Source organism: Pelobates fuscus, chromosome 3, assembly GCF_036172605.1.
Source record: "Pelobates fuscus isolate aPelFus1 chromosome 3, aPelFus1.pri, whole genome shotgun sequence".
In the NCBI taxonomy this organism is placed as follows: domain Eukaryota; kingdom Metazoa; phylum Chordata; class Amphibia; order Anura; family Pelobatidae; genus Pelobates; species Pelobates fuscus.
In genome coordinates, this window is record NC_086319.1 from 159,777,145 (window position 1) to 159,838,092 (window position 60,948).

The 60,948-nt window shown below is 41.6% G+C and overlaps 1 protein-coding gene across 4 annotated transcripts; it reads right to left on the bottom strand.

Annotated features, from left to right (window-relative positions):
* Nucleotides 1-38,335: 38,335 nt before the first annotated feature.
* On the bottom strand, nucleotides 38,336-56,029 carry SSBP1 (single stranded DNA binding protein 1). Of its 4 annotated transcripts, none has more exons than XM_063445301.1 (8): nucleotides 55,935-56,014; nucleotides 54,636-54,743; nucleotides 53,724-53,791; nucleotides 52,497-52,557; nucleotides 48,652-48,792; nucleotides 42,619-42,709; nucleotides 41,359-41,447; nucleotides 38,336-38,498 (listed from the first exon to the last, which is right to left on the bottom strand). In XM_063445301.1, exons 3-8 carry the CDS (start codon nucleotides 53,748-53,750, stop codon nucleotides 38,458-38,460), a joined length of 450 nt encoding a protein of 149 aa, XP_063301371.1. In that variant the 5' UTR covers nucleotides 53,751-53,791; nucleotides 54,636-54,743; nucleotides 55,935-56,014; the 3' UTR covers nucleotides 38,336-38,457. The 4 variants fall into 4 exon arrangements, with proteins under 4 accessions (XP_063301371.1, XP_063301375.1, XP_063301373.1 ...); XM_063445305.1 differs by having other exon boundaries at nucleotides 54,709-54,743; nucleotides 55,935-56,003; XM_063445303.1 differs by lacking the exon at nucleotides 54,636-54,743 and having other exon boundaries at nucleotides 55,935-56,029.
* Nucleotides 56,030-60,948: the final 4,919 nt, after the last annotated feature.

Genomic DNA, 60,948 nt, shown 5'->3' on the forward strand with positions numbered 1-60,948 from the left:
GAGACAACAAGAGTTTCCCCTCAATTTAGTTGATAAGATTTACTCTATAGTGCCCTGTGAATCTGAGGATAACATATAACCATAAGTCTTACTCCTGGGACTCTCCTTAATGAGGCAAAGCAAGAACCTACTGAGTTGGCCATCATCTAGAACTCATCTAGATTTTGTTTTATCCTGGTCTGTAATGTATGTCTCTTATATGTATTTAATAGTTTTATTTTAAGTTGTATTTCCAATTTTGTTTGTCTTACAGTTATTTATACACTTAAATACAAGGTTGGTTCCACTATTGCTGATATAATTGTATCCCTTTCTGCCTGTTCAGTTAATTCTTGCAGGCCTCATTTGCTGGTATCTGGAGACGCTTTTTCCTACTATCCTTTGTTCCTTTGTTCTTACCGTCAAAGTTCATGGCCAGTGAAATCTTTGCAACTGATGACTTGTAACCATAATTATACATCTCATTATTAACAAACAAACATCTTATTATTGAATGTTGCTGGCCTTAACTCCCCACTAAAAAGTTAGTTTTAACACATTTTCGTAGATTCAAACCCCTTGTTACCTTTTTACAAAAGACCTATAAAATAAAAATCTAAAAAAGCCGGTGTTCTATCATTGTGCTATACCCGTCAGATTTCTATACCCTCGTCACTTCCGGGAAGGGGAATCAGCTGGATCCTGTGCTGCACATGCGTGCTAGCACTCCTGCTACTCCTCCACAGCCAGGTCCTGGAAGGTAAGTAAAACTAGTTTTACACGTTCATTATAGTTAGTTCATTCACTAAGCCTAGGACATGGGACATTTAGGGTTAATGTTAGGGTTCAAATTAGGGTTAGGATTAGGGACTTGTTCACATTTAGTGATATTTCACATTAGGGGAATATCACTAAATAGTGATTTCTCACTCTTTATTTTAACCCTTACCCCAAGGGTTAGGGTAAGAATAGAGAGTGAGAGAGGTTAGAAGCACTTACCTAACCCTATACCCATTTAGTCTATATACGCTATCAATAATCTAGTGGCTGGATTTACAAGCAAGCACACTTAGTCAAGATAGGGTGAGATCTAGCGGACGGAATATACACCAATATCCGCTTAGTCTCCTGGCCTCCCCGACCTAGCAACCGAAATTTACACCTAGCATGCTAGTCAAGACAGGACACCGGTGTCCGACATGAAGTATGAACACCAAGTTTCAGTCTGACCCAATACCACCTATATTAGACGGGCTGACTAAAGAGCGTCTAATGTCCAATAAGCGTTGCGCCTTCGCTTCTTACTGTCAGGGTACCTGCTGTTTCTACCTCTGTGGAGGTGAGAAACTTGGACGTTCTTCCTCGCAAAAGGGTTGAGTCACTCGTTCCTCGCGGTTCCCTCGGTCGTTTACACGCCGGCCGCAAGGGATCCACTTCCTTTTATGACGCGGCGTTCAGTAGCCGACGTCATGACGACAACCCAACCCGATCTGTCAATCAAGACCCAAGCACGAATGAGGATTCGTCGGGGGCGTGATTACCTGTTTAGAATCAGGGTATAAAAGAGGGCTTTCTACGGTTGTTCATTGCCCTGTCGTGGTTCTAGCTTGTCTAGTCACTCAGTGCTCTTGTATTCTGTTAGTTTCTTTGGTTTTGACCCGGCTTGTCTGTTCTACCTCGTTTACCTCTATTACCCTTTGACTTGGCTTGTCTCTCGTTTACCTGCTCTCTCGTTCCCTCGACCTCGGCTTGTCTTTAGACCATTCTTTTCTACTCTTACGTTAGTCCGGCCATTCTAAGGTCCGGTATACGTACCCTGTACCTGTTTGTACTCTGCGTGTTGGATCCCTGTCCTGATCCTGACATTACGACAGGGCCATGGATCCTGCAGGTACAAACTCTCAGGTTGGTCCTTCCGATTCTAGATTTGATGCCATGGATCACAGAATGGACCAGATGGCTCTAGCGCTGCAAGCTTTATTATCTCGATCTAGTAATCCACCGGAGGAGATGCGAGCTACGTCCATCTCTCCTGTAAGTTAAGGTCTAGAAGTAGCCACTGTAGGTGCTTCTTCCCGTATTACACCTCCTGTACGTTATGGTGGTTCTCCGGAGAAGTGCCGTGGTTTCTTAAACCAAATTGGTATTCATTTTGAATTACAACCTCGCTCTTACCCTACAGATAGGGCAAAGGTTGGATTCATTATCACACTCCTCATTGATAAGGCTCTGAGATGGGCTAATCCTCTGTGGGAGAATGAGAATCCGTTAGTCTATAATTATAATGCCTTTGTCGCTGCTTTTAGAAGAACTTTTGACCCTCCAGGTAGAAAGGTCAATGCAGCTAGATTACTATTGCGCCTTAGACAAGATAACCAAACCCTTGTGGATTATGCACTAGAGTTCAGTTCTTTGGCGGCAGAAGTTAAGTGGAATGAACAGGCCTATATAGACGTATTTGTAAACGGATTATCTGATTTAATCCTAGACGAGGTGGCTACTAGAGAGCTCCCTGAAAATCTGGAGGATTTAATTTCCTTTATTTCTCGTATTGACGAACGTTTAAGAGAGAGACAGAACACTCGTGATAATATTCGTAGACCTTCCTTTAAATTAGCGCCTTTATTTCAAAGCCCTCAAACCACTATCCCAGTTTTTTCTGAACCTATGCAAATAGGCAATACTCGCCTCTCAGAAGAGGAGAGACAGTACAGAAGAAAGGAGGGACTGTGTATGTATTGTGGAGTAAGAGGGCACCTTCGCCTAAATTGTCCTAATCGTCCGGGAAACGCTCGCACCTAAGTTTCTCTAGAGGACAGGCCTTGGGTGTTTCTATTTTGTCCTCTATACACAATTATAAGGATCACAGGCTTCTACTACCGGTTTCTTTAGCATGGGAGAAGGGAGTAATAAAGACTATGGCATTGATAGACTCCGGAGCTGCTGAGAGCTTTATCGACCAAGTTTTTGTTTCGAAACACTCTATCCCATCTCAGCTAAGAGAAACTCCCTTGACCGTTGAGGCCATTGATGGTAGACCATTATCTGAACCTGTGATTTCTCATGAGACTATACCTGTTATTTTGACTGTTGGTATCTTACACGAGGAGGATATATCCCTTATGCTTATCTCTTCCCCTTCTGTTCCTATAGTTCTGGGGTATCCATGGTTAAAGAAACATAACCCTATTATTGATTGGGAGCTAGGGGAGATAACTTCATGGGGTCAGGGTTGCCAGGACAGGTGTTTACAAAAGGTCTCACCACTTTGTATAGGTAATACACCGGTTAACTCCACCCAGTCTACAGACTTACAAATACCGTCTCGATACATAGATTTAAAGGCAGTCTTTGATAAGAAGAATGCTGATACTTTACCTCCACACAGGCCCTTTGATTGCAAGATTAATCTCCTACCTGGTACTATGCCCCCGAGGGGCAATGTATATCCTTTATCCACTAAGGAGAACTTAGTCTTAGAGGAGTATATCCGTGAGAATCTAGACAAGGGATTCATTAGGAGATCATCCTCGCCTGCCGGGGCTGGTTTTTTTTTTGTGAATAAAAAGGATGGCACGTTAAGGCCTTGCATTGATTACCGAGGTTTGAATAAAATAACTATTAGAAATGCATACCCAATTCCCTTGATTACTGAGCTCTTTGATCGTTTAAAGGGTTCCAAGATTTTCACCAAGTTAGATCTCAGAGGGGCGTATAACTTGGTGAGAATTCAGCAGGGAGACGAGTGGAAAACAGCGTTCAATACTCGATATGGGCACTATGAGTACACGGTAATGCCTTTTGGGCTCTATAATGCACCGGCAGTATTTCAGGATCTGATCAATGAAGTTCTTAGGGAGTTTCAACAAGATTGTGTTATTGTATATTTAGATGATATACTAATACACTCTAGAGAAATTGAGACCCACCACAGACAAGTCAGAAAGGTATTGCGCAAACTCCTACAACATGGGTTGTACTGCAAATTGGAGAAATGTAGTTTTGATCAATCTCAGATAAACTTTCTTGGTTACGTGATTTCTGGGGAAGGCTTTAAGATGGATCCGGATAAACTCCAGTCTATTTTAGATTGGCCATTACCTAGGGGTCTCAAGGCCATTCAGAGGTTTATTGGATTCTCCAATTATTATAGGCGCTTCATTAAAGGATACTCTTCCATTATTGCTCCTATTACCAATATGACCAGACAGGGGGCTGACACTAAGACTTGGTCTACTGAAGCTCTCGTTGCCTTCAAGACACTTAAGGAACTTTTTGCTTCTGCACCAATTTTAGTTCACCCCGATACAACTTTACCTTTCCTACTCGAGGTAGACGCCTCGGAGACAGGTATAGGTGCCATCTTGTCTCAAAGGTTAGGCGTGGATAAGCCATTACATCCATGTGTTTTTTTTTTCCAAGAAACTATCTGGGACTGAAAGCAGATATGATATTGGTGACAGGGAACTACTAGCTGTTATCATGGCCTTAAAGGAGTGGAGACATTTATTGGAGGGGACCTTGCATCCTGTTACTATTCTGACGGATCTCAAGAACTTGTCTTATATTAGGGAGGCCAAGCGCTTATCCGCCAGACAAGCTCGTTGGTCCTTGTTCCTCACCCATTTCAATTACGTGCTCACTTATAGACCTGGTTCTAAGAACTCTAAGGCCGATGCTTTGTCTCGCCAACATGAACCTTCTACTATATCTGAGACGGTTTTCTCTTCTATAGTTCCCAAGTGCAATATTATCGCCAACACTAGCCTCAGGATTCATTCTCTGTTGCTTGCCGAGATTATGAAGCTACAACATCTGGCTCCTGAGTCACGGCATTTTGTTCCTGCTGAACTCCAACTGGAACTGCTACAATGCTTTCACAATAGTAAGGTGGCTGGGCATCCTGGCATTCGTAAGACATGTTCCTTAATAGCCAAAGATTTCTGGTGGCCCACCTTACGTAAAGATATTAGGGATTTCGTCGAAGCATGTGAGGTCTGTATGAAGACTAAACGACCTCAGACGCTTCCATGTGGGCTTTTGCATCCCTTGGAAATTCCCAAGAAACCATGGACCTGTTTGGCTATGGACTTCATTGTCGATTTACCTGTTTCTAAAAAACAGACTGTGATTCTCACGGTGGTTGACAGGTTTACTAAGATGGCTCATTTCGTGCCCTTACCTAAACTTCCATCTTCCCCTGAATTGGCTGAGATATTCGCTAAAGAGATATTTCGTTTACATGGGATACCTTCCGAAATTGTTTCTGATAGAGGTTCCCAATTTGTTTCCCGTTTTTGGAAGTCATTCTGCTCTCAAATGGGTATCAAATTGAATTTCTCTTCTGCCTATCATCCCCAGTCTAATGGAGCTGCTGAACGCACTAATCAAAAGATCGAACAATATTTGCGTTGTTTCGTTTCCGAACACCAAGACGATTGGGTTGGTCTGATTCCTTGGGCAGAGTTCGCACACAACAATCTCATTTGTGATTCTACTCGTTCTAGCCCCTTTTTCATGAATTATGGCTTTCATCCCTCCATTCTTCCCTCGGTTTCTCCTTCCCAAGGAGTACCGTCGGTTCATGTTCATGTTGCCAATCTGAGGAAGTTGTGGGATCAGACTCGACAAATTCTTCTGCATAATTCCATGTTGTTCAAGAAACACGCTGATAAACATAGAAGGGCGGCTCCAGTCTTTGCTCCAGGGGACAGGGGATCCGTCTATGAAATTCGCTCCTCGTTACATTGGACCTTACAGGGTTCTGACTCGAATTAACCCAGTTGCGTATCGTCTGGCTCTTCCATCTGCCTTACGCATTCCTAACTCCTTTCATGTTTCCTTGTTGAAACCCCTAATATGTAACAAGTTTTCCTCCACGGCATCCTCTCCTCGCCCTGTTCAGGTTGAGGGACAAGAGGAGTATGAAATCAATTCCATCATCGATTCTCGTATCTCCCGGGGGAGGTTACAATATTTGGTTGATTGGAAGGGATATGGTCCTGAGGAGAGGTCTTGGATACCTCAGGAGGATGTGCATGCGCCTCGCCTCCGCAGGGCTTTTCACTCCCGTTTTCCATCTCGTCCCGGTTCCTTCCGCCCGGTGGGCGTTTCTGAGGGGGGGGGTACTGTCAGGGTACCTGCTGTTTCTACCTCTGTGGAGGTGAGAAACTTGGACGTTCTTCCTCGCAAAAGGGTTGAGTCACTCGTTCCTCGCGGTTCCCTCGGTCGTTTACACGCCGGCCACGAGGGATCCACTTCCTTTTATGACGCGGCGTTCAGTAGCCGACGTCATGACGACAACCCAACCCGATCTGTCAATCAAGACCCAAGCACGAATGAGGATTCGTCGGGGGCGTGATTACCTGTTTAGAATCAGGGTATAAAAGAGGGCTTTCTACGGTTGTTCATTGCCCTGTCGTGGTTCTAGCTTGTCTAGTCACTCAGTGCTCTTGTATTCTGTTAGTTTCTTTGGTTTTGACCCGGCTTGTCTGTTCTACCTCGTTTACCTCTATTACCCTTTGACTCGGCTTGTCTCTCGTTTACCTGCTCTCTCGTTCCCTCGACCTCGGCTTGTCTTTAGACCATTCTTTTCTACTCTTACGTTAGTCCGGCCATTCTAAGGTCCGGTATACGTACCCTGTACCTGTTTGTACTCTGCGTGTTGGATCCCTGTCCTGATCCTGACACTTACTTCCAGAGGGAAGGGGCCAATTCCAATAACCGGTTCCAAATATAAAACCCCTTGTGGGTCTACCGCTCTAATGGTATCAGTCTTACCTGTTAGTTCCTGGCCCTGGGCTCAAATTCATCGACGGGGCACCCCGGTACTTACTGCGTAAAGGCCGATGATCTCCTGGGCGAAGCAGTCCAGTGGCGCCGAGATGAAGGGATGTCCACACAGAAGTCCAGGGGTGCTGCCATGGAGAACGCTGGTAAAAAGTTTTACCGTCTCAAATCTCTGCGCCAGCTTCCGTGCATTGAGAACTTCCCGGCCAATGCACCAATTATGTTACTGAGTAAACTAACAGAAGCCAAACACAGAGAGATGGATGCAGGTCTTCAGGAAGCAAGAAGTCTTTATTAACATACCGATCGGGCCTCAGATGAACTATCGTTCCAAAACAGATCTGAGAGACCAATACATGGTGTACATTCCTTTTATAGTACTATAACTCCTCCCATTAATAGCTACGCCCACATATAACCAATCAATGAGCAGAGTATAGACTTGTTCATCTGGTCAGACCACATGGCTCATCCAAGACAAAGAAGAAATAAGTGCAATTTCAGTTCCTGCATTCCTGCACATGCTCAGTACATTGATGACAGTATCCTAGCTACGTGTAGCTAACTAACTGACACAACATACACATATGCCACGTGGAAATCTCGGCCTACTAAATTTACATTTACTGAAATTCCACCACAATGCAGCATGCGTCTACTTGAAGGTCCGGCTCCGCCCCCTTATAAAGCTTTTTCATTCCCTGGTATTTTATAACAGGTTTTCATGGAGTTTTTTGGAACCAGCCATGTTACTATTGATATTGTTATTAAAGTGAAATGTTAATTTTGTTCATGTATGTAACATAAGAACTTGAAAATAAATTTGCTCTAGTTTTATTTTTAGTTACATATTTGTCGCGTCGGATACATCTTAACTGCCCTTATTTGTCGTGTCGGATACATCTTACCTGCCCTTATAAAAAATAAATAAAAATCACTGTATAGTAGGAATATCTAAAACAGCTTGCAAACGCTGCATATTTATTGTCTGCCGCCTTTGCAAGCCCTCCCGTTCTTCCTGTGCTCAGACTTCCTGTGGCTGCCCAATGCAGTTCAGTAAGAAGTGTGGGGGTGCGTGAGGGGTGCTCTGGGCATTTGTTTGCCTCTGGAGTTTAGCTCCACTGAGCTAAACAAAGCAGAAAGTAACAGGACTTGTTTTCTGATAAACAGCCATGAGGGTATAACACTAAGTTATAAAAGTGCAAATTTCTATTAAAATCTGCATGTTTTGTAAAACAAAACAAAAGAGGACACACTCTTTAACAAATAATATGATTACGAAAAAGCTGAAAGTGAGTTTAAGTCCAATGCCAGCTATAGTATACATTAGAATATTTCTGGCCCCAGTGTAAAGCTTGCTGGGAGGTGATAGGTAAAAGTAAGGACACATGCTGCATTGTACTAACAAACGTCTGCAGAGTTTTCTCAACTGATTGAAAATAGGAAATCTCTGTGAGACTGTTTGTTCTTTAAAATATGCAGAAGGGCTAGGGGTCAACAAGGTCTCCCACCTGAGGAAGATTTCATGTTTGGGGACTTGTGGGAAGAGGGGGGGAGAGGATGGGGTTGGAGACGAAGAAAAGCCTTTAGTTTTAAGATGTATTCACAATTATGTAAGAAGTGTTAGGAACACAGTGTCTTATTTATACGTACCTGTACCTGTCTACACAGGGGCCTGTTATACATTACATTAACTAAAATAATATTAGTGTAATGGCCTTCTCACAAGCAAGCACTGTTACAAACACTTTATTCACTATATTTAACATTGCATGAAATTAAAATAGTAGTTTCAGAGTTGCAGAGTAGACGCAAAATTTCAGCTAAGCTCATTAACAGCTAAAAAAAAACCAAAAAAAAAACCTAGACATTCTGTCTTGAAATTCAGTTTTTTTATTTTTTTACACTTTTTGTGTGTTCTATATTTTGTTTGTTTGCATCCTAATGGAAATGTGCAAATAGGATCTGGTATTTAAATAGAAAGTTACGCCCACCTTGTGTTCATTAAAAATGGCACTGTTAAAAAGGAACAAATGCCCAATGATTTTACATTGCAGTGCTCTGTATGTTTTAAGCAGCAGGATATGCTCTGGTCCACATGGGCTATAAAATGACAGAAATACAAATATTATTATTATTTTTATTATTGGTATTTATATAGCGCCAACTTATTCCAATGTAACAATAAATTGAGACAATTGCATAATGATACAGCAACAATAAGTAGAGCTCAGACGAGCTTACAGTCTAGGGGAGTCTATTGGGGCATTTTGTCCTATGTTAGGACTTCCTCAGGGGCATCTGTTAGTGACACTACCTCAGGGGCATCTGTTAGTGACACTACCTCAGGGGCATCTGTTTGTGACACTTCCTCAGGGGCTTCTGTTAGTGACACTTCCTCAGGGGCTTCTGTTAGTGACACTTCCTCAGGGGCATCTGTTAGTGACACTTCCTCAGGGGCATCTGTTAGTGACACTTCCTCAGCGGCATCTGTTAGTGACACTTCCTCAGCAGCATCTGTTTGTGACACTTCCTCAGCGGCATCTGTTAGTGACACTTCCTCAGGGGCTTCTGTTAGTGACACTACCTCAGGGGCATCTGTTAGTGACACTTTCTCAGGGGCATCTGTTAGTGACACTTCCTCAGGGGCATCTGTTAGTGACACTTCCTCAGGGGCATCTGTTTGTGACACTTCCTCAGGGGTTTCTGTTAGTGACACTTCCTCAGGGGCTTCTGTTAGTGACACTTCCTCAGGAGCATCTGTTAGTGACACTTCCTCAGCGGCATCTGTTTGTGACACTTCCTCAGCGGCATCTGTTAGTGACACTTCCTCAGCGGCATCTGTTTGTGACACTTCCTCAGCGGCATCTGTTAGTGACACTTCCTCAGGGGCTTCTGTTAGTGACACTACCTCAGGGGCATCTGTTAGTGACACTTTCTCAGGGGCATCTGTTAGTGAAACTTCCTCAGGGGCTTCTGTTTGTGACACTTCCTCAGCGGCATCTGTTAGTGACACTTCCTCAGGAGCATCTGTTAGTGACACTTCCTCAGCGGCATCTGTTAGTGACACTTCCTCAGCGGCATCTGTTTGTGACACTTCCTCAGCGGCATCTGTGAGTGACACTTCCTCAGGGGCTTCTTTTAGTGACACTACCTCAGGGGCATCTGTTAGTGACACTTTCTCAGGGGCATCTGTTAGTGACACTTCCTCAGGGGCTTCTGTTAGTGACACTTCCTCAGCGGCATCTGTTAGTGACACTTCCTCAGCAGCATCTGTTAGTGACACTTCCTCAGGGGCTTCTGTAAGTGACACTACCTCAGGGGCATCTGTTAGTGACACTTCCTCAGGGGCTTCTGTTTGTGACACTTCCTCAGGGGCTTCTGTTAGTGACACTTCCTCAGGGGCATCTGTTTGTGACACTTCCTCAGGGGCTTCTGTTTGTGACACTTCCTCAGGGGCTTCTGTTAGTGACACTTCCTCAGGGGCATCTGTTTGTGACACTTCCTCAGGGGCTTCTGTTTGTGACACTTCCTCAGGGGCTTCTGTTTGTGACACTTCCTCAGGGGCATCTGTTTGTGACACTAACAGATTTCCCCGAGGAAGTCCTAACATAGAACAAAATGCGTAGAGCTTGGAGATCTACATAGTGACTCTATAACAGTGACTTTTTTATTGTGTACATTGGATTATTTGCTGCTATCTTCCTTGTTCCATTCGGGAGAGATTTTTTTTTTCGTTTCCCAATCCACGGAAGAACGAGGCTGTTGATATGCTTGAATCTTTTATCTTTTTCGTAAGTGCAATATAAATAAAATGTGATTTATCTTTATACTGGTACACTATGTTGGTATTTTCTCCCTCTCTTTCCCATGTATATATGAAATAAGAGAGAACCCTTAAAGGCTATCTCGTTGAAAGACACCTTTATGGGCCTACAATCAAGTTATATCTTGCGAGTGCAATAATACCACCAGCTTTCCACTTAGCCTACAGTTACAGTATTTTTTTTTTCTAGATTGTATATTTCTTAAACATAAGAGATCGTCTGCCAGCTGATTAAAAGGTAGCCATCTGACTGCCTGAGTATATATTTTGATTTGTACTTGTTTTATTTTTATTTTTTTTTAACTGGGCATCCTCTGATTATATTTGAATTTGAAGGGTTAGTCCAACACTTGGGGCAGGGCGAGTGGGGGTGACTTTTCTGGGTAAAATGTCCCCCACATTCCTGGTTGGCAGTAAAACCTGTAAAAACATAGTTTTCCTCACCTGCAATCAAGCTCTGACTTCCACACCCCCTACTGACATTAGCCAGGACCTCATGCATTCTAATCACCGGCTTTTCATATAGACGTATAGTGGTGCAGGGGTTAATTACATCTTCTAAGGAGTTAATATGTTAACTTTATTTTTTATTGTTTATTTATTTAGGGTGTGGATATGTACCTACTTACCGCTGCTGTTAGCTGTCAAAGTGATTTTATTGTATAATGGAAAAAGTGAAGTTTTACATTGTTTCATTGTTGTTGTCTGTGTTAAAATGATGTAAATCAGGCTTCCCCAAACTCCGGCCCTCCAGATGTTGCTGAACTACAACTCCCATGATTCTCAGGCTATCTATTTCATTCATAGAATCATGGGAGTTGTAGTTCAGCAACATCTGGAGGGCCGGAGTTTGGGGAAGCCTGATGTAAATGCTATTCCAAAGACAAAAGGACGTGTTATTTTACTTGCTATGGATCATCACAGAACAAGGAGTGTATTGCCAGAAAATAAAAAAGCCTTATTTACTCAATGATTCCACTTTTAACCATTTAAAAGTCCCTTAGTGTTGATTAGAGTGATGATCAATAAATTACATATTGCTGGGCAGGCAAATATATGGCAGTGCTGGACTTTAAGGATCTTGGCCAATATTATTACAGCCGAACGCCCGATTTATCAATCCCACCTCGCTGACATCATGCAGAATTTCTTCCAAGAAATCTCAGCTCTTTCCTGCCCCGAAACTAAGCACTAGCAGACATTTATTGGATTCAGCCTGGACAAACAAACCAACCCTATGCCAGAGCTGAGTTTTTTTGCTTATTCCATGCCAACATATTCTGCAGAGGTGTACTTGAAATATACAAGTAAAAGCAATAAAACAGGCTACGCAAAGAAGAAAACATTGCAGTCCAGTGATATATCATACCTGTTATGTTGATATTAGGAGTTGCATCTAAATGAAAAGTTTAGAATGCCTAGTGTTATTACAAACTTGTAATGGTTCTGCATTCATTGGAGTGCAGTGCCATCACAGTCCTTATCATAATGGCAGGTGTTGTAACTGTGTGCACTGAATAAATGTAACCCTACATCATCAAAGCATGGGCCACAGCAGTCCACCTTCAATACCACCACGACTTTCCTTCAAACTGTAGTGAATACTGGAAATGATGGAGACTGTTAAATTCCAGGCAATTTAATTTTCATGAGACTCTTTCAAAGTATCTACTGTGCAATTATTTGTACTCTCTTGCTAACCTCTTGCTAGTCACCACTGCAAATCCCATAGGCAATCAACAAAATGTGAATGATGGTGAACTGTGGGCTGTAATCCCTATAATTCTCAGCCTGGCAAAGACGGAAGGTTCAGTCCAAAGCATTACCAGTGGTGTACTAGCAAAACCATGAACCAATCATTGTTAACAGGAGTAGTCCCTGTAGATTGGAAGTCAGCAAATGTTGTGCGCATTCACAAGAAAGGTAGTAGGGAGGAGTCGGGCAACTATAGGCCAGTAAGCCTTACTTCAGTAGTGGGGAAAGTAATGGAAACCATGTTAAAGGATAGGATTGTTGAACATTTAAAATCACATGGATTCTAAGATCAGAGACAACATGGGTTTACTTCTGGGAGATCATGCCAAACTAATCTTATTTATTTTTTTGATTGGGTAAGTAAAATAATAGATTTCAGTAAGGCTTTTGACACTGTAGCACATAGAAGGCTTATCAATAAACTGCAATCTTTAAGTTTGGATTCCAATATTCTTAAATGGGTTAGGCAGTGGCTGAGTGACAGGCAACAGAGGGTTGTAGTCAATGGAGTATATTCGAAACATGGTCTTATCACCAGTGGGGTAACTCAGGGATCTGTACTTGGACCCATTCTCTTTAAAAAAAAATATTAGTGATATTGCAGAAGGTCTTGATGGCAAGGTTTGTCTTTTTGCTGTTGATACTAAGATATGTAACAGGGTTGATGTTCCAGGAGGGATAAGCCACATGGTAAATGATTTAGGCAAACTAGAAAATGGTCAGAGTTGTTGCATAGTGATGTCCCGAATAGTTTGCCCGAAACCGTTCGCCAGCGAACATAGCGTGTTCGCGGTCGCGAACACGCGCGATGTTCGGTCCGCCCCCTATTCGTCATCATTGAGTAAACTTTGACCCTGTACCTCACAGTCAGCAGATACATTCCAGCCAATCAGCTGCAGACCCTCCCTCCCAGACCCTCCCACCTCCATGACGAATAGAGGGGGGACCGAACATCGTGCGTGTTCGCGACCGCGAACACGCTATGTTCCCGGCGAACTGTTCGGGACATCACTATTTGTTGCAACTGACAATTAATGTGGATAAGTGCAAGAATGCATCTTGGATGTAAAAACACAAGGGCAGAGTGCAGAATATTTGATAGAGTCCTAACCTCAACATCTGAGGAAAGGGATTTAGGGGTGATTATTTCAGATGACTTAAAGGTAGGCAGACAATGTAATAGAGCAGCAGGGAATGCTAGCAGAATGCTTGGTTGTATAGGGAGAGGTATTAGCAGTAGAAAGAGGGAAGTGCTCATGCCATTGTACAGAACACTGGTGAGACCTCACTTGGAATATTGTACGCAGTACTGGCAGGGCCGAACTGGGGAAACGAAGCAGCCCTGGAAAAAAATCTATGCCAGCCCCATAAGTCATTGTGCTATGTAGGGTGTATATATATATATATATATATATATATATATATATATATATATATATGCAATTGAAATAGTTGGCTGCACTCTCGGATTTCCTTAAAACTTAACTTTTATTGAAATATTTAAGAGAAGATCAACATTTCAGTCCCTCTTGTGGACTTTCATTAGGATCATGATGAAAGTCCACAAGAGGGTCTGAAACCTTGATCTTCTCTTAAAGGAACACTATAGTCACCTAAATTACTTTAGCTAAATAAAGCAGTTTTAGTGTATGCATCATTCCCCTGCAATTTCACTGCTCAATTCACTGTCATTTAGGAGTTAAATCACTTTATTTCTGTTTATGCAGCCCTAGCCACACCTCCCCTGGCTATGATTGACAGAGCCTGCATGAAAAAATAACTGGTTTCACTTTCAAACAGATGTAATTTACCTTAAATAATTGATCTCTAAATTGAACTTTAATCACGTACAGGAGGCTCTTGCAGGGTCTAGCAAGCTATTAACATAACAGGGGATAAGAAAATCTTAATTAAACAGAACTTGCAATAAAGAAAGCCTAAATAGGGCTCTCTTTACAGGAAGTATTTATGGAAGGCTGTGCAAGTCACATGCAGGGAGGTGTGACTAGGGTTCATAAACAAAGGGATTTAACTCCTAAATGGCAGAGGATTGAGCAGTGAGGCTGCAGGGGCATGTTCTATACACCAAAACTGCTTTATTAAGCTAAAGTTGTTCAGGTGACTATAGTGTCCCTTTAAATATTTCAATAAAAGTTACGTTTTAAGGAATATGAGAGTGCAGCCAACTGTTTGAATTGCCGGGATACTGGAGCCCTGGTGATGCACCCGGTCACACAACTTTGAAGCCTGAGTGCAAGGTACAACAGCATATATATATATATATATATATATATATACAGTGCTGCCATCAGAAATTTTGGGGCCCCTGACACAGCTCAAGGACCGGAGGGGAGATCAGAGATCTCACTCAATGGGCCGCTAGCACTGAAATGCTGCAGTTATCAGGGGAGGGCGAGAGAGCCCAGGGAGCTCTAACTTGCAGCTCCGCCGGGTTCTCATCTTGCGAGCTTGTAGCATTGCTGCAGTTACCATGACAATGCTCTGAATCACACGAGAGTGAACTCTAGTTTCAGGAGCTGCTAGAGTGCACTCTTATTACCTTGACCATCAGGGCTTCTCCACCGGACTAGCAGGGTTTAGTACTGTCCCCCCTCCCAGGCAAAGGTAAGAAGGAAGGGGGAGGTATGAATTTATTTATTTTTAATTAACAAAAAAGTAGATGTATTTATTAACCTGCCCTCCTACCCCCCACAGACCCACGATAACTCCCCTCATACACACACACTGCCACCTATACACACGCACTGCCCCCCCCATACACACTGTACCCCTCACACACAGTACCCCCTCACACACACAATACAAACTTAAAAACACACAGAGCAACCCTTTCACACACACACACACACACACACAATGCACCCCTCACACACACACACACACACACTACATTCTTCACAAACACAATGCACCCCGGTACACACACTGCACCCCTTACACACACACTGTACCCCTCACACACACACTGCACCCCTCACACACACACACACACTACTGCCCTTATCCCCTACTACAGCCCCTACCCTGGCAGACCCAAGGTAAGTTGTCAAACTGTACTTAAAAGTTTTGACTACTTACTCTGTGAGGGAACCATGGCACTCCTGGCACCATAACCACTACAGTGTGCTGTAGTGTTTTTTGTGTATGGATTGTTTCTTTAAATAATCTACCAGTGCCCCTCCCAAAATTAGGTTCTGGATCTGCCCTGATCGGGAAACATTTCTGCTGAACAGGGGCCGATCGGGTACTGCGGCCTTTAAGATCAAAACCGGGTTCCTGTCACTTCCTCCCAGCTTCGTGCAGAGATATAGCGCAGGAGTGAGAGGAGGCAGCTACAGAGGCAGCATGAGAGGAGAGGATCACGAAGAGCTGCTCCAGACCCCTCTGTTGTATCAGCCACCAGCAGCACCAGAACTCCAAGTAAGGTAAGCTTACAGGAGAGTAGCTGTCAATATAAAAATATCACTTCTATATGTTTATGTCAGAGTGTGTGTGTGTGTGTGTGTGTCAGGCTGTGTGTCAGGGTCTGCATCTGTGTTTGTGTGTATATATGTCAGTGTGCATCTGTGTATCTGTGTCATTGTGTGTGTCTGTGTGGACACATACATCTGTGTATGTGCTTCTGTGTGTCAGGGTGTGCATCAGTGTGCCAGGGTGTGTGTTTTATGTCAGTGTGGCCATTGTGGCCGGCTTATGCCGTGTATGATCATTATTTTTATTTTTTTCTATTTTCTTACTTTGTGTCCTCATGCCTTTTTTTTACCTTTTGTGTTTATTTAGTTTAGTTTAATTTTTCACATTTTTTTTTTATTTAATTATTTTTTTTGATTATCTGTGTATTTTTTTGGCTTGACCAGGCTATTATAATAGGCATTACAGAAACATGAAAAAGTGTGGAGTAGGTTAGCGCTAATAATATACAAAGGAGGCAGCAACCTTACAGAGGGTCACCCTCTAACCCTCTGGGATAAGGATGTACAGGAAAAAAGGGGAGAAAAGGCTGCGCCAAGAGATACAATAAAATAAGTCCCAATAAAAATATAAAAAGGATATATATAAATATATATAAAAGTCAATATAAAAATAAATATAAATAATAAAAATAAAAATAAAAGGAGGATAAATGTCTATGTTGCGCTGGTGTTCTCTCTTCTTATGATGCTTTGGATCCTCCCGTGATATGTAAAATATAAAAGGGAAAAGGACCAATGGTGCAGATTGTGGGGTACGTGGAAAATGAAGAATAAAGATGTAATAAACTCACATTTGTATGAGCTATAACCAGCTCAGGTGGAATGGGCGTTCTGCAGTATAATCCCTGCTAGTAGGATATCAGGAAATGCTGATCCACTGGTGCTGTCCAATTCTCAGGAGAAGGGAGAAAAATATATAACAGATAGTGCTCTCTGAAGATAAGATGTGGTATATACAAAACAAAATAAATATACTCACAGTATACAGTGCAGATGACACTGCACTTGAGATATGGCGTGGGTGGTATAATCCCCACCTTAGGATATATAAAATGCCAGGAAAGGATAATATAAAATTGGAGTGATAAAAATATATATAATAAAAATATGAATGGCACAGAGATAAAGCCAAACGTAATTTATTATTAAAAGTATACAATAAAATCCATTAACGCGTTTCACCTCAAGGGTTTTATCAAAATGGAATAACATTTAAAACCTGGCAAGAATAAAATATATATAGGTGCACTGTTACTTTAAAAACGGCGCCAAACATAGCATCAATTAACATTAGCCAATCACAGTTAGGCATAATACATATGAAGGATACAGCTTATAATACTATTAAGAATAGGTATATTCTAAAAGTTTGGTGTGTGCCAGACATAATATGCAGAAGAAAAATGGAAAACGAAGCTATATAGCTTGTATAATATTAGATTGTATTTACACTCTAGCGCGTCACGTGACCCGCGTGGGGTTGTGGTGCTCTCTAACGAAAAAAGAGTTCCAGATACTCAAATTGATTTTATTATAGAAGGCATTGATATTATTTTAAACAATAACTATTTCTGGTTTTTTAACTCATTTTACCTTCAGAAGAGAGGGACAGCGATGGGGACCAGGTTCGCTCCCAGCTATGCCAACCTCTTCATGGCGGACTGGGAATCCAGTGCCATTTGGGGGCAGCATGCGTGGGAGCAGAACCTGGTCACCTATTTTAGATACATTGATGACTTGTTTTTTATATGGAGAGGTTCTGAGGACTCACTCAATGCTTTTATTTCACACCTCAACTCAAATAATAGAGGGATTGTTTTAACACACGAATATAGTAGAGATTTAATCAATTTTTTAGACCTAAGCATTTTTATTAAACAAGGGGTGGTACATACAAAAACATTTTTTAAAAAGGTATGTACCAACACAGCGATCGACCAGTCGAGCTGTCACTATAAACCATGGCTTTAGAGCGCCCCTAAAAGCCAATTTTTAAGAATGCGAAGGAATTGCTCTCTTATCAATGATTTTAACGAACAATCACTGCTTTTAAAAAATCAATTCATTGAGAAGAACTACTCACCCACAAAACTGGAGAACATTATAACAACAGTAAAAAGTAAACCTAGAGAAAATCTCTTAACCTATAAAGAAAAAGACTCCTCTAAAGCCCCTACTCTTCCCATAATTTTTAATTTTAACAAAGAAAGCGGCTTTATCAAAAAAACGATTAAGAGACACTGGCATCTTTTAAAACAAGATGACCTCCTTAAAGAAATATTACCAATACAGCCCAAAATTGTTTTTAGAGGTGCACCAAATTTTAGATCAATTTTAACCAATAATTACACTAGAGAAGTAAAAGAAACACAATCTACTTTTTTAAACGGGATGACGGGTTTTTATAAGTGCAAACGCTGTGTCGTATGTAAAAGTACTAATCCCACTACCCAGTCCAAAATCACTAGTTTGAAATCAAATACAACTAATAAGAGTTATACTATTAGAGACTTTATTACATGTCATACCACTAATGTTATTTACCTATTGGAGTGCCCATGTGGCCTCCAATACGTTGATATGACAACCAGATGCCTGAAAACAAGATTAGCAGAACACTGTCGCAATATAAAAAATGGATATGCTAATCATTCCGTATCAAAACATTTTGAAATACATAATCGGGACCCCAAACTTCTTAATTGCATGGGTATAAAAAAATGTAAAATTCCCTGGAGAGGGGGAAATCTTAAAAATATCTTAGGCAGAAACGAGATGGAATGGGTATTCAACCTACAGACCCTAGCCCCCAAAGGTTTAAATGCAGACTTTGATTTATTTAACTTTTTATAATTTTAAAATGGTTTAAAAATCTTTTAATAAATATGTGGTTTAATTCTTCTTCTATTTGGGGGCTATCCTAGTCATAGTTGTCACCTACGGCATTATGGTCTGGGATACCCCCAATATGACCACCAAGCAGAATAGATATTCTTATCGATATTTTTATTTTCATTTTATTATTCAATTTCTACTTGTCTGTATATATATATGCTTCTACATATGGTTTTAAGCAAGTGTTGCCCTCTAAGACATTTTATATTTATCTTATTTCCTATAATGGAACATTATGCTGCTAGTTCACCTTGCACTAATGTGATGAATACCACCCATGCTGCTATAGTACACATATCTAATACTAATAAGATTATCACCATATATACTGTCTATGCCTGTTAATACCAAGTTAATTCTTATATGTTATTCTTTTACTATCTTTATATATGGCTATTTATTGCTATCCAGCATTTTTACATGCATACTAATTTGTCTGCCGATATTATATATACCTAAGCTAGCTTTTTCTATATATATATCATTTATGCCTGTTAATACCAAGTTAATTTTTATATGTTACCCTTGTATTAATTTTAAATTTGGCTATCTGTTGCCATGCATCCTTTTGCCGACATTACATATTCCTAAGCTAGCTATTTCTATTTAAAAACCCATTTCGGGTTCTCTAACTACATCTCCCAAGCTCCTTAGCGGCGATCACATGACTCCTGCATCACACTGTCTTTGTGTGATGCGGACCATGTGACGCGCGCAAGCACCGCCCAGGATGCTCATTGGATCTGAACTGACACGTGGCCAGCGGACTACATCTCCCACAACCCCACGCGGGTCACGTGACGCGCTAGAGTGTAAATACAATCTAATATTATACAAGCTATATAGCTTCGTTTTCCATTTTTCTTCTGCATATTATGTCTGGCACACATCAAACTTTTAGAATATACCTATTCTGAATAGTATTATAAGCTGTATCCTTCATATGTATTATGCCTAACTGTGATTGGCTAATGTTAATTGATGCTATGTTTGGCGCCGTTTTTAAAGTAACAGTGCACCTATATATATTTTATTCTTGCCAGGTTTTAAATGTTATTCCATTTTGATAAAACCCTTGAGGTGAAACGCGTTAATGGATTTTATTGTATACTTTTAATAATAAATTACGTTTGGCTTTATCTCTGTGCCATTCATATTTTTATTATATATATTTTTATCACTCCAATTTTATATTATCCTTTCCTGGCATTTTATATATCCTAAGGTGGGGATTATACCACCCACGCCATATCTCAAGTGCAGTGTCATCTGCACTGTATACTGTGAGTATATTTATTTTGTTTTGTATATACCACATCTTATCTTCAGAGAGCACTATCTGTTATATATTTTTCTCCCTTCTCCTGAGAATTGGACAGCACCAGTGGATCAGAATTTCCTGATATCCTACTAGCAGGGATTATACTGCAGAACGCCCATTCCACCTGAGCTGGTTATAGCTCATACAAATGTGAGTTTATTACATCTTTATTCTTCATTTTCCACGTACCCCACAATCTGCACCATTGGTCCTTTTCCCTTTTATATTTTACATATCACGGGAGGATCCAAAGCATCATAAGAAGAGAGAACACCAGCGCAACATAGACATTTATCCTCCTTTTATTTTATTTTTATTTTTATTATTTATATTTATTTTTATATTGACTTTTATATATATTTATATATATCCTTTTTATATTTTTATTGGGACTTATTTTATTGGATCTCTTGGCGCAGCCTTTTCTCCCTTTTTTTCCATTACAGAAACATGGTGGGATGAGACATGACTGGGCAGTTAATTTAAATTGTTACACATTATTTATGAAAGGTGGTGGAGTATGCTTGTATGTCAACCATTAGTTAAAGCCAAATCTCAAGCAAGTGGAATGTGATGAGGAAAATATGGAAGCTTTATGGAGAGATATCTGCTTGGAGCAAGAAAAGGGAACTCAATTATTGGCTTGGATATGTTACAAACCATCTAATGTTAATAAAGATGAGTAATAACAGCTTTTGAGCAATATAGGTAACACGTTCATTATAGAAGATTTTAATAACCGGGACATAAATTGGGATAGAGGGATTAGTAATTCAGCAAAGGCTATTAGGTTTTTGAACTTGTTAAATGACACCTTCATATCACATGTACAAGCACCAACTAGAAAGGACGCTTGTCTGGATCTGTTTATAACAAACAATGACCAACATTTAACTTAGGAAATAGTGATCACAATATAGTGTCCTTTGATATAAACTAAAAAAACAAATGCACATGTGGTATACTAAAATATATTATTTTAAAAAGGCCAATTTCAGTAAGATAAGGGCAGCTTTACTATATATTGACTGGTACAAACTCTTTAGTGAAACAAAAACACAGAGGATAAATAGAATATCTTAGAAATATATTAGAAAGGTACGTTTCTCAGTATGTACCATTGGGTAATAAATATAAAAGTAACAAAGTAAAACCAATGTGACTTAGTGGGAAAGTAAATCAAGATATTACAAATTAGAAAAGGGCATTTAAAGCATTTAAATATGACAAATCAGAGGCATCCTATAAAATATATAAGGAAGACAATAATGCATGCAAAAGGCAGCAATTCCCATTTCTCCTCAGTATATAGTAAGGAAGAACCTATTGCTATAGATATGCAGATTATTGCTGCAAAAAAACATGAAGAAAAATTGTGATTGGATGACTCAAGACAAGGTGCCGCAGCAACTAAAGAAAGTTTATATAAACAAAGCTTCAGGGCCTGACGGTATTCACCCATGAGTACTTAAAGAAATAAGTTGTGTGGAAAGTGTGGAAATAAGTTGTGATGGAGCTACTGTACTCTGGTCGAATACCTCTGCTTAGTCTACTTCCTAGCCACTTGCCTGCCCTGTAACGCTTCAGACCCCAGTCACTGAGGCTTCACTCAGGTCCCTCTGGATCTTTTCCACTCGACCAAGCTGCAGCTTCTTCTTCCAGGCAGGTATCACTCCTCTGCCTATTCCTTTTGCAGCCCTTCTTCCAGGCAGGTATTGTCCCCTCTGCCTATTCCTCTGCAACCCTTCTTCCAGGCAGGTACACACCTCTGCCTGCAATGTGACTTCTCTTGTCTTTATAAATACACTTGCGACTCTCAGGCCTAGCTCTCTTTCGTTTGTCCCAGGGCTAGAGGGATTGTGCAGCCAGTCAACAGGAACGACAACTCTGTGACTGGAATCCCTAAAACTCCACACAGTTCTAAAAGGAACTAACACCCAAAGCTTTATTTTTACTTGGGACTAGCCCATATGCTCATTACAAAATATCTCTCCTGCCTGCAGAATTAGCAATATGCAAATCTACCTGAATATGCAAATTAACAAGCCTTGGTATTCAGGTAGTACATATAGCTTTTGCTACCAACAGAGCTATACAGGCTCCATAGCCAAATATACCTGGTTGATAACAAGCATCAGCAGGACAGATGAGCACACAAATCAATTAACAATAAAGATACACATTATACACACCATGCACCTATAATGGACATGGGCTTAGACAATGGAACAATTTAGGAATCTTTGTAAAGTGTCCATCTGCTCCCAGAGATGGTGATTACCGTCACATAAGTGAACCTCTGTTTTTGTTTTTTTTCATAATGCTTTATTTTTGCAGTGCATGCAGAAAAAAACAGATAAGCCTGCAATGCCCTAACAGCCAAGGCAAGCACGTCAACAATAACAGTAACATAGACATGTGGCATTGTGAGAGTACAGCACTAATTTTATGTTTTTGTATATGCAGGCTACTCATATATGTTTAAAGTAAGTAGGGTCAACTAAGTGAAAATGTGTTTGAGACATTCTAGACATAGATATTAGTTGCTTAAAGATAGTATATGAGAACATGCTTAACTACGTAGTGTATCCACGTGAGAGTAGTGTTATGTTATACTGCACTTTAGTAGGAGCATAAGGAAAAATAAAACATGGACTAGTAAGAACACAATGCATATGAAGTTGAACAGTAGGTTAATACATAATTAAGTGGAATGCATGGGGAGTATTAATATAGAAAGAACCCCCAGGAGACCCCTTAGGCAGGCTAGCCCTAAGTCCCACATAAAAGGAACAGGTAAGATTCTCTCTAAACGTATGATACTGGGACATTAGGCCTTAGATAGAGAATGCAATAGCTCAACTTTGGGTTTAACCTATGCCCTGCATGGGAAGCACAGAGTCCTACCAGTGTCTCAAGTTCAGGCCTAAGTGCCCACATGAAGGTAGGCTGATGGTCACAGGAATGTAGTCGAGTAAGCTTGCTGGTGTCTGCCTGTTCCCTCCTGGTTCTGATATCCCGTATGGAGCGTAGTGCCGGGTGATGGCTTTGTGGCGGTCCGATGGGCTGCATTTTCCCTGTCTCAGTGTCCAGTAGTGCCATTGCGCTACTCAGGCCTGGGCACGGTAGGCCGCACCTGCCGCCCGCCGGGTCACTGGCCGTGTAGTTGCAGAGACTGATGGGTTGCACGTTACTGCAGGGCTCAGACATGCTCTCAGCTTGTCCCAGAAGGCAAGCGTCCGCCATCTTGCGTGTAAATAGTTCAAGCTTTGCCGCTGCAGTATTGCTGCGCGCCCGCAACACAGGACAGGGGCTCCCGTTGAAACGGGGCACCAAGCAGCTGCACAAGACAGGAGCGGAGAGCGGATGCCTCTCCACTCCCTCGGACGTTCAGGGCCTCCAGGCCAACACACAGCCCCCTTCAGTGTAAGCTTCTGAAGACAGAAAATAACCGCATGGGAGTAACCACATGCTGTGCATGAGTACCACCAAGGTAGGTAGTGTGATCGCTTGGGTTAAATTGCAAGATTATAGCTCGTTTAAGCCGGAGCTCCCTCGAGATGCATCCGACCAGCATGACGGCCAGGCCCGCCCCCCATGAACCTCCTTTCAGGAATTGTACCGGAGGATTGATGAAGGCAGATGTGATTCCTATATTCAAAAAGGGGTTAATTTCCGTGCCTAGAAATTAAAGACCTGTGAGCTTAACTTCCGTGGCTGGTAAAGTATTTGAAATGTTGTTAAGGGATAATATTCAGCAAAAATATGCATGGTTTCAGAGTCGTAACTAAAAACCATAGGGTCCCCTAGCATGCATGTCATTACCATCCCCAGGCCCTTCCTGTTTTACATTAATGCCCCTCAGGCCTTCCATGTGTCTCATTCATGCCCCACAGGCTGAGTGTGGAATGGTTGGGGGGATAAGTATGACAGAATTGGAGGGGTTAATGTAATAGGGTGAGTGTGGCAGAGTGAAAGGAGGCGAGTGTGACAGATTGATGGAGAATGAGTGTGACAGGGTTTGAAGGGTAAGTGTGACAGTGCGAGAGAAGTTAAGTGTGATAGGTTGAGTATGGCAGAGCGATGGGAGGCGAGTATAGGTAAGTGACAGGATTGGGGGAGTTATTGTGAGTGTGGCAGAGTGAAGGGGAGTGACAGTGTGTGTGGGGGTGAAACATACCCAGCAGGGCCGGACTGGGAGAACAATTCAGCCCGGGCATTGTTTTATCACAGCGGCCCACTAACAAGGGAGCGGGGCAGAGAGGGTGTGTTTCGTCATCACCAAAGTGAGCATGTTGGTTCAATGTTCTTCCAGGGCAGACCATGCGCAGAACTCTGCTAAAGAGCTCTAGCGTGAGAAAAAAAGCCCTGTATTTGTTCTGCACACTGCAAGCAAATTTAATAACATGCTTGCACTCTGTTTCCTTGCAACTTGTCTCTGGTGTCTCTATAAATGGATATCAGGAGACAAAAGGGCCAGGAAAGAGTATTGTGGATGTGTTTGGAGCCTGCTTGTGGGATTGCGTGTGTGTAGAGTGAGCTGATTGTGGTGTGGTATTGTGTAATAAGGTCAGTTTTAGTCGTGTTGTGTTTTTGGTGTAATGTAATGCATATGTGGCTAGGGGATGTGTGTATAGGGGATGTAGTAAGTGTGTGCATACAGGCTATAGTGTGTGTGTGTGTATATAGGTGATGTAGTGTTTGTAGAGGTTGTAGAGAGTGTGTGTTTAGGGGTGTAGTATGTGTTTGTTTACAATGAATGTAGTGTGTTTATAAGGGATCCAGAGTGTGTATTTTAGGAATGTAGTGTGTGTATGTAGATGGTGCAGTGTGTTTGTATACAGGAGTCTAGTGTGTGTTTGAAGGACCCAGAATGTGTAGGAGATCTAGTGAGTGTGTATATAACGGATTCAGAGTGTATAAAGGGATCTAGTGTGTGTATATGATCCAGAGTTGGGTAAGGGATCTAGTGTGTGTCTGGAACGTAATGTGTTTAGGAGTGCAGTATGTGTGTGAGGGGTGCTGTAGTGTGTGTATATATATATATATATATATATATATACTATAAATATATATACTATAAATATGTTTGGAAGTATTGTGTGTGTGTGTTTGGTGCAGTGTGTATGTGTGAGGGGTACAGTGGGTGAGGGGGGGGATCGGCACTCGCACTCCAACACCATCCCTGGTGGTTCAGTGGTGAGTGAACTCTAGCCTGCGGGCTAGAGTTCACGCTCGCGAGATCCGGTCGTTGCCATGGCAACGTTCCGGATCTTGCGAGAGGAACCCGGCGGAGCTGCAAGATAGTGCTCTGCCGGGTCATCTCCCTCCCCAGCCGCATGTCTGTCCAAGTGGGCCGGTGAGGGAGATCTTTGATCCCCCCCACCGGCCCTCCATGGAATACAGCGGGGCCGGCGCTCGGATAGTGCCAGCCCTGCATAGACTGGCAGGGGAGATCCTGGGACATCCCCTGCCGGCCTCGGCCCATGGCCACCGCGGCCCATGGTGTGTCCCATGATGTGGCCCGCATTTGCCCGGTGTGTCCGATGGCCAGTCCGGGCCTGATACCCAGACACACAGGTGCATACACTAAAACACATGCAGAAAAACAGACAAACACAAACTGACATACATGCAGATACACACAATATAACACATACAGATACATACAAGGACACACATGCTGATACACAGACACACTTACAGATACAGACGCACAGATACTCACACTGACACACATGCAAATACACAGAAACACAAGCACACATACAGATGCAGATACACAGACACACTTAATGACAAACATTCAGATACACAGAATGACACTCATATAGATAAAAACAGTGATACACATACAGGTACACAGACACACATACATACAGACACATATTTTTTTAACCTTTTTTTTTTTCTTTCTTTCCTTTTTTGGGAGGTGTTTTTGCTCACTTTTTCCCCCTCAATTAGTTAAAAAATATTTTGGAGCACATCCAGAATCACCCTTATATATAGAAAGATGATACATTTTCTCTTTTTGTTATTGAGTGGTTATACCCCTTACATAATATAGCACCTGGGAATGCATGCACTGCTACAAATTTTCTTCTTTTAAACCCCTAAACACTCAAACATAAGAATAGACAAAAATTGAAATGAATATACCTCACTTAAAAAGTTACAAATATTCAACAGTGTTACAAAGGACATACAGACAGGGATGTATTTACCACAAGGCAAACAAGGCATTTGCCTAGGGCGGCACTTTCAGGGGGGGTGCCCAAAAAATGCCACCCCAAGCTCCCAGACAAATGCCTTGTTTGCCTCATGTTCTGGGGCTGTCCACTTTACTGTGAGTGAATGAGTGAGTGAGTGTAGCTGTCAGTGTGTGTGTTTCAGTGAGAATGGATGTGCCTGTGAGTGTGTGTCAGTGTGTGTATGTCATTTTATGTGTATCTGAGAGTGTGTGCCTGTCAGTGTGTGTCTGTCAGTGAAAAAGTGTGTTATTTAAACAGTGTGTGCCAATGACTGTGTATCTGTCAGTGAGTGTATATCAGTGCATGTATCAATGAGGGCATGTGTCTGTCAGTCAAAAAAGTGGCCTTGACACGAATTTAGGGGGGCAAATTTAGATTTTGAGGGTGCCCCAATATAGTCGTGCCTAGGGCAGCACAAATCCAAAATACACCACTGCATACAGACAAAAGAAGGTCAGTGGTACCCTCTTATATGCCCGGTGACAAGGTCTGGCTGTTCACAAAGAATCTGCGAATGTTCTGTCCTTTTACATTGACCCTTGATGACAAGGTCTGGCTGTGCACACATAATCTGTCACTCTCTATTAAACCCATGGAAGCTGTACCGATTCCCTCACTGGGACATCACCTCTCAACCCAATCGTCATCAATGGATTGGAAACTATGAAGACCAGGAGATATTAGATTCTAGGAGAATCATTTGTCCCATTGCTATTGCGTTCTAGCCTAGAAACCAGAGTGCAGTGGGCTATTACCACATGCAGTGTTACCAATATAATCTCCTGTTGTCTCCATTATTAGTTTGGGTCTTTATTTTCCATATAATGTTATAATGTGATGTTTTGGAGATTTTAGAATTATTACTTTAGTGACCTCTTTACTGTTTTGTGTTTAGATAGCTGTTCAGTGAAACCAAACATGTAAACCAATTACATTTTTTATTTATTTGTTTGTCCTTGAGAAACAAATTGCACATAACAATATAGAAATAAATAATGTCAAATTAACCCACTTTTGAAAAGGGCATTTTTGAGAATGCAGAAAACACCAAATTAATGTTACAATAATTTCATAATTTTATAAATGCATGAAAAAAATTAATCTGTGAGCTGCAAGCTTTTTGTGTACGTTTAAGTCCAACCATGACTACACAAAATCGCTTATATAAGAAGTAGTTTGGTGTATGAGCAGTAGTCATATATTTGCTAGTTTTATCCAGTCCATTGTAACAGACAGATAGTATTAGGGCTGTCACATAATGACAGATAATATCAAGACTGTAACATTATAAAATACCTTGCTTAATCCTTGTCATAAAGTGGATTATAAGCGATAATGGGTGTAGCACAGCTCTGGCATTTTATACGTTGACCACAGGGTTTCCCACACTCTCAAAAGTTTTGTTCAAATTGCAATTACTGGTTCAGCCTGATTGCTCAACTATGGGTACTTTCACGGCGACTAGGGTTCAGGGTTTAGCCATTCATCTGAGATTCTTTTGATTTTAGTAGAGACTGAAACTGGTAAATGTAATGGTGCTATGTGAATAGTAAATATGAGTTTACATATGTATAATCCCAGTAAGACTGAGTTTCTGTAAATCTGAGAAGTGGATGAATATTGCCCTACACCCATGTGTTTGGTACTAGACCAGAAATGTAAATCTGCTTAGAAGCCAGGTTTGTAACTGGAACAAGAGCAAAATGTAATTTCATTTTTTCAATAAAACAATAAGCCAAAGTAATCAGGACTTAGTTTCCTGTATCCCCAGACTTAGAATAAGGTCAGTTTATTGATGCAATGTGTTTTGCACAATAGATTGAATAGAACTGTAACTGTACTCTATAAACAGTACCTTGCCTCATTGTTATCACAGCTGGTGATTTCACCCTTTCTTCTGTGTGTGACTTCCTTCTCAAATGCAGGGGAATTGTATTATTTAGACGTTACAGGCATTATCTGTGTTTGGATTTAAAGGGACACTGTAGGCACCATGCCTGCTTCATCTCATTGAAGTGGTTATAGTGTCTGGAGTCCCTGTTGCTGTTCTTCCATTAAGCTTTAAACCTTTTTTTAATGTTTTAATGCTAAAGAGTCGCCAGCAACCCATCCCTTCTGTGCTGCTTGGGGAAATTAACCGGCATTTGCCTGAGCGCAGTGGGTGGCTGTGATCAGTTGACAGTATATGAATTGGTATGGCTAGAAGCAAGGGTGTAATCTCTGCCCTTGCCATGCCCCCATTAGGGGTCTGGTTGTGGATAGGCAGGGACCCTTATTGTGTGTTCAACTGTTCGAAAATAGTTAAACACTGCATGGAAGGACAGCGACAGAGGACTCCAGACACTAAACCAATTCAATGAGATGAAATGGTTACAGTACCAGAGAGGTATGTGATCCCTGTTTTGTCTTGGAATAATTTAAACCTATTTAATCCAGCTATTTATAAACTCACAGGACTCTGTATCTATGAGTTCTGTCTGTGACGTCATTGGTATTATGTCCACAGTTGTAACGGATTGCAAATATTGACAGTTCACTTAAGCATCCACATTGATAAGCGTAACACCTCTTTAAAGATAATCAATTTGTATGAACTATGTCTCCACTTGCCCATAAATGTTTTTACTTGAGATATAGGATATAATTTGCAGCAAAGTTACAAGACTTGGTTAATGTTTGGGTATGGAGTACAATATAGCAAACGCTGAAGATAAAATGTATTTCATAATTTGTGTGGATATTGTTCTAGAAGAATAAAGTTGGATACTCTAACTCTCGCTACTACTGATGTTGCAGATGAGCTTCCAGTTTAAAGGCCATTGGAGAAAAAACGCAATGTGCATACGAATATGAGATAGTGTGCAGGTAACGTTTTTGTTTTCTTATCTAGGTCAACTGCAGACGATGTGGAGAAAACAGTGTGAAGGTCCACTGTCGACATGGCAACGCATACAATATTACATTAGGAAAGAGTTTCTATTAATTAGTATGCGCATGTATATTAGAAAACAAGCACTGGGTTGTGGAGAAATCCATATTTACATCACTTCCAACCTCAAATATGAAAAAAATTAAAAATGTTAGTGCCATATCGAGATAATTAAAAAGCTAAAGAACTTTAAAATTCAAAGTCCAGGTGGGTAAAAAAGAGATTTAATAGTGTATTTAGAAAATATAAGGCATTAGTATGTCTAATAGGAAACCTGAAGATTAATTTAGGTAGTGCTGCCAGTTTCCTCTTTGCTTGGCTGCAGGAAGATTATTAAATCTATTACTCAGACGACTGGGAGGACGCCCTAGATATATTAAATGCCTCTTATTCTCGTAATGTATGTACGTCAGACACTCCCTGGGACTTTAACTCCGTCCCTTCCAGCAAATTCTACTGTGCACTGGAGTGCATTCAACCTGCAGGGACATTGTTAAGGACCAGGCCCTTGTGTGCTATTATATAATCAGTGGCCTGTATAAAATTATAGGATCTATAGAACCATATTGGGGTCTATGGCAAACCATTCATTTAATGAAATTTTTTTTTAAACACTCTAAGATGAGAACATATTTTAAGAGTTAAATAGTTGTAACGAAAAATGAACAAAAAAAGTTTAACAATGCAAATGACAAGAGTACAATGACAAGTAAAGATCCCACAAATGACAGCAGCTGACACCACATTGCATATTCACTTGATATAGCTACATTATAGAAGAAACAAACAAACAAAAAATATACACGAGTGGAGATGATAGTAAAAACAAACAAAAGACTGCATTCAGTGATATGTTGACCCAGAACTCTCTGCTCAATTGGATTCATATCAAGGAAGAACCCTATGCAAAGTAAGAACCTAGGAAATTATGAAACAGGCTGAGCCTGCGAGATTGTTTCATATGTGCATGGTATTGTTTGTTTTATGCACAACTAGTTTCATGGTTCTGTTGGTGGTTAATAAGTTCTGGAAAATTGGAATATCTCCATTGCCTAGCAGTAGATATTTTGTTTTCTTTGGAGTTCAAACAGGACAAAACCCAAATACAGCTATTCATCTCTGAAACGGGATATATAATGAAGTCAAATGATGGACAAACTTAAATGCCCTGATTATGAAGGCTCGAACGTGGGTCATGTCTACCACATGTGAAGCAAAGACCCTCTTGGCTGCAAAGTCTCTAACAGAGTCAGACTGATGAAGGACATTATGAGCTAATTTATTATTTCATAATCATAGGCGCCTAAAGCCTTGCTCAGACTGTGGCCTCACCACACACGAGGGAGAGTTAGGGGAAAAGTTGGTGGCCCTGACGTCACACACAACCCCATCTTCTCTCTCACCTTGCATTCTCTCACACAGTACTGTGGAGTTCTGGTATGTGACAAAGTGATTATGGTGCTGAGAGTAATATGATTGGGCCTCGAGGGTGATGAAGAGTTAATGAGACTGGGGGGAATGTAATGGGGATTCTGAGTCTATGCGTAATGTGAATGGGGGTATGGAAGGGATTATGAGACTGGTGTGGAATATAATTACATGATTTTGCTATTACATGATGAAAATTCATGATTTTATGAAAGACACGGAGGCGAGTATTGCATTACCCTTTCTTTACTGTCCACCAATAGCAGCAAAGAATACAAACGGTAAGAAAAAATGGTATCCATAGTGATAAGCCACTCCTATACCAAGTCCCAGTATAATAGTCAGCACCTCCCAACATATTTCCTCTTTCTTTGGTGATGCGACACACAAACCAACATCAAACAGGAACTGATGAATCAGTCCAACCACAGCAGAACAACTGTCTCGAAATCCAGCCGGAATCCAACCAGGAACAAATAAACTAACTGGGACCAATCCATCACAAAATCAGCAATCGCTACCGTAGAGGATCCCATCATAGGACAAGCCGTAGACATCCAGCAAAAAAGTGGAATTTCAGCGGGAAGCAGCAAGGACCCTCAAGCAGCATGGAATCAACCTGTGAAAATACAAAAAACAGGAGCCCAACTGTTAAATCGATACTTGAACCAAAGTGCAAATGCCAAGATACATCATATTGATAGATAGCAGGGCCAGTACCCACATAGCAAAAACATCAGTAAAAAACATAAGACCTTGCCGGGCCACATATGAATATAAATGGTTAAATAAACACAGTGCGCACCACAAATACCTACCACACCCTGGAATCCTATATGAGAGAAAAAAGTCAACAGGGAGGGAGAATCAAGTGAGAGAAACATAGAAGGGTGGGACGATACTCGCCTCCATGTCTTTCATAAAATCATGACTTTTGGTCATGAAATAGCAAAATCATGTAATTTTATGTGAAGGCACGGAGGCTCATACCGCAAGTTTATAGCTGACCAACCACCAATGAAAAAAACATGACTCACGGGACCAGTCTGCCATCCTCATCAAGTTTTTTAGGCGCGCCCCTGAAACCACCATAGACATGGCTGACACCCCCTGGGTAGAATGGTTGCTAAAGATGGACATATCTACACCAGCCAGCAACATCCCCCATTTCACCCAGCAAGCCAAGGTAGTACTGGACACAGGGGCAAACGGTTGGCAAACCAAGGGAAAAAGTTGTGGGGACGAGACCGAATGATGTGCATTCGTCCGAAGTTCATACTCGCGCAAACAAGCCACTGGACACAATGCTGGAAAACTCGGATATGATACTGACCGAATAGCTGTCTTAGTGCGTCTGGAGATGTTAAATGTCACCCCTTCCGGCGTGAAAGGCCGAGGGCATGAATCCATGGCATAGTCCAGGGCATGAATCCATGTTTTGAGCCAGGCACCAGCCAGTTCAAGCTCTCCAAGCGGTCCCATATGATCGTCCACCAGGAGGCGTCGAGTTGCGTCCAAAACACCCTGGACTTTCCAGGGACCCGAGAAATCCTCCATGCGAGCAGCAGCATCGACCCGTTAACGACCCGTTAATTGGGTATTAAGCCGGGATGCAAAGCGGTCGATGGCAAAAGGACCCCAGAGAGACAAGATAGCGGAGAACACTCCTACGTCCAATCTCCAGTCGCTGCTGTCCGACAGATATCTTAAACTCCATTCCGCATGAATGTTGTGGAGTCCCGGGAAGTATTCCTCCTGGACTACCAGATCCCTGGCCAAGCAATAAGCCCAAAAGTCACAGACCTGGTGTGAAACCAACTTTGCCACTGGGCATTGGAGAATCCTGTTTGCCCGCCTTCTGCCTGCTGACTATGGCCCCTGGGAGATTTGGCCCTTTAAATACAGTATTTGGGCATATTGTATTTTATTATGCTACTGCTGGCCCTTTAAGAACCATCTGAGGACATACTGTGGAGTTACTGGGTGGCCACCATTTCATGTATCAGAGGCACATGGTGAGAACAATGGATGAAGCACATAGTGAGAACAATGGATGGCGGCCATTTTAACTCACAGATACTGTTTTGACTTTTCTACACTGTGCCATCTCGTCGGTATTTGGTGCACAAAGACATCATTCAGTAGTTTTAAACTACAGAACAGGGGACACCTTTAACAGTAATTATTTTTCATATAGCCTGTATATGTTCTGCGGAATCTGCATTAAACCGTATCTTCCAAACTACTGAACGGATCTGGGTGAATTTTGGATATGTGGTTCACCCAGATCCCCGGTTCCGAGGATACATTTCATGGGGTTATTGCATGTTTTGGGGTCCCTGTGATATGTTTTATAAAACTGTATTTCTCTGCCTGTGATAATTACATTACCCATTGTGTTCAGTAATCATATCACAGGCAGAGGGGATGATTTTGTGTGGGAGTGTCTGTGTGTATTGTCCGGATTGATTGGTTGTATTTCAAAACCCTGTGGGCAGTACTATGTTTGTGGATTGTGAATAAAAGAGGCTGTATGTGCCAGTACAGTCAGTTCTGCTTGACCCTCAAAACGAAGTGTCGTCTCGTTATTGGGGGAATTGGATTGTATGCTGATTGCTAGGAGTGTAAGCTGATTGTATGCTTTTCCTGTTCAGCTGTTTACAGCATTCATATGTTTGAGAGCATTTGTATGCTTCTCCGGCTCAGTGGTTGTGGTGTCTGCTGCAGTGCTTGGAGTCCTCAGGAAGCGCTATGAGCATCCTTCAACGGAGGTACCCAGTCGGGGTGCCCGTTGATCCGTTACAAGACCGCTGAGACGTTTTCCATGCGCAGCCATGCGCTGGCAATCCCGTTTGCAAAACTCCAGATTGCAAAGGAGCTGGCCAGGAGTTCTAGAGCGTTGATGTGGAGTCGGAATTCGTCTTCCGACCAACGTCCTCCGGTAGTCACGCCGTTGCAGTGGGCACCCCAAACATGGAGACTTGCATCCGAATCCACTGTGAACTCCGGTTGGGAAGCGAAGATGGCCTTGCCATTCCAAGCCGAGAGATTGTAGATCCACCAGGTCAATTCGTCTCGAGTCTCTGTGTCCAGAGAGACCATGTCTGCATAGGATGCCCTGTTGCGGAGGTGTGCAATCTTCAGGCGCTGGAGGGCACGGAACACCGCTTGGATTGAGGATGCCAGGAGTCCAATGATCTGTGCCATATGGCGTAGCGATATCTAGGGGCGCGTCAGTGTGCGGCGTAATTCCTTGCAGATGTTCTGAATCTTGGACGGAGGAAGGCTCAGTGACTCCGCTTCGGAGTCTACGGTGAACACGAGGAACTCCATGCATCTCGAAGGAGACAGGCAGGACTTCTCCCAGTTGAGGAGGAAACCCTGGTGAGAGAGGAGGTCCATCGTTCATTGCAGGTGCCGCAGGAGGACAAAGCAATCCTGTACCATGATCAGGATGTCGTCCAAGTAGACAATCAGTCGACTGCGCAACTAAGCCATGGCTGGGCACATCAATTTCGTGAACAACCAAGGAGCCAACGAGAGTCCAAAAGGAAGACATGTAAAGTGCCAGGTTTCGCCCTTCCAGAGGAAGCGTAATAAGTTCCTGGACGTCTCGGCCACTGGGACAGTCAAGTATGTGACCTTCAGATCCAATTTCATCATCCAGTTGTCACAAAGGAGTAAGTCTAGCAAGAGGTGGATGCCCTCTTTCTTGAAGTGGTGGTAGCGCACCAAGGCGTTGAGGGGACGGAGATTGATAACTGGACGCATCTGTCCGCCCTTCTTTTCCACCAGGAAGATGTTGCTGAGTACCCCTGCAGGGGATATGGGGGCTAGTTCTATCGCTCCTTTTTTGTGAAGGGCCGGCAATTCCACGTCTATCAAGACGCGGTCGCTTACAGAGAACGAGATTGGGTGAGGAGGGGGGAGTGTCGACCAATTCTATGTGGAAACCCCGAACTGTGGCTAGAACCCAAGCACCGGAGGTGATGGCAGACCAAGTGTGGAAAAAATGACGGAGTCTGCCCCTACACAAATATGGGAAGAAACATGAGGTAGATGTAAGCTTACCGTAAGGGCGTCTGGAACCGAAGTTCCCTCTGAAGCCTCTGGATCGCCATGGCCTTCTGCGAGAAGAGAAGAAGGGGGGCTGGTTTCTCGCCTCCTGATAGGGTGGGTCGCTGGGTGTAGGAGCCTCGTCGCAAGCCACGGGAGTTGTAGTTGGAACAGCCGGGCAGACAGCCCCTGAATATGCCAGCCCTGGTAGAGACCCGCCCTTGAATTACCCTCTTCATGGAGGTTTGTGCTTTATCGAGGGCTGTAAAAGCTCACACAAAACACCCCCAGGTCTTTTATAAAGGAGTCCCCAAAGAATAGGCCCTGGGCGTGCTTGCCCATCTCGGTGAGGGCGAGATTGGCCAATTTTGGCTCTATTTTAAAGAGAATGGCTTTTCAACGTTTTATGGACAGGGAGGTGTTAACACTGGCCGCTATGCAAATTGCTCTCTGTACCCAGCCATGGAGTTCTTCCAGGTCAACCTGCCTGTTCTCAGCTCTGGCGTCTTCAGCCAGATCGAACAATTTTGTCAAGGGACCAAATATGTCCAGATGTTTGTCTTGGCACAACTTAAGTGCCGAATCCAGACCCTTGTGAGTGTTCCACCCTGATTTAGCGAGGAATTGGGTCATTTTGTGGTCGACTACTGGGGTCTCACAGACTTTGTTAGGCACCAAAGGCCATGGGCATTCAGCCCTGAGCTTACTCCGTGCCGCCTTACAGAGGGGGCGCCGTACCCAGTTTTCAAGGTAACGTGCCACATGGTCCGCTGGGAGCCATTCAGCCGACCTCGGGTGATGGAGATCGTCCGGGTCGAACATGGGTTCCCCATATGGATCCATGAGAGTGGAGCCCGCAGTAGCGGGGGAGTAACCCAGAGAGCCACTCACAGCCACCCCAGACTGAGCGGGGTTCAAAAGGTCAATGCCCTGTTTGCATAGCTCATTTTCACTCACAGACTTAGCACCAGCCTCCTCACTAGTTTGAAGACTAACCTATTGTGAGGAACCGTATTTCAAACTAATGAACGGCACAGATTCGTGATGAGTTTAGCCGAAAGGGCTTAACTCAAACACGGAAATAGCCGAACAGAAGTGAGGAAACAGGCGCAAACGGGCGCCAAACAGTCAGGGAGAAGGGGGGAGACCCAAAAAGCATAAAATAAGGCAATATAAAGAGAGAATAAAAGAAATGAAAATAGGAATAACAAAGTAAAGCTCGAGAGAGGAGAGGTACATGTAATAATTCCCCAAAGGAAGGTCTGGAACCCTAGGCTCAAAAGGTAATATATATTAACTTCATATGATACAAAATGAGACGTAATAAACAGCAAAAAAATAATCAGTTTTTACTATAAGAAATTATAAAATAATTAATCAAAACAGTTATATGTAAGAGTAAATGCTGTTGTACTTATCTTGTGTGGAGCAGCAAAGAAAAGAGAAAATATGTTGGGTGGTGCTGACTATTATACTGGGACTTGGTGTGGGAGTGGCCTATCACTATGGATACCACTTTTTCTTACAGTTTGTATTCTTTGCTGCTATTGGTGGACAGTAAAGAAAGGGTAAAGCAATATGAGCCTCCGTGTCTTGCATAAAATTAAGACTATGGGGCTGCTTATCTTTGCATGATAAAGCCCACCACTAATTATATTATCTAATGATAAAACAGATTATTTGCAGCGTTTTGCCACCCCTCATATGTGACTACTTTATTCGGCTCATTTACCAATCTATGCATGTAGTGGAACTATAAGGGACACTCCAAGCTTCCATATGTTTGGTGCAAAATGTAGGTTAGGTTATTTATATGATAATATATGTTAACCAGTATAAGTCATTTATTGCTTCAAATGTACTGCTGTATATGGTGACATTACTTGGCTCTTAGGAGGTGTAGTTCATATCCTAAAATATTTCCAGCAAAAAGTTTATATCATAACTCCCAGAAAACTTTCTTGTTCCCATTAAGTATATTCCTGGTCTGGTAAGAGTGGAAATTCTGCCCAGTCTGGAGTTTTGCAGCAACTGCAGGTATCCTTTGAGATTTGGCCTAAGACAGCCTGAATTATAAAGAAAGACAGGCAGCATACAATAACAAGATCCACATTAATGAGTGGACAGCGCGAAGATATAGCTTGCTGCCCTTAAACTGCAGTTGTATAATCTTTGATTGCCCGTGCCTAGCCATATGATGGTTAAGAATTAGAGGTCCAATCATAATTTTAGACCTACTTATTTGTCGGACATTCTGCTCGATGGCTTATCCTATACTGATGCTATAGAAGTGAATGCTAGAAAATAACTAGGTTTTCTTTCAGCATCTGTCTAATTCTGAATGTGAGAGAAATTAGTCAAATCTTGTGTAACCACTTAGCTAACGTACACTTATTGCCTGTGAGATAGCTCCCTGTTTGGTTAAACACCAGATGTATTCTGCTTGAACATAAGGTTATAAGTTTTGCTACAAGCAGAGCTGATTCATCCTTCCAAGGGCAATAATATGAGTACCATCGAGCTGGATAACAATACGACTACCACAGCAGTTTTTCCTGGGTTTTAACACGTTAATACAGTGTCATCATCTGTGTTTTAGCTTAGCGTGTACACAACAGCCATTTCACAGATGCACTTATGCTGCATTGGTTTATACAAGAAATTATGGAGAACTGACAAGGAAATTGCAAAATTTGAAGCTGGGAAAAAAAGGTCAAGTCTGCAAATTTTAACACTTCAACTTTTGGCTGTCATTTTGAAATTCTTTGGTTGATTCTCCACAATTTCTAGTTTAGTCAGCCTCACATCTGTTAATTATTTAAAAGGCTGTAGATCCCCATTGAGTGATCCCTTAAAGTAAACCAGTCATCCACAAAGTGTGTGGATTTTTGAAGGTATTCATTTTGAAAGGGATTATTTCATAATTCAGATTGTAAAGGGTTGAAACCAAATTGGACAATTTAGGTTAAATAACCAAGATGTTACTATAGCAGAGATGTATGTATTTCCCCCCCAAATCAGTTATATTAGCTTCAGCTTTGCAATTGTTTTCCTAGTGAATACATTTATTTTTTACCAAGAAGATCACACTATGACAGACTATTGCTTTAAATTATACCCTGGGACACTTTCCACCATTACTAGTCATATTTGTAGTGTTTGTTTACATAAATACCAACAATATAGAAATAAAAATGGTTGAAAAAAATATTTAGAAATAGAACATTGTGTATGTATATTTGTTATCAATCTTTACAGCATAATGCATAGATAAAAGTGACACCATTACTTTCATGTCACTGTGATGTCATTGCTTCTGTAATTGTTCCAGGCCAAACCCAAAAGCTATACTAAGTGGTGTGGGAATCTTGTTTTTCATTAACCTCAAAGCTGTCCATTTCATTTAGAAATAAAAAGTATTAAAATGTTTGCAGTGCCAAAGGAACAAGAACATTAACCCCTTAAGGACCAAACTTCTGGAATAAAAGGGAATTATGACATGTCACACATGTCATGTGTCCTTAAGGGGTTAAACATCTGACATACATAGAGTAAATCTGAATTCCAGTACCTTAGCACAAGAAATGAAATAAATGCCAGACTCTGACAGGAATGCTATAGAAAAGATTATCGTTTATTTCTCTAAAGAAGAAAACAATGCTAGTAATTGGACATAATACTTGGGAAGGGAGGTATTGAATACAAAGGAAGTAGAGAAATCAAATACAAGGTCATCATAATTTGTCTCTGTGGTCACTGAGGAAAATGATATTATCTGCAAGGAAAAAAAATACAAATTAAGTATATCATTCTCAAGGAACAAACATCCACACAATAAATTGTTTGACAAGAGTGATACAGGTCACTATAATCACTGCCATACAATTAGTATTAAGAATAGGACGATTTTTTAATATTCCGATCAGCAATCCTAAATATTAGTATGCTAAATTAATAAGTACAGCAAGATACTTCACACATATTGTACCTTAAAGGGAAACTATTGCGGGAAAAATAACCCTCTATTAGAAAGATGCATACAAACCAAAACAACCTAGTGTTATAGTAACACTAAAATGTTACTGCCATAAAATGAGTCATTTCATCTCCATTATAAATCTTCAAGTTTTAGAAAGTCAGAGGATACAAGTTATATAGAACATTATCACTCTTGTTTCCCCTCCATTGTATGTAAGGTATCAGGATATGGTTGGCTCAACAACATCCAATAAAATCAATCAGTAAATAGATTCAAACTGTATGAAATGGGGAGAGCTGCAACCACTGATGACAGGTTATGTCCAAGAGGAATAAAAAGCATGCAATACTTAGTTATAAGTAATTATGCCACAACACATAAAGCTGCATTTTAATTGGAAATTTGCAGATACAATTTAATTTTGAGCTCTTCTCATCTTCTCAATGCTTCGTAGTAGTTTTTTTGCAGAATAATAATGCCATGATTTGTAATGCAGAGCGATTCTGATTACACTCAGTGATTGCAGAAATATCCCTGTTCCTTATTGTGTTGCTGGATTACAGACTAAGCAGATCCAGTGAAATGTACCCACGTCATTAATGTATTCATTGTAATGCTATGTGTTGCCTGTGGTTCTGAATAGTTTAAACTCTGATGGGGGGAGGGGACATACTGACGTAAAAACGGTTATCCTAGAAGGAACTCATACACATCTAGCTGGAGCTGTGTAACATGATACCACTAGAGAGATGAATGATGACGTCAGTCCAACCAAAGCTATTGTAGTTGTAGTTATTCTTGACTATATGGTGCTACTCTGCCCTCTACTGGCAAAGTGTATACTGCATACTTTGAGTGGCCTTTGCAAACCCAGAGTAAATAAATTAATAAATGGGAGGAAAAAAAAATAAAAAAATAAATATATATACCTATATATCTACCATTTATTCTTCTGAATAAAATAAATATGTGGAGGCCAACATGCTGTCAGCATTTAAGAGTAGAATTTATAGCAACTTGTACAAGCAAAAAATTACATTTTCATTAAAAGATAAATAATTGCCTTGATCGAGAAACCACGGCCAAAGCTGGGAGGTCTAACCGCTAGGCCCAAGATGGCGGGCGCCATGTGCGCAAGCAACGAAGCACGGACTAACACCTAAAACTGGCGCCCAAGACTGACAAGGTGGCCCCAGCTCTCAGATAGGGCTGAGCCGAGGAGCGAGTTCACTTACCGGCAATGGCGGCACAGGGGAGTAGGAGGTAACCCGCACACAGACTACCGCCGCCTGAACAGACGGAAAGTGCCACCGACATGGAGACAAGCTGACCTCTCGCCCCACTCCAAGCCTGTAACAGACTCACCCAGGAACCGAAAACCGGGCTCCCCTCCACGGCAGACGCCGACAATCTGATTATCGGGAGAGACGAGCACACTCCCGCACAGCTGCAGCCTTATGGGAACCAGCGAACACTCCACAATGCAGCATGGGGGGACTGTGTCCTGATACCTGCCATGATGGACACTCACTTCTCGGCATGATCGTAAGGCAGAGCGGATTCCTACAGCTCATGGGATTCTCGCTGAGTATGGGGTCTCTGGACCGCCAGGAAAACGGCCACCCACAGAGGCAGCAATGGTGGTCCCGGTCGGCTGGGGTGATACAAGCATTGAAGCGACTCACTTACTCATGATTATAATTTACTTACAAAGCTTTGATTGTTCAGCACGATGTATATTCTGTACCAGCATGTCTTAGTGCATCTAAAGCTAAATCACTGTTCCTATAGTACAATTACGCTAACATAATTAACTTGTCAGGCACCTATCATTAACTGAAATATTTTGTTTAAAACTGTGGCTTTTGCCTTGGTATACTCTCATCATAGTCAGCTTGACAATGTAGCACTGTATGTTTCGAGTTTAAGCCTGACGACCATAACGTGAACCATTATATTAGAAATAATTAAGCAGCTTGTATTTTGCTTGTCTCACAAACTTAAAAATTGTGCGTTTTTCTGAAGGCCATGCAATTGATAACTAATATTTGTTTCCTAACTGCCTGTGAATGCTGTTGTGGCATTGCACGCATATGTATGTTATTTCACGCACAGCAAAAATAAAGAATAAAAAAAAAAAAAAAAAAAAAAAAAAAAAAAGATAAATAATTGGATGTTTATTGATGTGCAAAGGAATAATGTTATATTTATCAGAACCTGTTTTTTTCTGTTTGTGTATTTTTACAGCTAACTAAAAAGTTGTTGAACCTTTACTGCGGCGCAGACAGAATTTCAGGTCGATAACAAGAATTCAACATACCAACCCACACAACAAAGGACTCCTGAAGGTTCTACGGTTTGCTTCATGACAGAAAAGTTACACTACACCACTTACAGTTGTTATTAAGAGGTAAACAGGATTATAGAAAATTTTATAATCAGTTAAAATGTTTTGAACATTATTGTGTAATCATGCAGCAGGAATAGGATTTGTCATTCAGCGCTGTTCAGGTTGAGTGAAGTCAAAAACATTCCTGTTTAGTTGTACTGCACTGGTATCTACAGTTAATACCCTATATAGTTCTTACATTTCATTTCCCCTTTAATTTGAATACTTTATTTAGAGCACACTTTCACACACAAAGAAAATGTTCACCTGCAATAATGGTGGTCGCTTGTCTCCGAACATTATTCTTGTCTGTGTATTCGCCATAGTCAATTTTTCCTTCTACGTATATACGTGCGCTAACAGAGGAGAGACAACAATTCATTAAAAATATTATTGAGAGTGTGTGTTGGTTCTTTAAGGCTTTAAAGTGACATACAGCTTATAATATCCTTACATCCCTTCTGCCCCAAATATAAAATTCAGATGAATTCTAGTATATTTAAAATTTAGATGTGTTTTGTGTACATACTAGAATACGTCGGAATATTAAATTTGGGCAGAAGGTATGTAAATACTATTGTATCAACGAACAATGAATTACAAATTAAAAGTACATTTATTCTGTACATATGGCAAATAATCTATTAAAATAAACAGAATAACATTGCCATACAATGCTCAAGGTGAATTACATTTTAAAAGTGATTTTGCTACAACAGTGTAATGACTAGATTTTATAACTGACCTGAGCAGTTCTATTGTAAATTTAGATATAACAGTTATGTAAATAAATCATATGGTAATGCTGCTGATGGTGGTAAAACAAACACATACAAATGAAAAGACTCTAAACGTGCACAATTGTTAACAGCAATATGGGCATAATGCACAGATCAGATCTTATAAGAACACTATAGTATTTCATGCTTTATAATCAAGCGATGCATTTAAAGGGACACTGAGCACCGAAACGACATAATTGCACCTGCAGACTCACTGCTCAATTATCTGTCATGTAGGGCTTAAATTACTTTGTTTATGCAGCCATAGCCACTCCCCCTGACTGTGAAACACACAGCTTCCACGAAACAAAAAAAAAAAAAAAAAAAAAAGGTTTAATTTTCAAACCCATCTTGCAGCACAGTGTTTGTTATATATAAAAAGTGTTCTCAAAAGTAGTCTAAAGTACCAAAAGTGAGGCAGTCACCATGGAAACCTGTGAAACCTGTAGACACATTGCACTTATTGGGTAAGAAGTTTAGGAACTAAGTGAATGATGCCACTCCACTCAGTTGCTGGCATGTTGGTGTCATGTAGAAGATTTGCCCTGCTTGGGGAAAGGGAACCCAAGCAGAGCCAATCAAAAGAGAGCACAGGTTGATCAGAGGTGTGTGTTTGTTTTACCCCTTCTGCTTACAACTGCTAATTTAGTTGTTTAATTTAAGCAAAACTTGCAAGTTTCCATTATTATGCGGAAAATAAATTCCAACTCATGCAGCTTTAAGAAACCACAGAGCCTTGCCTTACCCTTTCTTGACGTTCTGATAAGCCACATCCCGGAGGCCTGGCCGGAAAATTGATATTCTATGCCATGTGGTCTTCTGGTTAATGTCTCCAGCTGTTTGAGAAGAAAGATTAAAAAATAATCACCATGACACACCCACAAGGAACAGTGACAAACAACATGTGTGAGTACAAAAAGTTAAATTATTCCTTATCCTACATATATAAAAAGCGACATCTTCCAGGTAACAGCAGAAACTGGAAGAAATCATATACACACAAAAATAACTTATAAGACTCTTCATTTTAAACTGTGTGTAGTGTTTATTGAATGTTGTAAGAGGGTCGGGTTAATTCTTATTTACAACTTAACAGACATCATGGAGGCCACTGTTTATACAAAATATCTATTACTACCTTGATAGAATGAAATAGGATTTATAAAAAAAACATATGACATACAGGTGGTTCTCACTTTACAACAGCTCGCATTTACGAACAGCTCTCTAGCATGGGGATTCAAGAGTTTGCCCACGTTAGAGAGCTGGTCTATGTTCAGGGAAGTTTCCTGTATACCAAAATCTCGACATTAAAGGATCACTATAGGGTCAAAACCACCATCTAGCCCCCTTGGGCCCCTCATGCCTCCACAAATATAGCAAAATATTACTGTATTCAAGCCTGAAGCTGGAGATCTGCATGCTGTTGGCCTAAAAAACAAAAAAAACAAAAAAAAAACAAGCAGTCTGCTGACATCATCAGAAGTGGTGAAAAGAAAAAATCTCAGGCATTCACTGTGATTGTATCAAGGCAGGTTTATTTGCAATGTTTCGACCTGTCAAGGTCTTTATCAAGCATCAATCATGCTTGATAAAGACCATGACAGGTTGAAATGTTGCAAATAAACCTGCCTGGATACAATCACAGTGAGATTTTCTCTTTTCATGTATATTTCATGTGGTTTTTTGCTGACCCATGCTCAGTAGCACCCTGGATTGGTATATTGTGGCTGAGTGCGACCCTATCATCAGAAGTGGTAGCCTGATCCAATCACAATGCTTCCCCATAGGATTGGCTGAGACTGGTAAGGAGGCAGATATGGGGCAGAGCCAGCATGATTCAAACACAGCCCTGGCCAATCAGCATCTCCTCATAGAGATGAATTGAATCAATGAATCTCTATGAGGAAAGTTCAGTGTCTGCATGCAGAGGGAGGAGACACTGAATGTTTGGATGCATTTTAGGCAGCCATGACCCAGGAAGGATCTCTAACAGCTATCTGAGGGGTGGCCAGTGAAGTTATCACTAGGCTGTAATGTAAACACTGCATTTTCTCTGAAAAGCCTTAAGGTAATGATTCTACTCACCAGAACAAATTCAATAAGCTGTAGTTGTTCTGGTGACTATAGTGTCCCTTTAACCGATTTGCAAAAACTGCTGTATCCTGTGTATATAAGGCTGTTTAAAAAAAATAAAAAATTAATGGACTACTCACTAGCGAAGTTGCTTAAAGCCCCTCCTTCCCAAGGCTGACAAAGGTATCTGCTTTGATATCATGCACAATGGCTGGACAGCAGTACATGCCAGATGTTTTCCGATACCTGTCAGTCCATGTTGCAGGGTTGGAAGCAATCTCTGTACTGGGCTATTGCTAGTGTTTATACAAGCGAGGTAGTCCAGTAATAATGACTGATTGACTCCTGGGTTGTCTGATTGTCCTGAGAACCAGCCACTGAAAACACACCTTATCTGACAGCAAAAGCATTGTAATCATTGTGATTGCCACTCATTGCAATCACTCTGCTGAGAACAAATCTGCTAAACAGTGAAGTGTTAGCATGTATTCACAGTTAGAATTGTTTGCACAAAAACTCAATAGGTTAAAGCACTCAGGAAGAAGAAAAAAACAAAACAAACCACACTTTTATTGGCCTGTACTAAAATCAATATCCAGGAACATCACACTGGTGAAATATATAATCGGAGGATTATCTGGGTATTTGGGCGGCTGTGTGGAGGTGTCTCCAGTTGGTTCCCTAGCCCAGTGCAAGTTTGGCAATCCGCTGCAGCATCCCTGTTGGACTGCTGAGTAGGCACAGTGTAGGTGTGAGCTGGGTGAGAGATGCGCCTCTAGAATTCTTGACAGACTAAATCAAACCACTCTTTAAAGCACTCTTTTCCAGCTCTGGGTCTTTGGCCCCCCGCTGGGCTGTACAAGTTGCGGTGCGATGGCCATTTTAGGCTCACCGCAGGACCTCTGTGTCCTTTGCTGCATGGTATAGTGTTTCTCCAGTGGGGCCCGGGATGACCCCCACCAGTCCAGAGAGGGGGGCTGTGGGTCCATAGAAGCGTAAACTTGGCCCGCGTCAGGGGATCAGCCGCCTCCCATGAACAGCAGACCACCAGGCAGGATAGGCCGCATGCTGGGACTGAGTTCCCGTCGGATCAACTTCAAGGTTACTTCCTCGCAGGGCTTGAGAAATTTGTTTGGAATATAGGAGCCAGTAATTTTCAACGAGAGTGCAATTCTTAAAGGGACACTATAGTCACCAGAACCACCACAGCTTGATGTAGTTGTTCTGGTGTCTATAGCCTGTCCATGCAGGCGTTTCAGTGTAAACACTGCCTTTTCTGTGAGTAAAAAACACCTTCCTTATGCGATCAGAGGGGGCAGGTACCTAAATGCGCACGCATGCACTGACTGGCTCTCTCACACTGACAGGGAGTAAAAAACACCTTCCTTATGCAATCAGAGGGGGCAGGTACCTAAACGCGCACGCATGCACTGACTGGCTCTCACACACACATACACACATGCTGCCAACAGGCTTGCACGCACACGCTCTGACAGGCGCTCACAGACACTCTCTTGACAGGCTCTCTCTCACACACACACACACACACACTCTGATAGGCGCACACACACACTCTGACAGGCACACACGCTGACAGGCTCTCTAACAAACACACACACTCTGACAGGCTCTCTCTCACACACACACACACACAGACACTGACAGGCTCTCACACACACACACACACACTGACAGGCTCTCTAACAAACACACACTCTTGACAGACTCACACAGGCTTACACAGACACACACACACACATTTTTTTTTAATTGAAAGCCTCCCTTTTTTAATTGAAAGCCCTTTGGGAAAGCTGAAAGAGTATTTCCTGGGGTCCAGTGGGGCTGCACTCTTCCTGTGTGCGAGGGAGCAGTAGAGTACTCCCTCACGCTCTGTAATGATGCCGGGGCCGGAATGATGTCAGATTCCGGCTCCCGACATCATTAGACAGCGGGAGGGAGCAGAGAGGAGCTACAGGCAGAGTACTGCTCCCTCGCGCGCCACCCATAATTCTCCCGGGGACGGCATCCTCCATGTACCCGCGGGCGGCGTCAGAGCCGCCTCCCACACTCACTAGAGAACTGGCAAGTCCCAGACGCCAGGGCAAAATTACTAGTCGCAGTGGCGATCTGGCGCCTGGGATTTGTCGAGCCCTGCTTCCTCGAGTACCCAGTCGGCATGGTGTTGGTCCACTGTGAGTTCAGGCAGATCCAAGTGCGATTACAGCTTAAATTAAACACAAGTGTGCAGGAGCTGAGAGGGAACACGTCCAGCCATCTTGGCAGTCAGGCCCCGCCAGCAAGCAGTATCTTAATTATACTCCATAGGTTCCCCTTACCCAGGCAGGTATACATGAGCTCTTTATGTTTCTGGGTGTTACATTTAACCCACACTCCCAGATACAACTGTAAAGAAGGCAGTGTAAGCATCCTTCTCCCCTACTTAACTGCTCTGAAGCCTCTCAACTACTCTCTGTAATCTCCTCCTTTGGCCTCCAGCAATGGTCTAACTCAGCAACTCATACACTCTTCATATCTTAACCAATCTCAGTACCACCTCTAATCTATCCAGTGCTTAATTTCCACTATCTGCTGACCTTTGACATTGGCATACCTTGTACCCAAATTATACCACTCTCTGTACATCAGTAATGCATGAACCTCCATTGTCTTTACCTACAGCGATTCTCCGCCAACCTCCAAACGCTCCTTTGACCTATCTCAAACCTCATATGCCCTTGCTCTGGAACCTCCCCTTACATCTCCACCCTCCTAACTAGAAATCATGGCACCTCCTACATGCAAGCTCCCTGGACTACAATACCTCCAAAAAATGCTCCAGAACTGCATCTGATTTCCTCCACTATAAATTCATGCTATGCTCGTACAGCTTTGCTCTTTCATCTGCAAAAGAAAACTACTTCAATACCCTCACAGCCACAACCTCCCACAAATCCAAATGCCTCTTTTACACTTAACTCTATTCTTCGTCCTGTGGTTGCTGCTGCTCCTACAAAACTTGACCGAAACGAACTTTGCAACGCTGAGATTTCTGCAATCACGAAAGAGATCTCTAATATCTCTCCATTCCCTACCAATACTCCTCTTTTATGCTCACTTGCAACCGCTACAACAGAAGAGGTTTCTGCTCTTCTTTGGTCATCCTGGCCCACCACCTGTTTCCTTGATCCTACTCCCTCGTATATCATTCACACTCTCGCTCCTTCTCTTGCACTGCACCCCAGTGTGTTTCCCACCAAGTAAATGGCACTACCATCAGCTCTACCTCACAGGCTTGCTGCCTAGGTGTTCTCTTTGACTTCTCCTTCACCGCTCATGTTTACTTAGTCACCAAATCCTGCCTCTTCCATCTCATAACGTTAGTGTGCATCCATCCCTATTTAACACAGCATGTGGCTAAGGTGCTGATCCATGCCACTAAACGTCTCTTACCTTGACTACTGCAATCCGCTTCTCAGTGGTCTTACGTGTTTCAAACTTGCCCCATTGTCAGTCCCTACATTGGCTTCCCATTAGATATTTTATTTATTTATTTATTTATTATTGCGATTTATATAGCGGCAACAGATTCTGTAGCGCTTTACAAAATTATGAGAGGGGGATTTAACTATAAATAGGTCAATTACAAATAAACTTACGGGAACAATAGGTTGAAGAGGACCCTGCTCAATCGAGCTTACATTCTATAGGAGGTGGGGTGTAAAACACATTAGGACAGGAAATAGTGTTTGATTTAAAATTCTGGTACCTGCTTACAAATCTCTAAATAATAATGTTGGAATAGATAGCAGCCTGGGGGACAGTAGCTCAATACAAATCTGCCATATTTACAGTAGTGGAACACACATGGTTTGTAAAATTTCTCATAAATGTAAAACGTGTAAGAGAAAGGTCTATTTAGAAACTCTGTCTGTGGAATTCACCATTTTGTGTAAGTTGGGGTACGACCCTGTGACTTTGTTTATGTCTAGTATAGTGAATACTAAAGTGGCAACATATAGAATATATATACACATATACAATACATGGGGAAACACAAAGAACATATAGGATAATATATATGTGAAAGGATTATAGAACACGTGAACAAAATGTCTATGATACGGTTTTCTTATTTGTAAAATTAAATTATTATTTTTTTTAAAAGTTTTTTTGTTTTTTTTGCCCAACCAAAATGTTCATTTTTGTTTCGTATAACCACTTCACAACAACACTTATGTGCACACAACTGACCGGCTATGGAACCATACCCCATAATGGTGTAGAAACGACTAGTATGATTGCAAATTTGTTAATTAATTCTCTTTGCACATTATGACATAACTACAGTCAGAAAACTCACAAGGCAGAGGCATAGGGAGCCGTGACACAGCAAACCTCTGAACAATGAATACAGAGACTAACTCTCTGTATCCAATGCTGCAAACCCATCCTTCAATATAACTACAGCCCTGGCAAAGCCTAGAGTCGCCACTGATCCTTAGCACTGCAAAAGTTTGAGAACTAAAGTTTCTATCAAGCTTTGCCGCTATCCAAACTCAAAAGTTCAAGCTCTACATTCATGCCTTAATGTCACAACACACAGCTAAACAACAGCATATCCACAGTGTTGAGTGTCATTTTGTGGTTAAAGGAATGTATTTGCACGTAGTGCCTGTGTCTGTAATTGTAGTAATGTATTCACCTGTTTGGAACACCTCACTCTCTCCTGACCGCCACAGCTCATTGGTTGCTAGAGAGAAAATGGTCACAGGATTCTTCCCTTCTGCTTGCCTCATGACTGGGTCCTGCCCCACTCGACCAAGAAGCTGCACCCTGTTCAAAGCTGAAATTACAGAGATTTCAGAACAAAACAAACAATAGTTGTATATATGTATTCCAAAAAAATATTGAGCACCCAGCACATGCCAAGATTTTAGTCTTCTATGCAATTCTGTACTTATTTATTTATTTATAAAATATTTTACCAGGAAAGATACATTGAGATTTCTCTCGTTTTCAAGTATGTCCTGGGGTTTTCAAGTATGTCCTGGGCATATATCTCAATAAACAGTAGTCTGCCTCATTTTGGTCCAAAGTGATAGTGATGAAAAAGTGGATCTTGCTTATATAACAAACTAAATCTAAGGGAGGCTAGGTGCTATTCCTAGATGTTAGAGGAAGTATGGGCCATGTAAATACCAGAAGAAGATATGTGGTCTTTATTAAGGTTTAGAGGTTTTTAATATATATGTAATTATTTTTTCCAGGAAATGTATATATTAGGTTTGATTCATAATACCCGTGCTACTTATAGCCCATTTATGCATATATTATTCTATAGGCTACTCGGGTCCAGACCATTTTTGTTTTTCCATTACTAATTTTCTAAAACAAAACACACATTTTTAAAGTGCTTATTTGATTAATGTTTATGTTCTATAGACCGCTATATCCCTCCCACTGTAACCCCTTCTCTGCCTGCCCTACTCCCCCCCACTGTAACCCCTTCTCTGCCTACCCTCCCACTGTAACCCTTTCTCCCCCTGCCTGCCTACTGTAACCCTTTCTCCCCCTGCCCACCCACTGTAACCCTTTCTCCCCCTGCCCACCCACTGTAACCCTTTCTCCCCCTGCCCACCCACTGTAACCCTTTCTCCCCCTGCCCACCCACTGTAACCCTTTCTCCCCCTGCCCACCCACTGTAACCCTTTCTCCCCTTGCCCACCCACTGTAACCCTTTCTCCCCTTGCCCACCCACTGTAACCCTTTCTCCCCCTGCCCACCCACTGTAACCCTTTCTCCCCCGCCCACCCACTGTAACCCTTTCTCCCCCTGCCCACCCACTGTAACCCTTTCTCCCCCTGCCCACCCACTGTAACCCTTTCTCCCCCTGCCCACCCACTGTAACCCTTTCTCCCCCTGCCCACCCACTGTAACCCTTTCTCCCCCTGCCCACCCACTGTAACCCTTTCTCCCCCTGCCCACCCACTGTAACCCTTTCTCCCCCTGCCCACCCACTGTAACCCTTTCTCCCCCTGCCCACCCACTGTAACCCTTTCTCCCCCTGCCCCCACACTGTTACCCTCACCTCCTGTCTCTGCGTGTCCTTTTGTTTCAGTGTGTGTATCTGTGTACATGAGTGCCTGTGTATCTGTGTGTGGAAAACCAAGTGTCATTGTGTGTATCGCTGTGTCAATGTGTGTATTTGTATCACTGCACACATACTCCATACAAAAAAAAAACATGCTTACATTGAAACACAATTGTGTATATGTATATTTTATAAACACAATATACACACACTGCATCCACTACACACACACTGCAAATCAAACATTACATGCAAACACACCCCTGCATTAAAACACTAAAATGATCTACAAACACCCCTTCATTCAAACACCAACACTACACACAAAAAGCACACCTGCACTACACTACATATACAAACACCCCTGCATTCAGACGCAAACATTACAAACAAGTACACCACTACATTCCAATAGCAACAGTACATACAAATACACCCATACATGCACACATATACTTAATACAAAAACATGCTTACATTCAAACACTGCTCACAAATGGTAGATCTCCATCTGGCATATGATTGTTGAAGTTCTCCGATAGATGGAGATCTACCTTTTGGCCACACTTTCACTAGATGGGGGCCCAGAAAACATACTTGCACCAGGGTCCTCTCTACATTAGTTCCACCACTAGGATAATCAATGTGAGCAGTGATGAAAGAGCAGGACAACAGCATTTCTGATTCTGAGTCTGTGAATAGGCAGTTGTATGTCTCTAAAACTGATTGCTATGATGTGTAAAGTTTGTGCCTCTAAAACTGCCATGATATATCAAAATTATGCCTCTAAAACGGCCATGTTATGCCAATTTTATGCATCTAAAGCTGATTGCCATGATATGCCAAGTTTATGCATCTAAAGCTGATTGCCATGGTGTGCCAAGTTTATGTATTTAAAGCTGCCATGATGTACCAATTTTATGCATCTAAAGCAGATTTCCACGGTGTGCCAATTGTATGCATCTAAAGCGGTTTGCCATGGTGTGCCAATTGTATGCCTCTAAAGCGGTTTGCCATGGTGTGCCAATTGTATGCCTCTAAAGCGGTTTGCCATGGTGTGCCAATTGTATGCCTCTAAAGCGGTTTGCCATGGTGTGCCAATTGTATGCCTCTAAAGCGGTTTGCCATGGTGTGCCAATTGTATGCCTCTAAAGCGGTTTGCCATTGTGTGCCAATTGTATGCCTCTAAAGCGGTTTGCCATGGTGTGCCAATTGTATGCCTCTAAAGCGGTTTGCCATGGTGTGCCAATTGTATGCCTCTAAAGCGGTTTGCCATGGTGTGCCAATTGTATGCCTCTAAAGCGGTTTGCCATGGTGTGCCAATTGTATGCCTCTAAAGCGGTTTGCCATGGTGTGCCAATTGTATGCCTCTAAAGCGGTTTGCCATGGTGTGCCAATTGTATGCCTCTAAAGCGGTTTGCCATGGTGTGCCAATTGTATGCCTCTAAAGCGGTTTGCCATGGTGTGCCAATTGTATGCCTCTAAAGCGGTTTGCCATGGTGTGCCAATTGTATGCCTCTAAAGCGGTTTGCCATGGTGTGCCAATTGTATGCCTCTAAAGCGGTTTGCCATGGTGTTCACTTTTTAAAATACGCATTAAAAGCAAGTGGGTCTCGAAAAATTACCGTTTTGAAAAGTGGGTCTCGGCCCATAAAAGTTTGGGAAGCCCTGCTTTAGAGTGTAGCCAAACTATATTCACTGCCTACCTTATTGTGTTTGTTTCAAGGTGTTTTACTTGCTTTTTTAGTGTTGTTTAATAAATGTCATACATGCTATAGGCAGATTATATTTACAACTTAATTAGGGCTACTCAGCTTCTTTCATCTGCAGAGGAGGAATATAAAAACAAACATATAAAATATAGAATACTGATAATGTGTTGTATTGACAGGGATCAAACTAATGTCAATTAAGCAAATAAATCCAGTATAAATCCTGCAACAAGTGAGTAGAACTTTTGATAAAAATCTGTAAAAATAACCAGAGCTCCAAACTTTATTTTTTCAGTGTGCGCATGACTGGTGACAAGATAGGGCAGTATAACGAAGGTGCATATTTACCAAATAACAAGGAAGTCCCTCATAGGAATTCCTTTTCAGCAGTGTAAACACCAATAGAAAATAGGTGCCATTAGAGAATTGCAAAACACTTGTACACAGGAATCTGTAATTTCATACTCATCCAATGATTGCTTGGATCATTTGCTGGAAAACCATAATGACTGCCGCTATGAGCCTCATTTCTGAGATTGCTATTTATAGAAGAAGATTGTGATGGTTGACATAAAAAGAAATGTGCGAAATGTCAACCATCACAATCTTCTTCTATAAATGTCAATCTCAGAAATGAGGATGAAAAGCGCTGTTGAAAAGATATAAACATCTTTCCCAAAAAAAGAACAGCAACTAATGAACATACCTGCTCATTATTAACTCCAAAACATTTAATATACTCACATCTTTCCAAAACCATGGATGAAGAGTCAACTGATGAATGTCTTACAAGCTGCCGGAACAGCTGAAAAAGAAACACAACATGTATGTAATATAAATAATGATTGTAATAAATCCATTTTCATTAAAGATGCAAGATGAGTGATTGGATGCATCAAGTATAATGAGAATGTAAAAATATGTAATTAAAGGGACACTCTAGTCACCAAAACAACTTTACCTAATGAACCAGTTTTGGTGTATAGAGTATGCCTCTGCAGTCTCACTGCTCAATTCTCTGCCATTTAGGAGTTTAATCCCTTTGTTTATGCAGCCCTAGTAACACCTTCCTGCGTGTGACTCACACAACCTCCCTAAACACTTCCTGTAAAGAGTCATCTAATGTTCACACTTCCTTCATTGTAAATTATGTTTCATTTTGAATTTGTTATCTCCCACTTGTTAGACCTTTCAGGAGCCTCCTGTATGTAATTAAAGTTCAGTTTACAGAGAAGGAGACAAAAACTTTTAAAGTAAGTTACGTTTCAATGAAAAATTTTTTTCCATGCAGGGTGTGTCAGTAACAGCTGAGGAAGGTGTGGCTAGGGATGCATAAACAAAAACAAAAGTGATTTAACTCCTAAATGGCAGTAAATTAAGCAGTGAAACTGCAGGGACATGATCTATGCAGCAAAACTGCTTCATTAAGCTAAAGTTGTTTTGGTGACTATAGTGTCCCTTTAACTCAAAGAGTGTGTAGATATGGTACTGAACCACTCCGATTTGGACTGTGTAGTTCCCAGAAAGCGGTATAATGGTCTTACTTTCTAAGCACAATATGTCCGAGATAAATCAAGACTAACACACCTTTGTTCAAGTAGGAATGCACTTAGATTCTTAACTGCTTCTAGCTCCTATGGCCAATGAAGGTAGTCTTGCATATATAAGGAAATGCATATTGTGGCTTGTTTTACAAGGCAAGGCTCTACAGCTATGGACTTCCAACCAATATTCATACCTGACTTAATTATTCACCTTAATCTTCTGCCAACATCAGGCTCCACTAATTCGACAATCAGGTCTGACCTCTTTAGTACGTGTAGTTTTAAAAGGTATAATTGAGGCTGGAGTTCCAGCAACATTCTAAAGATTATACATTACTAAATATAAAAATAAATCTGGAAAGAGTTGCGATCCCTCAATCAGACTTAATCCATTGCATGAATGCAATACCAAACTTCTCCAACATACCTCTACTGTTGGCCTGCGGAACATCATCTGCGATTTATTTCATGTGCTTTACTTTGAATATTCAATGTCTGGAAGAAATGTCAGGAAAGGCTGTTTTTTTCTTTAGGAAACTAAAAAAATTGTTTTATTCATTACAGGGATTTATAAAGTGCCAGCATATCTTGCAGCGCTGTACAATTAGGGGAGAACTTACGATATACACAGACAAATACAAAAGGTAACAATGACCCTACCCACGAGCTGAGATCTAGCCATTGGAGCTCTTTTAAGTAAAGTGCTTAGTTAGAGAGCATGTGTGCTTACAATCTAAAAGGTAAATAGTAACATTTGGACATCCCAGCCTTAGTAGAGGATGCCCTAATGAAAGGGCACACTGCCCTTATATTAAAATGCATTACAATAAAAATAAATGTTTCATATATTAAAAGCTGTTTGGTTATATAACAAAACAAGTGAAAGGTTTAAAGAACCACTAAAGTCACTCAAACCACTTCATCTCAAGAACGGCAATGTTTATATTGCCGGGTTAAATACACCTATACTGGCTGTCGTACTTGCAGAAGACGTCAGCAGGTATGTTGACGTCCTCAAAAGTGGAGTAGGCGGCTGCAGCAGAGTATTCCCAGCGATGGAAAGTAAATATGTAATCATTATTTAACTTCTGGGGTTTTTTTTTTTTTTTTTTATAGCAAAGGGGGTGGACAGAGGGGGACCTATAGAATAAGGAGGATGGTCCGGGAACTCAGGGGTAACTTAAATGAGAGATTTAATGAAATATAGTGTAACAAACAAGCAGCAATGTTTTGACCTCTAACTGTTGTGTTTGTCAAGATTGACAAAGACCTCAATTACAGGTTGAAACTCTGCTGCTTACTTGTTAAACTAGTGCATTAAACCTGCCTTTTGAGTTACCTCTAAGTGCCTGGATCATTCTTGTTCTTCTACCATTGTCTGGAGATTCTGCCAACCTCGGCTTGGTTTGCACCTTGTGGTTTCAACGTGGAGGAGTGCGGTTCCTGTCTTTTTTGAAACAAAGAAGGGAACCAGTAGACATAAAAAAAAAAAAAAACTTATTTTTGGGACTGTAGGTTTTCTTTGTGCACAAACTTGTTTTAATTATTATTTATTATTGTCAAAGCTAAAGAATTATTAAATGTGTTGATTACAAAGCAATACACAACAAGGGTATGCTACATGGAATTCTTATATTCAGTAATAAGGAAATAAAGACAGCTTTTGTAAAATGGTCAGTCCAAGCACTTTACAGACATGTAATCTTTCTTAACTGAATGTTCTATTTTAACTCATTATCTTTCTTAAAGCGGCTCTGTAATTTTCTGGGGTCTTGCCTATTTTGCAAAGACCTCTGATAGTGACATTGCTACTTTGGGTGTGCTTTCCAGGGGGTGACACTACAAGTGAGATTTACTTACCTGGCCTGTGGGCCCTACCACCGCCTTTCTTCAACTCCGGTCTTCTTCTGTCAGGAGGCAATGTCAGTGCTGTAGTCTTAGATCTTTTCTATGGAGGATCCTGTTAGAGCCTCCATAGATATTATCTTGCAATAAGCGTTATAACTCATTATTGCTCCTGCTGTCGCCAATGACAGTTAGGTGAAGGGACAAAACTTGATGACAGTAGCTCCCCATTTAGTCAAGAGTAGGATCAAAACTTAAGAAAAAAAATATTATCTGCTCTGTTGCATGATATTGTTTGACAGCATTGGTATTGCAATGAAATTTCAACACACACTGTTTTACATTTCATATGTTGATGAAATGCTCAATTTTATTTTAGGGAATGTGGGGTGACAGAGTAGCTTGTAATCATTAAGAAACATATAGTCAAATTTTAAGTAAACATTCCCTTGTTTAATGTCATATTGTGGAAAAATTAGCAAGTGAAAGAATTACTCAATTTCAGAACTCTCCCTAAAACGAGTTTACACATAAATGGTAACATTCCAACCATAGAACCCCAAAATATGTATTATTCAGTCTCTAATCTAGAACACCGAACTTAAACAAAAATGCATTAAAGTTCGGTTTAACTGCATTGCAAGAGATCAAGAGATAATATGATGCAATAAAATAAAGTAACAGCAGTAAAACTGTAGCTATCACAGATTTCACTATGCTGACAGGAGTTCAGAAATCCTAATAGCTGGAATGAGCCCTGCAATTAGTATCAGTATTCATCCACTCACCTTACCAGGGTCACTGTACTGCATACACGTGAGCATCAATAAGGGAAAGACACACTGTAGCACAAGTCAAAGTCACTTCCGGCAGCAAACTGACACTTCAGCCCCACTTCCGTCGGCAGCAGCAAAACACTTCCGCCCCACTTTCGGCAGCACTAGGAAATCTCAGAATATTTCCGGTACTTTGAGTTCCTCTGCTGTAGGAAGAGGTGCAGGCAGAAAGGGCACCATGTATTACTCCAACTTTTTAGGTGGATGGAAGCAAATAAATAGTAATATTTTGTTTACTATTTAATCTGGCAGGTGCTAGCAGTAATATGATGCAATAAAGTACTGCCCTGTGTGGTTTAATGGGTTAGGCATGTGCTTGCAATAATATCACAAGGTAGCGTTAACATAGGTGCATTTGCAGATAATGTACAGATAAGATTTTTAATTTTTTTTCCTTTGTTGCGCATTCAAATATTTACTCGTGTAGTGAAGACTTTCTGTGTTCCATGGTAATTTGTAAATATAAAATAAAACAAGTGGGTAGTTTGGCTGTGGGTACATACTGCCATTTCTGGAAAGTACGCCATTGAATATCACCTAAGACTTGTTAACAATTTTCCTTTGTGCATTTACCATAACCACTCCAGAAAGTGTTTGCAACCCTCGCATCTCATCCGTACTCTGTCTTCTTCTCTTTCTCCACCTCTCACTAAAATTCGCAATCTCTCTCTCTCCTCTGGTATATTTCCATCGCCCTTCAAACATGCAACTGTAACCCCAATTCTAAAGAAGCCCAATCTTGACCCTAACTCCCCATCCAACTATCGTCCTATCTCGCTACTGCCTTTTGCATCCAAGATCCTTGAAAGAATTGTGTATGCGAGATTGACAGACTTCCTCGAATCAAACTCTCTGCTAGACCCGCTTCAGTCTGGTTTCCGCGCTAAGCACTCTGTGGAAACGGCACTGACCAAAGTATCCAATGATCTACTCTCTGCAAAATCTCGTGGTCACTACTCTATCCTAATTCTCCTTGACCTGTCTGCGGCTTTTGACACTGTTGATCATCCACAGCTTCTTCTCATCCTTAGCAATATCGGTCTACAAGATATTGCTCTCTCCTGGTGCTCCTCCTACCTCTCCCAGCTCTCTTTCAGTGTTTCTTTCTCTGGCTCTGCTTCTTCTCCCCAACTCCTCTCTGTTGGTGTCCCTCAAGGTTCAGTCCTTGGTCCCCTACTGTTCTCCATCTATACTGCCTCCCTTGGTAAACTCATTAGCTCCTTTGGTTTCCAATATCATTTCTATGCAGATGACACGCAAATCTACCTGTCCTCTCCTGATCTCTCCCCGTCCCTCTTGAGTAGTGTCTCTGACTGTCTCTCTGCTGTTTCTAACTGGATGGCTGCCCACTTCCTTAAACTAAACTTGACCAAAACTGAAATTCTGGTCATTCCTCCCTCAAGTGTTACTCCTGTGTCTGTCTCCCTCCAAGTCAATGGTGCTACCATCAGCTCCACCACGCAGGCTCGTTGCCTAGGTGTTCTCTTTGACTCCGACCTCTCCTTCAAGCCTCATGTTCACTTTATCGCCAAATCTTGTAATTTCCATCTCAAAAACATTGCGCGCATCCGCCCCTACTTAAGGTGTTGGTCCATTCCACTGTACTTTCTCGCCTTGACTACTGTAATCCGCTTCTCAGTGGTCTTACGTGCTCCCAACTTGCGCCGCACGCACCTCCCATGCCTCACCCTTCTGTCAGTCCCTATATTGGCTTCCTATAAAATATAGAGCTCAATTTAAAATTCTGGTTCTTGCTTTCAAATGTCTACATAATGCTGCTCCCACCGATCTATCCTCCCTTATACACAAGTATGTCCCGTCTAGGCCCTTACGATCTGCTGAAGACTTACGTCTATCTTCTGTCCGTACTCCCACCTCTGATGCTCGCCTTCAAGACTTCTCGAGGGCTGCACCGTTCCTGTGGAACTCGCTTCCCTCCTCCGTTAGATGCTGACCCAGTCTCCACTCTTTCAAAAAATCATTAAAAACCCACTTCTTCATAAAAGCATATCAATTAAACTCTTAATAGCTCCCAACTGATTCCTCTTCTGCAACTGTCACTAGTCTAATACTATCCTTACCTTTTGTGTCATTTTACCCCACTCCCTTTAGCATGTAAGCTCATTGAGCAGGGCCCTCAACCCCTCTGTTCCTGTGTGTCCAACTTGTCTGGTTACAACTACATGTCTGTTCGTCCACCCATTGTAAAGCGCTGCGGAATTTGACGGCGCTCTATAAATAATATAATAATAATAATAATAATAACTCTTAAAGATTAACGGCCATCTCCTGCCCTACATTTAAAATAAGTTTTATGAGGTATGAAAAATTAAATTAAAAGGTAAATTAAAATGGTTTAATTTAATTTTTCATACCTCATAAAACGTATTTTAAATGTAGGGCAGGAGATGACAGTTAATCTTTAAGAGTTGCACACACTTTCTGAAGTGGTTATGGTGGCATGGTACTGAGGCACATTTCCATGGTAAGCAGTATAAACAGCCTAACAGGTACCTGTTTTTTGTAGGGTTATACAGTCCTTCTCTCTGCACTCATCTGCTAAAGTGGAAATTCATACCTCAGCTTTAGATAGTATTCATTAGCTATGGGTGTCAGCTAATGCCATCAGAGAGTGGATTGTGGTGTAAGATAGAGCAGAGAGGTATGAAGGGTTGTTCAGCACCATTTTTCCAATTCTGTCAGCCAAGGGTTGCTGAGGTGACAATCTATTGTGGCCAAATATTCTAATAATGTAGTTGTAGAATTCAATATTGTTTTTTCCCTAAAAATCCTTTCCATTTGTACCAGTTTGATGATTGATGCAACAGTAAAACTTTTTTCCCTGGATATATCCATGGCAGCACTAAGTATGGGTATAGCTCCTCCCCTTCTCAATTGGACAGGAACACCTCCTAAATAAAAGAGACTCCCTCCTATACCCCCTCAGTCTTTTTTTCCTGTCCACTTCTCATGGACAGTGGAGGTTACATCTCCTAAAAAAAAAAAAAAAAAATATTTTGTGACTTATTCGGATCTAATTGTACCCCTGGCCCATGGGGAGTTCAGCCTCTCTCCCCATGGAAGCCTCAGGACATGGGGCCTCACCAAGGGCGACCCCCTGGAGGATTCTCCCCTTATCAACCGGGGATTTATGCTGCAGTGACCGTATAGGTAGCAGCTGGATGTGCCAGAACCATGGAGGTGGTAATTCCGGCAGAAGGGTTCACCTACTTGCTGCAAAAAAATTGGGCTTCTTGGCTTTTCCAATAAAGATGGCCTGTCCTATCCTCAGGATGTAAGTGGCAGTGGATTCAGAACTTACCTGACCGGGGTGGACTCCTTTTTCCTTGTTGCTGATCCATTCCGGTCGTGGAACGCATGGTGGAACGCACGCCGATATCACTAACACTTCCGGGTTCGGCACTTCCCGTTCTTTTGGCCTGTCTTTTCCCTCTCTCCAGTAGTGGAACACAGGTGGAACGCACGCCAGAGTAAGGCCAGCAGCATGGGGATTTACTTCCGGGTTCGGCACCCTATATTTAAAGGATAAGCACCTCTATTCTGACAGTATGCTGTTTTATATCTCTGCATACCTGGATTGAACTTCTGTGTTCTGACTGCAGGTAAGTGACATTTCTTTTGCTTTTTATTATAATTTTCTCTATTCCCGAGTCCTTTTTTCAAAGTAATAAACTTGGTTGCTGGAAATTCTAATTTTATTTTCTAGCTGCCCATACTATGGACGTAACTGTCACTATCCACATTAACCCATGCGGCAAACCGAGAAGGTTGCCAGCATACAACTATCTCATAGTGTGCTCTCTCCCCTGCTGATCAAAGAGACGTATATCGATTGACAACTCAAAACAGTCCTATTCTCATTTGATGATGAGGGGATAGGAGAATGACACTATGGGCCGGATTTAAAGGGATGAGAGTCTCGATGTTGTTGTGGGTTTGAGGTGCATCGAAATTCAATATAATGGTTTTTAAATCCTTATGGGTGCATAATACAGTCACCCTGATTATATAAACGGATATTGCCACTTATGAATTCAGCTGGTAGACCTCCTTATCTCATAGCAAAGAGACCCAGATGTAGTTATGGCTTAAGGTGCACCTGTAATACAATATGATGGTTTAAATTCCGTAAAGGTAATGGGTGAACAGAACAGTCACCCTAATTATATAAAGAGGGAATATTACCATCCATGGATACAATGGTGAACCTTTATCCCATAACCCAAATCCCTGATTACAGAAGAACATACTATAAATAAAATATATACAACTTATATACAAAGAATGGGAGGGGTTTCCCTTGAATTGTGTAACATCTTAAAAATGGAGAAGTCACAAAAATGCGGTGAATGAAAATCCCTCATTAAGCCCTATGGGTGAGAGGGTTTTAAGTCTGTGAATCCAATAGGATTCGCGTTGTCTCAATTTAATATCCCAATCACCTCTTCTCTGAGTCCGTGGGATATGTTCAATACCCATAAATTTCAATTTTTTAGAGGAATTGAGGTGATGTATTTTTAGATGGCGGGATATAGGAGTTTCTATAGGTCTCCTGACGGAATTAACATGTTAATGTTACCATGTTACCATCCACAATCTCTTAAGGCTGGCATACCAATAGGCCAGTACCTAAGATTGAGACGCAACTGCTCGTCCATAGAGGACTTTAAGATTAAAGCCTGGGACCTAAGGAAGGCCTTTAAAGACAAAGGATATCCCAATAGGGTCTTACGCAGGGCATACACTAGAGCCATTAAGACCGATAGGGACACGCTTCTCACCGACAAGAACGCACAAATAGAAGATCAAAAATTGATCAGATGTATCGCCACATACGACGCTGGTTGGGACTACATGATGGCAACCCTTAAACGGTACTGGCCGATTTTGAAGTCCGACCCACATCTTAAACATGTCATCACCCCTTCACCCTCCGTGACAGCAAGGAGG

What these genes read in the sequence shown, in the direction of transcription:
- SSBP1 (XM_063445303.1), bottom strand. Translation starts at nt 53,750, where the DNA reads ATGATGTTCCGCAGGCCAACAGTAGAG. An exon ending in ATCCATGGTTTTGGAAAGAT is followed by an intron (nt 48,793 to 52,496) that starts GTGAGTATATTA and finishes CTGTAATTTCAG; the next exon opens with CTTTGAACAGGGTGCAGCTT. An exon ending in TATCAGAACGTCAAGAAAGG is followed by an intron (nt 41,448 to 42,618) that starts GTAAGGCAAGGC and finishes CTCCTCTGTTAG; the next exon opens with CGCACGTATATACGTAGAAG.